The sequence below is a fragment of the Miscanthus floridulus genome, chromosome 9, assembly GCF_019320115.1.
Source record: "Miscanthus floridulus cultivar M001 chromosome 9, ASM1932011v1, whole genome shotgun sequence".
Taxonomy (NCBI): Eukaryota; Viridiplantae; Streptophyta; class Magnoliopsida; order Poales; family Poaceae; genus Miscanthus; species Miscanthus floridulus.
In genome coordinates, this window is record NC_089588.1 from 3,833,322 (window position 1) to 3,904,895 (window position 71,574).

Sequence of the window (71,574 nt, forward strand, 5' to 3'; positions counted from 1 at the left end):
GACCCCAATAGGCTGGAGTGGATCGCTCCGTCGGGCAAGCCGGAGCCGAGGCCTCACAACGGTTATGTCGTGAGCTTCGTCTCCTTTCACGAGCGCGGCCTCGGCGTCCCAGCGGATCGGTTCATGCGGGCGCTCCCGCACTACTATGGCGTGGAGCTCCACAACTTCAACCCCAACTCCATCGCATAGGCGGCCATCTTCGTCGCTGTCTACGAGGGGTACTTGGGGATTGCTCCCCATTGGGAGTTGTGGCTCCATCTCTTCCGGGCGGGGCATACCACTAAGCCGACGGGCACGTCGGGCATGAGGAAAGCGACGAGGGCTGGCGGCTGCACTCTCCAAGTGTGCCAGGACCGCCAGCACCTCTACATCCTGGTCCAGCTCGCGTCATCCAATCGTCGATGGTACACGAGCTGGTTCTATCTTCGCAACGACGACGGAGGACTTCCCCCTACACTGGGCGGATTGTGGGGAGCTGCCCGGAGAGGTAGAAGTACGGCGTCTCGAGGGAGGATCAGCCCAAGCTGCAGCCGCTTCTGGAGGGGCTGGAGAGGCTACGGGGCCGTGGCCTTACCGCGGCTGTGGTCGTGGCTGCCTTCCTCCGTCGGAGGGTGCTGCCGCTGATGGCTCGGTGGCGGCGCCTGTTCGAGATGAGGCCGGGTGAGCCCAATGAGGACATCCGGATGTCCTCCTCCGCCCTTTCCGATGAGGAAATTCTTCGTCGGGTGGGGGAGACGGTGGAGGCGAAGCTGAGGGGTGGCAACCTGACCCCATCGCGATGCGCCCGTCGCGGGGGTTCCTCTCGCTGGTAAGTCGTGCGCCGCTGTAGCCCCCGAGCCTCCTCTGTTTCTCCTTACTTCTCGTTCCCTTATGCGTGTTCACCGTTCCTGCAGGGGATGAGGGACGTGCGTGCCTCTCCACCGCCCATTCCCGAGGACGCGAGGCGGCGGGCGATCAACCAGGCGCACGCCGAGGCGTAGAAAAAGCGGAAAGATGCCAAGGCGGTGAAGCGCACGAAGAAGATCCTCGCGTGCGAGGAACTAGATAAGCGCCGCTGGTAGCAGAGGAAGGATGGCCTCCCGTTGGAGGAATCCCCGTCGCCGTCGATATCGACGGATGCCTCAGACGGGGATGACGAGGATGAGATGGGGCGAGGTCCCCTGGACCATCTCCCTGACGTAGGGGAGGTGGTGCCCGGGGCGTTGGCAAGCAGCCCGGCACCCCCGGGAGGAGGAGGAGCTGACCCGGGGTCGGCGATTACCCGCTCTAGGGCCGAGGCCGACACGCCCGAGGCACGGGCGTTGGGCAAATGCGCCATTAGCCTGATGGGCTCGGCGGCGGCGGTGGAGCAAGCGGCGGCGGAGGCGACGCAACTTCCCCCGCAGAGGACTGAGGGGGCGCCGAGGTCTGTTGAGGACCAACCGGCGCCGATGGGCATGGAGGCCATGCCTCTACCGCCGCCACCGCCTTTGCGGACAAGGGTCGCCGTGGCGAAGCGGTTGCCGCCCCGCTCGAGGTAGGTGTATTTTTGGTGGGGTCGCAGTGCTTTCCGTTCGTTCTTTTGTCTTGTGCTGACCCTGTGAATGTCTTGTCCTTAGCCGGAAGCAACCTATGGAGGTGCCTACCTTGGCGCCCCTTAAAGCGCTCAAGGTTAACCCAGCTCCATCGCCCACTGGGTGGCGGAGGCGCAAGCCGCCCTACAACGTGGCGCGGCGTCGGTGAGGGCCGACCCGAAGGAGCCGGCCTCCCAAGGAGGGGCTGCCGAGGTGGCCCTGACACAGGAGGAGGAGGGAGCGCCTCTGCCCCGCGATGGCGAGGCCCGTGGGTCGGATGCGGCCGAGGTTCCTTTGGCTGCCGAGGCCACCGGGATTGAGGTCCCCGGGGTTCCCTATGCCGGGGCGACAGAGGCCACGGCGCCCAGGACCGTCGAGGCTGCTGCGGCGGGTACCGGAGCCCTCGCGACCACCGAGGCCACGATGGCGGAGGCCGGAGCCCCCGAGACCACCGAGGCCACGATGGTGGAGGCCGGAGCCCCCGGGACCACCGACGCCACCGTGATCATGGCGGGGCTGCCGGCTCAGGAAGTGGAGATGAAGGCGGCGGAGGCCTCGGTGGCACCCTTGGTTCAAGGCCCACCGTTGTTGCAGGAAAGCGCCTGGGAGGTGGAGGTCCTTCCGATCTCCTCCGATGATACTTCCCGGGCACAGGAGATGGCCGGCGCCGAGGTGGCCGGTGTCGTGGAACAGCCGGCTCCAGCTCCGGGTGAGGGAAGTTTGGCCCTCGCGCGAGTACGACCCGAGCCCCACAGGTGGGATCACCCGCGTGTCCTGTGGTAGAGCCGGGATGACACTGGGGCGGAGCCCCTGTTTGCCCTCGAGGACGCGGCCGAGGGCAGTCGCTGGGACACGTTCGAGCAGTACCGCCAGCTGGCGGAGCGGTCATTACAGACGGCGCTGTCCGTGGTGGCCAACGATCTGCCCAGAGTCGTCCAGGTTCATGCTTTCTTTTCTCATGCGGTGGTCTTTTTCGAGTTTTCTTTGTAGGGATTGACCCCTGCTCTGTTTCCCCCCAGGAGCTCGAGACCCGGTCTCTTGGGAAGTCGGTCTTTCTCCGGTGGGAGAGGGGCGTCTGGGACTAGCTTCAGCGGCAGAAGGGCCTTCTTGCAGGCGCCAATGAGCTCCTATCGGCGCGGAGCGCAGAGGTGGAGGACCTCCGCCTTCGTTGTGCCGATGCGAAGGTCGAGGCGGCCACGGCTCAGGAGCAGCTCGCTCCTCTAGCGGCGTGGGTCAAGGAGTTGGAGGAGGAGCTCACCCGCGTGGCCAATGATCGGGATGCCTTCAGGTCTCGAGCCGAAGAAGCCATGGCCTCGGGCAAGGCTCTTGCTGGGTAGCTAGGAGCGGAACAGAGTGCGCACCAGCTGACAAAAGGCGCTTTGGATGAGGCCCTTGCAGCGGCTGAGGCCTCGCAAACCGAGGCTGTGGTTTGGAGGGGAAAGGCCGAGGGTGAGTCCTAGTCCCCTCATTTTATTTTCTTTTCCTTATGTTCGCTTCCTAACTTCCTGGTGTGACGCAGAGCTGGGGAGTGAAGCTTCCAGGGCGGCCGAGGCTTCTAGAGTCGAGGCTCAGCGCCTGAAGGAGAAAGCCGAGGCCTTTCAGGTCGAGGCCCGACACTGGGAGCTTAAGGCCAAGGGTGAGTTCCTTAGGCTTCCGTCCCTATTTAGCTTGTTTTCCCCCCGCTCAACCCCATTCCGTTTTCTGTGGTGTAGAGTCGGAGGCGGAGGTCATCTGGGCAGCCGAGGCTTCCGTCATGGTGCAGACGGTGCTCGAGACCGAGATCAAGGAGCACGACGTGCTGAAGGGTGCCGCCCGTGCCGCCTATGAGGCCCTAGTGGTCGAGGGAGTTCAGTCAGGCAGCTCCCTTGGGAGCCGTCTGATTGCTCTGAGCGTTCAAGTGCGTGAGCGGCTCCGAGGAGCGCTGCATATGGGCGTCAAGCGCGCACTGGCCGTCATCGCCTCGCACTACGTCGGTGTTGACCTCCAAGCCATCAGCGATGGCTACGTCTTGCCCGATGATGACGATGAGGCCGATGAGGTGGTGACGAAGCTGTTGGAGGCAGCGGAAGGCCCTGGCATGGCGCTGGCAACGTTGTTTGAAGAGGAGGTGGTCCCTCCCCGGCCATCTGTCGATGCCGGGGGTCCTGAGACTTGACCTGGGCCCAAGCGGCCATGTAAATAGGATAGGAATTAACTATGTATCGTAACGTTGGTGGCCGTGGAGGCCTTTCTTTTGAAGTACTCGTGTTTCTTTAATCGTTCGTCTTGTATTTCCGAGCCTCTGCCCTCTTGTTGTCTCTGATCTGATTTCTTTGCAAAAAACCTCTTTGGAGCCTAAGCCGTCCCCTAGGCGAAACGTGGTGAGGGAGCGCCGTAGCCTAGAGGCTTAGGCCGTCTCGCGACTCTACCGGCCTTCTGGCCCTGAGACGGGCTTTTGGTCCTTGGGTTTTCCGCAACCGATTCGTCAGAGCGTGCTAGAGGGTTTGGCGTAGGAATTTTTTCAAAAAACGACTAAAAAATGGCGCGCGGGACTTAGGGGGAATCCCTCATCTAGCCCCCGAGGGAGATTCGGTTCTGCGGAGGCAGAGCCGAGTCTCCCTTACAGTGTCATTGTATTGCCGAGACCAACGATGCGCCCGAGGGGCCGCGTGCGTTTCCCAGGCACGATGCCGTGAAAAGGTGCGGCGTCACCTCGGAGCCTCGACCGGTCGATCTCCAAGAGCTCCAGGGTGCTGGCGTAGAGGATATTGAGGCCGCTGCCTCCGTCCATCAACACCTTGGTGAGTCGGGTGTTGCCGATGATCGGGTCGACAATAAGTGGGTACTGCCCAGGATTCGAAACATGGTTAGGGTGGTCATCTCGATCAAAGGTGGTCGCCTCCCGAGACCAGTTGAGGTACCGGGGAGTGGCCACCTTGACCGAGAAGACCTCTCGGCATTCCCTCTTTCGCTACCGCGCCGTAAGGCACGCCGAGGGTCCGCCGAAGATCATGAAGGCGTTGTGTACCTCAGGGAACCCGTCGTCCTTGTCATCGTCCCGGTCGCCGGCGCCCTTCTGCTTGGCGTCGTCGTCGGGGAGCCCGAGCCTGGCGTAGTAACACCATAGCATGGAGCAATCCTCGAGAGCGTGCTTTATCGGGCCTTAGTGGTAAGGGCAGGGTTTCTTAAGCATGTCGTCGAAAGGCCTGGGGCCCCTGGGGCCTTAGGGATTCTTGCGTTCTGCGGCTGCGACTAGATCAGCCTCGAGGACGGCCCGCTTCCCCTGGCGATCCTTTTTCTTTCTTTTGGGGAGGTGGGGAACCGAGGCCTCGGGGGCCTCATCCCTCGGCTTCCCCTTGGCGTCGTTCTCGGGGAAGATGGCCCCTACAGCCTCTTCGCCCGAGGCGAAGTTGGTGGCGATGTCGAGGAGCGCGGCAGCTGAGCGCGGCATGTTCCGGCCTAATTCTCAGACCAAGTCTCGGCAGGTGGTGCCAGAGAGAAAAGCCTGGACGATCTCTGAATCGCCGACGCTGGGCAACTCGGTGCACTGTTTAGAGAAGCGCCGGATGAAGTCTCGGAGAGACTCGTCTGGTTTCCGGCGATAGCTCTTAAGGTCCCAGGAGTTTCTAGGGTGCACGTATGTGCCCTGGAAATTCCCGACGAAGATCCTAACCAAGTTGCACCAGTCGTGGATCTGAGAGGGAGGAAGGTGCTCGAGCCAGGCTCGCGCCGAGTCTGATAAGAGCAAGGGGAGGTTGCGGATGATGAGCAGGTCATCGTCCGCGCCGCCTAGCTGACAAGCCAGGCAGTAATCGGCGAGCCAGAGCTCAGGGCTGGTCTCGCCGCTATACTTTGTGAGGTTGGCTGGCTGGCGAAACCGGGCTGGAAACTGAGCGTTGCGGATGGCTCTGCTGAAGACTCGGGGGCCGGGCGGTTCGGGAGAAGGACTGCGGTCCTCCTCACTGTCGTAGCGACCGCCCCAATGCGGATGGTAGCCTCGGGCGAGCCCCTCACTGTCGTGGCGTCGTCGTCGGCCGACCACCTCGTGGTCACCCTGCGCCTCACATCGGTTGTCAAGGCGGTCGTGGACCGGGGGGGGCCCTGTTGATTGTCGGTGCCCGAGTGGGCTTAGGACGAACCGAGGCCTCCCTATCCTGCCGATGTAGTGCTGAGGGGAGGTCCGAGACGGCACCGCGCCGCCGGGAGGCGGAACTCTCAGCCTGCTGCACTGCGGCGGTCTCGAGGAGATCTCGGAGCTCACCGTGAACCCGTCGCCCTTCCATGGTGGAGGGCTCAGGCATCGCGCGCACTAGCATCGCCGCAGCCACGACATTCTGGCTAGCGTGATTGAAGATTGGGGGACGATTGTCCCCTTCGTCGACGTTGATGCGGTGGTGCACGTCACGAGCCCGTCGTCGGGCTCCTCCACCGTCAGCGCGGCCCTGCTGCTCCTGCTCGACAGTGTTTCAGAGCTATTGCAGAAGGAGTCAATCTTGCTCGACCTTGGCCTGAAGCTCGCGGAGCTGCTCCAGGTCCGGGCGTCGAAATTATCTGAGGTCAAGGTTCTCGTTTCATACTGCCGGTGGGATAATGCGTGAAGGCGAGGCATCGCCCGTTCCCTGATGAAGCGGAGTGCGGTTGCCTACCCCCTCATCCTCGTCGCCCGTGCTTGGCATCCCAAGTCCGACATGGAAGCACTCACGAGGGGGATCGTAAGTACCTTCATCGTCAGAATCGGAGTAGCCAAAGCAATAGTCACTTGTGGCCAAGAAGCGGCGCATGGTTTCGCGGTCGTGGAGGTCGGAGAAATCCGCTCCAGCCCATGCCTCATCCTCCTTCGAGGAGTCGGCGTGGGTGTGGGTCGACACGATGGTGTCGAAGTCGAGAACGAAGCGCTGGCGGCGCCCTGAGAGAACCATGTGAGCGGAAGCATAGGCGTGAGCATAAGAGGCAGCGGCATTTCTCAACCCAAAGGGGTATGTAGATGGTGCCGTCGCCTGGCTCTGCTCCGCCGGAGTTGGCTCCTCACGGAGTGGTGGAGCGGAGCTTGATGTCGGGGCGTCGCCGGGTGCCACCAGGGTTTTTCCCTTGTCTAGGCTCAGGCTAGATAGGTCCCCAACCAGGGACCTTGCGCCAACAGCTGGTTGTAGGATACCGACGGAGAGCGGCGAGTTGCCCTGAGTTCGCGTAGCATCGGGGTGATCCTGCTCGCGTCATGTCCGGCGAGCGCGGTGAGAGCGGCCGCCCGGGCGTCGCCTGCGCCTGGGCTGCCGGTGCGTGACGTCATCGTTGGCAGGCGGGGGCTCAGGGTGTGAGGAGTACCATGTCGTACTCGTGCCCTAGAGACATGAACTCTAGGCTCCCAAACCAAACCACCATGCCGAGACGCAGCGGTCGTACGAGGTTTGCCATCCGGAACTTGTTGGGATGATGAAACTGACACGCAGAGGCCCCTACCTGGCGCGCCAACTATCGGTGTTTTGGACCGAGGGATCCTCAACCAACTAGTGAATTTGTGCTGCGTATTCCCAATCCTAGATGGTGATGCAAAGAGACACAAGGCTTATACTAGTTCAGGCAATTGGTGCCCTACGTCCAGTCTGAGAGATCGATCTTGTATTCCTTGCACCGAAGTGCTTGTAGTAGGGGGTTACAAGCTAGGTGAGAGAGGGAGCTAGTCTCAGGTCTCGGCGGGGAGTGATGTGGGCTGCTTGAGACGTTGCTCTCAGGCGGTAGGGAAGTGTGCGTGTTACAGGGTGTTGTTCTTCGTGAGTGCCTGTCTCCCCTAGAAATGGCCCAAGTCCTTTCCTTTTATAGTTGAAGGGAGGACAGGGGTAGTACATGTGCTAACTATACGGCGTCGTGCGAACGGAGGCACATGTCCGAGCCCTGTAGCCTGTTCTTGTGGCGGCATGGTCGTTGGAGTGGTCCGTCCTTGAAGCGCTGGGGCGACGTGCTGGTCACATCCGATCCTGTGCGTCATGGGAGCTCCAGGGCTGCCTCGAAGCGGGCGTGGCGGTCAGTGTGCGGGTCGCTGTGGACTGACTGTGCGCGAGGCTGAGGCTCGGTTGGTGGCGAGGCCAAACCGTGGTGGGGGTCTTGGTAGATGTGAATCTCGAGATGGCCGAGGCCCTGTCGTAGGGTGCCGAGGCTTGGAGGGAGCGGTCATGCTGGTACGCTGGTTCGGAGGCGATGATGACCCGGGCCAGACTTCCCATGCCACGTTGTCTTCGGGGCGGGGATTGCGGGGCACAGTGCGGGCGTTGATCGTGGGTACAGCGCCAGAATACAGTGGCCGGTAATCCTCGCCGCGCCCTGTCTCAGCCGGTATGGTGTTGGTGCGACTTCTTGTCCCGTCGGCCACTCCGTGGTGTCGAGCCGCCGTCCGGCTGAGATTGCGGGAGTGGTTGACGCATTAATAGGACGTGACAGGCTATCGGGAAGACCGGTCGAGGCGGGAGTGACGGGTTATTGACAAGCCAGCCTCGAGCGATACGGAGAATAGCTGTCTTGCTCGAGGCTGGACGCACGAGGCCTCGGGCGAGACGGGGATTGGGCTCTCTGCCGAGGCCTCTCGCGAGAGGCCTCGTGCGAGGCGGAGATTCTGTCAGGGTGTTGAGACCTCCTGTGCGAGGCCTCAGGTGAGGCGGAGAGCCGGTGGGCTTGGTCGGGGCTAGTGGTGAACCCATGGCTTACCTTCTAGCTTTGTTGTTGATGGGATTTAAGTGACTCTTTTGGTGTACGCTCGGGGTACCCCGTTTTATGGTACCCGACAGTTACAAAAAAGGTTTAGTTAGTTTGACTTGTAACTGTACCACAAAGGAAAGTTGTATTCAAGTTGTTAATTTTGCATCCATCATCGAGCATCTTATTTTTGTATCTCGCATCATGTTAAACATGGTATTATTACTACGTGTAGTGAACGAAGGTGAACACGTGGTAGTTAATCAAGTTGCGGAGGAGGTTTATCCGTCTGTTGAGGTCGGATCTGATAATTGTGGAACGTCTCAGGAACCTGACTTTTCCGTGAACCAAGGCAAGCCCCGGATGCATTTAAACCTACCTTGTGTTTTACAAATTTTTATCGCTTTTGCTTTTATATACTGCATTAAGTGATTAGGAGTCAAGTGGAAACCTAAATGGTGTATTACCAACCTTGTTTTTCCATATCTGCCTTGTTACCAGTTTTACTTCATAAATGCCTAGTTATGCTTAGCCATGCTTAGACAGATAAAAGTCGGGTGATTACCTATCACCCGCGAGTTTTAAATGGATCTTTGGTTACGTTTGGTTACTTATGTTATCATGTGATACGAGCTGGTGGAATAATAAATCTAGACCGGGCGGACTCGGTGTGTGAGAGCCACAAGACATGGAGGTCTTGTGAGCAGCTTCTTTCCGCCTATGTCGATTAAGGTCCGTCCGTTGTTGAATTGCATGAGATGTAAGCCTTAACTCGGCTATTCTATTACGAGAATGGCTACTCACGCACTGGGAGTGGAGAGATGGCGGGAATAGCATGTACGCACATGGCAATGGGCTGGATTGGTGGAGTACTGTATTCTCGGGTGGCGCGGACCCATTCTTGTTTTAGAGGACCTGAGGGTAGGTTGGTATATGTAGGTCAGGGACCTACATATGTCGTGTGGTCTGGAATCCCCAGCTGGGTTTAATCGGTTCGAATCGTTATTGCTCCTCGGTTATGGGAGACTCAACTCACTGTCATCATCGTAGTTTAATAACTAGAACTTGAGTAAGGTTTGAGAAGGTATGGGATATGAAGTTTCATGATCCAATTACGGATCATGTCAGCTTTGTATATGATCTTTTCGAAGATAAAAATGTTGATATAAAGAATTTTGTTAAAGAGCTTTTACGCAAAAGAACTTTGATCATTGCTAAAGCCATACCTTGAATCCCTGAGCCTGCATTCCTGAGTCTTCTCAGTTTTATTTCGGTTAAGTCTTGTTGAGTACTTTTGTACTCAGGGTTCATTGACCCTTATTGCAGGTGAGCCTCATGAGCAGGTCTATTTTGGACCGTGCTGCATGACTGTTGTTCAGGTCGATGACGATAAGTGAATGTGTGATCCTTGGGCAGGATACTTATATTGTGTGTTTGTATAATGTACTAATGCCACTCCACTACTACTATGGTTTGTAATAATATCAAACTTAGTTTGTAAGGTTTGAAACAACTGGTTTGTAAACTAAGTTATCGTAAGACTTCCGCTAATTTACTCTGATGTAGATATTTGAATAAATGTTGTAATACTGCAATGACTCTGTAATGGGATCCTGCTTGGAAATTGTGGATGATTCGGGGTTCCCCGAGGACACCCGACAGTCTTCTTAAGTTACCAGAAACATATGCATAGTCGTCAGAGGTCGTTGGACAGTGACAGGTGCATGTGGGTCCTATAATTTAGGAGGTTCTGCCACACCCGGCGCCAGCCACCCAACCAAGTCCTGCAACACAAACATGGCCTATTGGAGGCGCTGTGTACATATCTCATTCTTCCACGTCACATTCACCATCGGGCCTACTTCATCACCTCTGACCTTCCTCAACCACTGTCGGGCAATGTTGTCATTGCCGGCACCGCTATTGGACCTGTGGAGCACAAGGGAGAGAACCAATGCAGCAACATCATGGCCTGCCATGGCAGAGCACTCAAGCATGTCGAGCCACGGCATGAGCGCATCACAGCGTAGAAGTAGGCCTCTGGGTTGTCGACGCTAGCAAGCCTGGCGATGAGCTTGGTGCAGTACTCGTGGTCGTAGAACCAGTTCTAGGTCTCAAGGTGTATCCCATGTAGCAGCACCCGCCATAGTGGTATACTTTGTCCCACTATGGCATCGCCGCACACCCTACACATATGCGAACAGGTTGCTCGCAACCTACCAAGATCTTCCATGGGATCCACTGTAGCCACAGCAATGCGGCTAGCAATCTCATCAGTCACATCCGTTGTGAGCTTCTCCATGGAACAAGGACACGCGCGGCGGCTGCAAAAGATGGATCCTCGGGTCGGGGAGCGACGTCATGGCAGAGCAGAGCACTGGGGAGGGGGATCCGAGCGGAGCAAGGTGAGTTCTAAAAACCCTCTTGGGATTTTATGATCCCTCCATTCTTGAAGGTTCTACAGCGGGGGGATGTCGAACATCTTAGGGAAGTCAATCGTCATCCTCCGTGTGAATCGCGTAAATCGTGTATGAAAATGCGAAAAAAATTAGAATGAAAGAATCTTTTATCTTACTATCTTATGATTACTAATTAGAGGCCCCAAAGGTGTAAACCGTGTATGTAAACCATGTGAACCCCCTAATTTTGCATGTAAATTACCCACATTTGTCATTACAAAAGATAATTCAAAGCAATCGATAAGAATAAAATAGGCTAGCGGTTCGTCACTTCATCTCCCCTAAGATCGTGGTTAGCGCAAGAGGGGCTAAGTTGTGTGGTCGAGTCAATTTTCTTCGTCCAACTTCCAACATCGTTCCATCACCATTACTTCCGCTGAAAGAAGCATGCTCCACTAAGATCATGCGAGACGTGGCCTCGCCTTAACTCCTACTCTTGCTCAGTGCAATCGAAGCCCCATCCTTCTATAAAAGCATAGGCTAAGGCGGGGAAGCAAGTACATGATTCCTTTTCTCTCAAACTTGTTACACTTACCTATCTTCTCATTCTATCTTCTTCATCCGGTGCTCTGCCTCGACACCCCATCTTTCACATCTCGTCCAATGGTGGATCGAGCAACGAAGCGCCCAATGGAAGAGTTGCCAGAGGTTGTCCCTGCTCATCCCCACTTTCGTGCAATGCTGCGACAAGACGAGCAGGGCAGCTCGATGGCGTTGCCACCAGAGAGCCGATCTTCGCTTCTGGCTATCTTCAGCGATGATGACGGGGGGCAGATGATGTCCTCACATTGGTGGAGCATCTAGACGTGGCCACCTCCGCCCTCTGTGAGGTGAGCCAGGAGGCAGACCGGCTGTGCCTCTCTGTTGCTGCTACAAAGCGGGAAACGGCCATGGCAGAGCTTGCCACTACCGAGGCCCAGGCGCGCCTCGCTGGTAAGGCATTCGACATGATATGATCTTGCTCTTTCACTACGTGTGACATCATGTCTTTAGTTGTAGCATTTTCTTATCTCCTTTTCAGCCGTCCAGGAGCAGCTAATCGCCGCGCAGGGCAAGGCGACAGAGGCGATCCGCCTTCGCTAGGTAGCCAAGGACAACGCTCGTGTCTCCTCTCGGATGGCGAATGAAAGGTCCTAATGGCTAGAGGGGGTGAATAGCCTATTAAAAATTTCTACAACAACACTTAACAAAGATGTTAGACAATTAAACGGTGAAGCGAGTGTTGCGCTAGCCTACTAAAAATACAAGCCACCTACCACAATTCTAGTGACTATGATCTCTAAGCATACAATGGCTATGTCACTACACTAAGTTAGTGTGCTCTCAAAGACTAACTAAAGAGCCACACTAACCACTAGACTGGACACAAGCTTGCTCTCAAAACTAATTACACTAAAGAGCAAAGCAACACTAGAAATGTAAATGCAAGAAAGGTGGTGATGTTTATACCGACATGTCGAGGTATGAGCCAATCACAAGATGATCACAATCAATCACAATGAATACCAAGAAATCCTCAGGCAAGATGACACAATATTTTTTTACCGAGGTTCACTTGCTTACTAGCAAGCTAGTCCTCGTTGTGGCGATTCACTAACAAGGTTCACGTGCTAATTGGCATCACATGCCAAACCCATAATCGGGTGCCGCACAACCAACACAAGATGAGGATCAAGCTATGAGCAATCCACTAGAGTTGCCTTTGGCGCTCCACTGGGGAAGGCACAAGAACTCCTCATAATCATAATGATCGGAGCCAAAGACATTCACCTTCCTCCGCTCAAAGCTCCACTAATCATCAGGCCATCTAGGTGTCGGCAAACACTAAGAGTAACAAGAACTCCACCAGCCCAAATCACCCAACTAGTGCCACAAGATGCTAGAACACTAAGCAATGCACTAGAGGCTCTCCAATCTCACTCAAGATGATGAAATCAAGTGTGCAAGTGAGTGGAGTGGTGTGCTCAGCTCTCAAAGGGTGTATGTAGCTATTAGAAGTGCCAAGAGAGTGGCCAAGGCCAGCCACTAGCTCTATTTATAAGCCCACAAGCAAATAGAGCCGTTACCCCTTTGGAGCAGCTTTCTGCGAGGGTATCAGACACGGCGGTGCCTGGCACCGGACATGGTGGTGCTCGTCCCAACGGTCACTTTCCAATGGCTAAAAACTAGTCATTGGGGCACCGGATAGGGTGACGGTGGCACCGCCCCTAGGGTGGCGGTGACCAACCAGCCAACCCCCCCGAAATACCTCCTCTCTGGACTTTTATGGCAGTGCACCGCCCTCAGGGCGGTGGTGCCCACGGCGGTGCCCAACTCCATTTCACCCGCTCTTTGTTGAAAAGGGGCGGTGCCACCGGATAGGGTGGCGGTGCACTGTCGTTCCTGTGGCGGTGCACAATGCCACTTCCGGTGCCAGCCACTACACCAGCTTACTTCGGCCACATCCAGGTGGGCACCGCCCTAGCAGTGGCGGTGCCCCCAGGGCAACTCGCTGCTCTCGGCCTCTCAGCCGATCACCGCCACAGGGGTGGCGGTGCATCGGACAAGGGGTGGTGTTGCCCTCGTTGCAGCACCCCAAGCTGAGTTTTGCCTCCTTCTCTCCACCATTCTCACCACCTTTGCAAAATGTGCTAACACTCCAAGTGTTTCACCATCATGTGCAAGTGTGTTAGCATTTTCACAATCAATTTCAAAGGTTAATCACTTCTCACCATTTGTGCACTAGGGATAAAATGCAATGTAAGTATTTCAACACCTAGTGGCACTAGATGATCAAGTTGTCCAATAAGAGCTCCCCTCTTAATAGTACGACCATCTATCCTAAATGCGATCACACTTGCTAAGTGTCTCGATCACCAAACCAAAAAGCACCTATCAAGTTTCACCTTTGCCTTGAGCTTTTTGTTTTTCTCTTTCTTCTTCCAAGTTCAAGCACTTGATCATCATGGTCACCACACCATCATCACGATCTTCACCATTACTCCACCACTTGGAATAGTGCTACCTATCTCATGATCACTTAGATAAACTAGGTTAGCACTTAGGGTTTCATCAATTCACCAAAATCAAACTAGAGCCTTCAGCATCTCAGAGTAGCAGGCACTACTAGGACCTCCACGCGGTAGTAGGCAACGCCATCCACGTGCTTTCGCCTCCTGCGCCTGTGGGGACGACCCTGGCGGACCGCCTCTGCACCGTGCCACCGCGGGTCATGGAGGGGCCACGTACTGCATTCACCTAGGGGTCGCTTCGGCCATGGCCGCCTCCTAGCTTCGGCTGGGTGAGGACCTGACCGTGGTGGAGCTAGGGTTCCTGGGAGAGAAGAGCTATCGGCAGCGCTAGAACCCGATCGGCGAGTTCTCCATCGTGGGCGATGGCGTCTTGGCCACGGTGGATGTAGAGGACATCATTCATAACGCTCCCCATGAGTAGTTAGATTATAACATGCCTCTGCATTCTGAATAAAAATGTTCATAATATTTAGTAGTTATTACTTTGAGTTCATCTCTGTTTGCTGTGACTTGAACGTTCCATTCCGTATGACACGTCTATCATTAGTAGGTGCTAACATCTCCCAATCATCACCGTCGGTAGCCTTCACCGCCACTTTCGTCAATTTCCAAGCCCGCGCATGAGTCCTACATGTCACTCCCACACATATTTATAAAGTTTGGTAGAAATTTGCATTCCCACGTCTGATATAGTTGCTTACAAAGGACGCTCCCCACCATATCTTTCTCCTTCTTAGTGATGATGTTCCTCATCACTGCCCTGGCTCCCTAGTGTTGAACTGCATGACCACCCCTCCTCAGTGGCGTGCAAGCCGCCAGTCACCGCCGACAAGCTAGTGCTCCACAATGGTATGCCTCACTGGCCGGTAGACAACATAGATCCACCGATGACCAGGCTGGTACTCATCACCACCGTCGTCGCTCGAGCTCAATGCCGCAAGATCCAAAGGCAATGGTAATGCTTTCGCACTACCCTTATGCATTGTTCTTGAATTTTTATTCCCTTCTTCACTCATCTGAGTATGAATGAAGCTTCTATCTGATTATTAACGAGCTCACGAACACATCTCCATAGTCGCTCCTTCTCCGATTTAGGCAATAGCGCTGCCGCTTCCATCGCCATCCCCGCTCCACCAGATCCTCGTCAAGATGGAGGAGGAGGCCCCCAATAAGAGAAACGAAGTGGCCATCCTCTCAGACCATGTCTTGGTCCTCATCCTCAGCCACCTCACCGCCCACTCCTTGTGTAGCTGTAAGTGTATATGTCGCTCCTATAATAGCCTCATCTCGGGATTCGAGTACCATAAGGAGTTGCCCCAGATTCATGCTAGATTCTCTACCGTGGCTGGAAATGCAAAGGCAACTTCACTAGCGTCAACGATGAATACCCATCCTTGTCCTTCTTGCCCTTCCCCATTCAGGATGCCGTGATCTCATATTGCTCCTAGGGCCTCATCCTCTTTTGGTACTCTAGATTTCGCTATGTTGTCTGCAATCCAGTGACTAAGAAATGGTTGCTACTGCCGGGTAGCAACCATTCTTATGGTTCAGCTCGCTTAGGGTTCGATCCGACAATCTCCTCGCACTTCCATGTGTTTGAATATGGAATCAACGATGATGACTCCTTAGGTGTCAACATCTACTCATCTAAAACTAGAGCATGGATCTTTAAAGAATCTGAATGGGGCGATGGTATTATAGTATCCACATATGGAAAAGGTGTGTTTGTTAATGGTTTTATGCACATGCTGGAGTTCACCCAGATACTTGTTGTTGATATGGAGGGAAAGACATGGAGAAAAATTCGTAGGCCAACTGGTGATGCAATCTCCATCGATGAAGCTCAGGGTCAGTTGTGTTTATGTATTGTTGATACTTTGAATAGGTATGAGCTTTCAATCTGGATCCTTAAAGACTATGGTACTAGTAAATGGACATTAAAGCATAAGGTGACCACGCTGGAGCTATTTGAAAAGAAGAATATTGAAATTGATACCGAGGTTTGTGATGCGGCCTATAGAGTGACTGCAGTTCATCTAGAATGAAATTTGATTTTCCTTGTTGGGGAGGACAAATCACTGCTTGCATATGACATGAACTGCAGTAAAGTTCATGTCCTCCCTGCCCGGGCCATCGGCTATCCTAGAAGTACCTGGAAACTATCATGTATGAGCAACGGACCTCACTATCTTCTTTATGTTCCCTTGTTCATGGAGTCATTAGCAGAGCAGTAAAGGTGCATATGCTGTATTTTGTTGTAATTACGTCATGCCTTTGTTCAGGTAGGTAGTTGTTTTGATTCTATATATAGGCTAATTTGGTCTTCGTAACTAAAGGATGATGTGTTGAATATTATTAATTGTGCTGCTTTGTGCAGGTGGAGTCTGAGTGCTTTTGAACAATTTTCCTACATTGGCTAGGAGGAAGAAGAGGGTTCCATGGTGCATTGTCTATCAATTCGAAGGATGCACTAATTATATTTATTTTTGCCTAGCAAGCAGGAGTGCCACATAGGAGGAGCACAGCTATGACGTTTAGCTATGTAAGCCTGTAGAGATCAGTACCTTTAGTTTGCAATCTATGTACCGCTTGTGTTAGGACATCAGTTGAGAAAGATATTATGGTAAGCGTCCATTGTTATTGTAAGAACATGGTTTATGGATGCAGTGATTATATATGTATGCTTTGTGTTCAGTAAGCTATTAAGGGTCGTTTGTTGTTTTGTTATCACCACCGTCGTTGGTGGTGCAAACGTCCAACACCGTCGCTATACATATTATGCGGCAAGGATAAAAGTGTATCACCACCGAATCGTTTAGTAACCCGACACCGACTAAACGATCATCAAAGGCGGATCATGCTGCAAGGCGACGGTGACCATGACCTTTCTACTGACGGATCATACGCTGAAGTGACGGTGGTGTTAACCTCTACACAGGCATCTCGGCTGTCGAAGCGACAGTGAACCCGCACCGCTAACAGTCGGGTCGAAGTACAAAGTGACGGTGCTGGTGACCACTACACAGGTAGTTGATGTGCCCACACGACGGTTTTGATAGCCTCGACATAGTCGGATCATTTGCCAATGCGGCGGTGTTAGTGTACATCCACAGCCGGATCATGCTCCATTGCGACTGAAGTAAGGACCTAATCACAGACGGATCATTAGTCAATCGGCGGTGTTAGTGTACACCGCAATCGGTCCCAGATGACGATGGTGAAGGCTATGACCATCATTATCGACAGCTTACTGCCGGGGCCAAAATTAGACTGCGATGTGGGTTACGACACGGCTGTGAAAGGTACAAATATAGTATAGTAGTGTATCTCTAAATTACATCTATGATATGGAGTATGGACAACATCAGTAACATGATATTCTGTCTCTTATATACAGAGACGGTTACTATATTGCTATTGCTTTCGTACTGCTTGGTTCATGACGAAATAAAGGTCAACCCAAAAATTTGGTGCATTTTCTGATTTTTGTCTCCATTTAGTTAGGTACTAATCAACATAAGTAGTAGCCACCCCTTTAGCCATCTTAGTTTACTCTGATGTGATCGTCAAAGTTGGCAAAACCAAAATAGGGTCTAATAATTTAAGGACAGTTTGGATTAGAGTCCATGGCAGACAACTTAGGCCAAGGAAGCACGTCTAGCCCTAGACGTCTAAGATCCCAAGCTCCAACGCCTAGAAGTGCTGCCTATGTCAGGCACCACTGTCCAACTATGAACCAAACAAACTTTTAATGGCTAAGATCTATGTGATCATGTAAAAACAAATTAACAGGAGTAGTAAGATGCCCTCGCTAGTGCACGGGTAGGAGCAGCCCATCCATTTAGGATGGTGGCATTGGTGCCATCTGCATGTGCGTTCCGTCCAGGACGAACACGGCCTACGTCAAACATAATTTTTTTTTTTTTCCCTCAAGATTACGTGCTCTCATGATGTGGACGTATCGTGATATATGCACAATAGGAGCTTTTGTTGCGCATAAATCACGATAGACATCTAATGGTCCACACATCACGACGGCATGTACTCTTCAGTCTTCAGAGCAAATTTTACTTTCTCTACCTATGCTTACTTCCAGGCAATGGACCACAATAAAAGTTATTTGCTATGTCTATCTACAACTAGACCATCAACCTCCACTTTACGTCCACCTCCTTAGAACTTATGTATAGTACAAAACTTATTTGAAAAGTGTCCAAAACTTCTTTCTACTATAATTTGTATTTTACATTGTTTTTCTATGAAAAAATATTATGTCCGACTGTTATGAACTGTTTTTGAAACAAAATATAGTTGAGTGAATTCTTTTCAAAACTCATTTATCTTTCTACATATGTTGAATAGCGAAAAACTTGTATACTTATGTATACAAGCTGTGTATAAGAGCTTCTAAAAATAGAAAATTTCTGGAGCAAGTTGAACAATGAAAAAATTATATGTACTTGTCTATAATAGTTCTTGGAAATATAAATTTACCGATAGAAATAAATAGACGAAAATTTTATATATGTCTAGATCACTAACAACAAAAATAAATAGCCAAAAAGAGTTATGGCCCGATACGGTTAGTCACACGTTCCAAACCTTAAACGTACATTGTACAACCTCCGTCGTCGCATACCGGTACTAGTCTCGACTCGAAAGATCACAACAAAGCCTCTACCTACTCCAGCTAGTTGGGCTGTGACTCCGTGTGATGGCCTGATGGGCCTTTATCTTGGGAGGAGTTGGTTTCACGCACACGGTTTTTTTTTTTTCCGAGCTGAGCCGTCAATGCGGCCCTATTTCCCGAGACAATTCGCAACGTCGCAAATGTCCCGTACGGGGGAACCGAAGGAAGATGGGCCAGTTCAAAGGCTATCCAAGCATCCTGGTCGACGTCCGGTGACTGAGTGCGGCAAGCACCCTTTGCAACATCAAACCAAAGCTTAGAATTACAAAAATTCATGAAAGATATATGTAAGATTCTGGCCACCTTCATCCTAGGGCAAGCTCGCACACATGCCATATATGTGCTAGGGCAATTTTTTATTAATTTAATATTGTTTCGCTATATGAATTCTCGCTTTAATTAAGTTTGGAAATCAAATATTTACCATCCTTTTTACGTTTCATTTATGCAACTATACAAGCATAAGTAAGATTTTCTTTTCCGCTGGCGTTTCTTACTACATATGTCCCTCAATGTGTTTCCGGATGCCGTTTCACAATATGAAATCTCAATTAAGTTTAAAAATCAAATATTACCATCTTTTATATACTTCGTTTATGCAACTATACAGGTAAGAGTAGGATTTTCTTTTCCATTCCACTAGCCTTTCGTACTCCGTCTGTCCCCCAATGCACTTCTAGGATGCTATTTGACAATATGATTTCTCGCTTTAGTTAAGTTTGGAAATCAAATATTTACCACCTCTTTTTATACTTCACTAATGCAACTATGCAAGCACAAGTAGGATTTTCTTTCGGAAACTGCTAGCGCCCGAACGTCTGGACGAACACCCGCGTTGCACTTCATTTTCCGCACACGCATGCACTCCACACTCGCCCTAGCGCCAGCACGCCCCCGCCCCGCGCCTGCATTTTGCATGCCCATGCGGGGCCTGCGCCGTCCAGACGTTGTCCATGGGTCCCCGCGCCTCCTCTACTTTTCTAGCGTATTGCAACATATACAACACACGATCTACTTTTGCAGCATCCAAACACTTGCAACAAACGTCCGAAACAGATAAAACACTTGCAACATACGTCTGAAACACTTGCAAAATACTTGAAAAACACTTGAAAGCCATTGCAAGCATATGCAACATATACATGAAAAACTTGCAACATATGTGTGAAACATATGCAACATCCAGATAATCACACTTGCAACTTATGTCTGAAAAAACACATGAAGCATTTGGAATAGACGTTTGCAACATACGTGTATAGCCATTGCAGCAAATGCAAAATCCCGATCTACTTTTGCAACATCCATATGAAACACTTACAACATACCTCTGAAACACTTGAAACATACGCTTGCAACATGTCATGCACGACACTCTAGTGGATGGCGACCACCATGTCAGGCACATTGAGGAACTCGATAACCGCCTCGATGGGCAGATCGGGGCTCGGAGGTGGCGGGGCGAAGAGCAACACATATTTAGTCGTCGCGAGCTTTCTTCTGCTGGAGGCATCGGGGCATGAGGAGCCTTGAGGCGGGCGTGAAGTACGGCACGGTCGTGACGCCCTCACCATCTCCAGCTGCAGGAGGAGGTGTCGAGGGGGACGCCAGCGCCGGCTCCAGCGATGAGAGCAGGGGTGGACGGCAGGCGCGACTCTAGCGGCGGAGCCTCACGTCACGGAGGCGGGGGAGGGCCCCCGGGGCAGAGGAAGCGGAGGTGGTCACGCTAGAGAAGGCAAGCAATGGGGAAATCTGCGGTGGTCGTGAGAGTTGGATATGTCGCTGTCTTTTTTTGGGGTAAACCGTAAAAGAATGAAGGTAGAGGGGAGTAGATCTATTGGGCTGGTAGTGCTCAGGCCTAGGAAGTGCGGCGTTCGGACGGACGGACGCCCGTACCACAGCATTAGCGTTTTCTCCTAGCCCTATATCTCTCAATTTGTTTCTGTGATTGGTCGTGAAAACTCCCAAAAGCAAATTAATTAATGCGTGTTCCGTTGCCTCTTTGCTCGCCACCCCCCTTCCATGCATCTTGTTCTAGTTCCCATCCAACACTTGGTTCCTCTAGTTCCTTTCACCTCACTCTCATCGGAGTAGTCCGATCACCTCGTGCTATGGAGCCTTCCAACTTCATCATCAAGGTGCACCACCAAATCAGCCATGCTCTAGCTTTGACGAAAATGGACATGCACCCACCCAGACTCATGCGTTAAAGTTACAGATGCACTAAAAGCTTATAACTTCTTTATTTATGCTAAAGGATATGTTCGTGCATTGCTGCGGGTGAGAAAAAAAAAAGACTATATGAGTTGTCCGTGAAGCTTAAAAGTGAAAATACTCTGTTATATTTAATGGACTTTGCCTATAGAAGATTAATTTAACGGGGTATTTTCATAAGGGCATTTAGGCCTTAATATTGAAATCATATATACTCTTTTTTTTCATAAGAGCTAGTCCCCACTTCCAAGATGTTATTTTTTTATTTATTTCGTATAGATTTATTAGATTGCTTATTCCCAAGATATACGATTTTTATTTGGATACTTGAGGAACCCACGGTGACCTTTGTTCACGTGATACTTTGTAGGTATCTTGTGAGACCTTGAGTTGCAAGGCTAAAACGAATGGACGGCAAGCTCAAAATAACGTGAATTAATAGTAGTCGACTCGACTCTCATATTCGAGCTTTGACGCTTGGTTGCCACTCCATTTAGCTACTGTTGATTTGCCCAAAACATGAACTACTCTCATCTCCATGTACGAATGTTTTACTACCTTTGTGTGCACGCACGTCATTTTACCTTTTTTGTTGTTGAGAAAACGATAATGCACCTGTTCGGTCATTCGTCTGTCCGGACGAACCCCACCAGCATCGCCCGCTCTCATAACGAACCTCGCCCGTGTCGCCCTCGTCTGCATCACCCGCTCGCTCTGCGGCGTCTGCACGCTGCGCGTCCCTGCTCACGGGACGGATCCCGGCCTCCCCCGCGCCGCCCCGCTGTACACCCCTGCTCGCGGGACGGATCTCGCCCTCCCTCACGCCGCCCTTGCCTGTACTCGTGCCTTCCGTTGCGGGCGCGCTCCATCCGCCTACGCCGAGGTCTGTGTCACCAAAGAGTTCTACACCGGCGACCTTCACGTCACTCCGTAGTATCGAGCTCCACGTTGGCATCGAGTTCCGCGTCGACGAGCCTCTATTTTATCCAAGCAACAAGTAGATGTTGTGCTTGAAAGCGCATGTTCCAAGCTTTCTGTTTTAAGTGTTTCAGATGTTTCAGGGGTATGCTGCAAGTATTTTATATGGATGTTACAAAAGTAGATCGAAATGTTGCATATGTTGTAATGGTTGTACACGTATGTTGCAAACCGTTGTTCCTAATGTTTTATCTGTTTTTTCAGATGTATGTTGCGAGTGTGTTTATCTGGATGTTACATATGTGTGACACATATTTGCAAGTGTTTTATCTGCATGTTGCGTATATGTTTGTAATGGTTTCAAGTGTTTTTAGGTGTTTTTGTAAGTGTTTCATATGCATGTTTCAAGTGTTTCATCTGCCTTTAGACGTATGTTGCAAGTGTTGCGTATGAATGCTTCAAAAGTAGATCGGGTGTTGCATCTCCCTCCTCGCCTTCTGCTGTCTTACCTCGATGTCTCCTATTTTCAGCGGTAGCTGGGCATCCGCTGCCTCCTCCCTCTCTTTTCGACACTGGTGATGTTCGAGGCAACGCGGGCTCTATGTGGACACGTAAAATGACGCAGAAAAATAACTGCACGCGCGAGCGGCCAGACGTCGTGTCTGGACATCCGGACGCTAACAAACCCATGGAGAAAAACGTCATTTACCTTTGTTTTTTAATGACACGTGCGGGAGATGCCAAGGGGTCCGACCTGCACGCGTACGTGCACGGAAAGAAGGGGCCAGCGCCAAGCGAGCATGACCAATTGACCAGAGTTTCACGCGTTGGGCACACACAGTCGCGGTCGTTGGGCCGCTCAGTTACCAAGTTGGGCCGGCCCATCTTCAAGCAAGATTGGGGCGGGGGACCATCCCATGTGGCCTGACATTGGCCCACCTAAGCATACACGGCATCGTTGCGCCTCCGCCGTCGTCGTTGCGCCGAACGAAGACACGCTCCTTGGCTACGAAGCACTGGCGCACGCGGCACGCGCATCGTCATCGTCAATCGTCATCGTCCATCGCGACGCGTCTCGGGGCCCGCGCGGAGACGGAGACGGAGCGGAAGCGCCCAGTTTGACAGGAGCCGCTCAACCCAACTACCCAAGGAAAGCTGCCCGTTGCTTTGCTCCCTTCCGCATCTCCATCAGCGGCACGGCATTTAAATTCCATCGCATTCCATTCCGAACACACAAACTCACCACCACCACCGCGATCTCGCCGTCTCCCTCCCTCCCCCACGCCCCGAGCCCCCAAGGCCCAAGACCATGGCCGGCTACCCGCCGCCTCCCGGCTCCGGCTACCCCCACGGTCCGCCTCCACCTCCCGGCTACCGCGCCCCGCCGCCGTACGGCTCCCCGCCACCCCCCTCCGCCCCGCCCTTCGGCGGCGCGCCGCCGCCGCCGCCGCCAGGCGGCCCGTTCGCGTCGCTGGTGCCCTAGGCTTTCCCGCCTGGCACCGACCCCAACGTGGTGGCCTGCTTCAAGGCCGCCGACCGCGACGGCAGCGGCGTGATCGACGACAAGGAGCTGCAGTCCGCGCTGTCCGGCTACAACCAGAGCTTCAGCCTCCGCACCGTCCACCTCCTCATGTACATCTTCACCAACACCAACGTCCGCAAGATCGGTGAGTCAGTCAGACGAACGACCTCGCCCTCTCTCAGCCTCTTCTTCTTCAGCCTGCTCCTGCCGTTCTTCCTTCCAGTGCGCGGCACGGATCGATCGAGGTAGTGCGTTAGCTGGTGGCGGTGCCCTGCTCGTCGTGCTCGTCAGCGGTGCGGGTCTGCGTCGTCGTGCACGCAGCTCGACACCTGTAAGGCTGTAAGCCTCCGGGTTTGCCAAGCACTCTGACTAAGGGCCTGCACCCGCGCAAGATGTTTTGACTTTGGGAAATGGGAGGGAGAAGGGTAGTACGCGGTAACCGAGTCATAGCCACCTTAGTTTATTGTGTTGTTATTGCCAAAGTTTTTTTCTTTTTGAGGGGAATTTAAACTTCCATTAACCAATCATGTCAAGTTGGCAAAACCAAAATAGGGTTTAGTAAATCTAGAGGCTGTTTGGATGAGAGTCTTGTCTCTTGGCCGTCTTGGGGCAGGCAGCACATCTAGCCTCAGTTTACCAAGATCAAACGCATGGGAGTGTTTCCTGTTCTAGGTAGCTCTGTCCAGCTCTCAACCAAACAAGTTTTTAATAACTAAGATTCATCTGATCATGTAAAAGCAAATTGACAGTAGTAGTAAGATGTGACATCGCCCTCGCTAGTGCCTAGTGCACGGGTAGGGGCAGCCCGTCCCCGTTCACGATGGTGGCGTTGGTGCCATAGTCCCTTCGTCCTTTAATATCTGTCGTCGAGAACTAAACCCAGAAACCAATGTGAATGGCAAAAGACCGCCGTAACACCCCTATGTAACAATGACTTTCATCTGCACATTTGAATGGACATATCATTAATGCTATGTTTGTGGTGTGAAGAAGCACGCGTGCCACACACAACATTGATTTCTTTTACATCAAGCAAATCAGTGTGTGCTATGTGAGGCCACGATCGGGAGGTGAAGGGATAAGGCTGCCTGCTTGACGGTGGTACAGCTATGGGTGAGGCCCATGTGGAAGGGCAACGACAATTAATTGAGGACATCTAATTGTTCCCTCAATGATAAATATTTAGGGACGGATGAAGTATGTGTGTGCGTCCTAGATAGGACAAACATCATCCAACAGTCCACGTGACACGGACATTTACTCTAAGAGCAAATTTTACTTTCTTGACTTACACCTACTTCGAGATGGACTGTAACCATAATAGAAGTAATTTACATGTCTATCTATAAGTAGACCATCGCCCTCCACGTTACTGTAGTCCACCTCCTCAGTATAAAAACTTATTTGAAAAGTGTACAAAAACATTTTGTAGTATAATTTGTATTTTGAATTGTTTTCTATCAAAAATTATTATTCCAATTGTTATAAAAAGTTTTTAAAACAAAATATAACTAAGTGAATTCTTTTCGGAACTTATTTCTCTTTTCGCAGATGTTGAATAGCGAGAAGCTTATATACTTGTGTATACAAGCTGTTTATAAGAGCTTCTATAAAACAGCAAAAATCTCGAGCAAGTTGAACAATAAAAAATTTATATGTACTTGTCTATAATAGTTTTTGGAAATAGAAGTTTATCGATCTCAATAAATAGAAAAAAAAGTTTACACATGCCTAGATCACTATTCACTACAACAAAAGAGTTATGGCCCGATACGGTTAGTCACACGTTCCAATCCTGGGGAGGACGGCGCGGCGCGCGCTATCCACTGAGTTGGTGGGCTGCTGGATCATCGAGCTGATTGGGCTGTGACTCCCTGTGATGGCCTGATGGGCCTTTTATCTTTGGAGTAGTTTCTTTCACACGCATGCACGGGCCGGCGCCTCCCACAGTTTTCGGCCTAGTGTCGCAACGTCGCAAATCGGCAAATAAATGTCCCGTACGGGAGAGCCGAAGGAACATGGACCAGTTCAAAAACTATCCAAGCATCCTGGTGGACGTCCGGTGACTGAGTGCGGTAAGCACCCTTTGCAACATCAAGCCAAAGGATTAAACGCTTGTCACTGGACCTTGCCCTGAGAAGAAGTCGAAAGTGGTCAGATCGAATTACAAAAATTCATATAAGAATGTAAGATTCTGGCCACCTTCATCCTAGGGCAAGCTCACACATATGCCATATATGTGCTAGGCAACTTTTTTTTTTTGCCTACTGCAAAACTACTTAATGTTGTTTACCATTATTTTTTTTGTTTCACTTTAGTTAAGTTTGGAAATCAAAATTTACATCCTTTTTAAATTTCATTTATGCAACTATGCAAGCATGAGCAGGCCTTTCTTACTCCATTTGTCCCTCAATGTATCTCTAGATGTCGTTTCACAATATGAATTCTCACTTTAGTTAAGTTTACAAATCAAATATTTACCATCTTTTTTTATACTTCATTCATGCAACTATGCAAGTGTGAGTAGGATTTTCTTTTCCATAGGCTTTTTTTACTCAATCTGTTCTCAATGCACTTCTGCGTGCCATTTGACAATATGAATTTCGCTTTAGTTAAGTTTGGGAATAAACTATTTAGCATCTTTTTTATGCTTCGCGCATGCAACTATGCAAGCAAGAGTAGGATTTTCTTTTTCTTAACCATTTTTACTCCATATGTCCCTAAATGTACTTCTAGAATTTTTCAAACAACCTTGCATGTTAACATGGTCTATATGTGACAAGTTTTTTTTATCTGAGATTGTGTAGAGTCCAAAATGTTCATTTTGAATTCTTAGATTTTAAAATTGAAAATTATGAATTTTTAATGACCTTAAATGTTGACATGGTCTATACCAAAGTTGTAGCCTTTTACACAATCTACAACATTGTAGTTGACAATTTTGTATTTGATATAGTTGAGGAGCCCAAATATTACTTAGTCAAATCTATTTGAAAAAATATTTTTCATTTTATATTTTCTATAGGTGGGCCCACTCGTGTCAAGGCTATAAAGGGAATGTTCTTATGTTTCAATTGCTGTTATAGCAGTGCTGTAGCAGAGCCGATCGGAGCCTCAACTGTAGCTCATGGCTGTTCCATTTCGTAGTTCATTAAAAAAAAACGGTCATGCACTACAGTAAGACACAGTGTCAAACAGTCTCCACACCTTTTAGAGCCGGAGCACCTAAAAGCCGCGCCAACAAACGATGCCTTAAAACTGCATGCGTGAACACCGTGTTTAGCTAGTGGGCTTGATTTTTTTTTTTTGCTGTGTTTTCATTTTTTTTTGTTTGGAAACCATTTATAGATGCGGGACAAAGCCTGTCGTCTTAGTAAATGGCCAATTATAAAGATAGATATTATTCTCGTGCTACCTTTATGTAAATAGCCGGCTTACACTGAAAACAATTTACACAAATCTTTTTGGCAGAGTCTGTCTCTAAAACCTCCCAACTTTTTTATCACCGCTATAAATCACTTTTATATTAGTCTGACAGAGTGATAGTATGGTCTGAGTAGTCCGATCACCTCGTGCTATGGAGTCTTCCAACCTCACCAAAGGTGCACCACCAAAATCATGCACTAGTTTTGACGAAAATAGGCATGCACTGCACCCACCCGATTCAATGCGCCAAAGTTGTAGATGCCATAAAAAGCTTATAACTTATTTGTTTATACTAGGACATGTCCGTGCAAGCATTACTATGGGTGAAAAGACTATACTGAGTTTGTCTGTGACAAAGAGGCCTATCTTAGGCCCCGTTTAGATGCGAAAACTTTTGGCTTTTGGCCACTGTAGCACTTTCGTTTGTATTTGGCAAAAAATGTTCAATTATGGACTATTTAGGCTTAAAAGATTCATCTCGCCAATTACAGATAAACTGTGCAATTAGTTATTCTTTTTACTTACATTTAATACTCCATGCATGTGCCGCAAGATTTGATGTAACGGGGAATCTTGAAAATTTTTGGATTTTGGGTGAGATCTAAACAGGGCCTTATAAAAGTGAAAAATACGTACTCTGTTCCGTTGTACTTGATAGGATTTTCCTATAGAAGATTACTGGGCTATTTCCATAAGTGCATGCATTTAGGGCCTAACATCGAAATCATACATATATCGTCTTTATGTTCATTTTTCATAATCAATGCGAAACCGGCCTAGCTTGAGTTGCAGAGCTAGATGGATGGATGACAAGCTCAAAAAATAACATGAAATACGAGGCCGCTCGATTGAGCTATTGTTGATTTTTTCTTCTCCCCAAAACATGAACCACTCTCCATGAACTACCCTTTGTGTGTACGTCTACGTACGTCAATGAAACTCGCTTCCAAAACCATTTGAAAAGATAAATTAGACCTTTTCAAAAGCTAGATAACACTACAAATTTAGTTTTACAACTGAGGGAGCAAATTGGACTGCCCGAATAGTTGAAGAGGTCAAATAGATTTGTTTCCATATAGAATTTGGCGCTTTGGGCACGGTCACGTACGGCCCAGCTCGGTTTCTTGTTGGGGCTGCTGGCCATGAGCGAAGAGATTGAGGCGGTGGGGCCATGGGCCATGGCCTGCTGACCTTGTCCCACCTAAGCATACAGGGGGGTGTATGTACATGGCATGCACGGAACGAACAAAACGCGGGAACGCTATCGCCGCGCCGAAGACACGCTCCTTCCTTGGGCACGAAGCACTGGCGGGCGCGCGCATCCTCGCAACGCGTCTTCTGACTCGAGCCAGAAGAAGCGGACCCAGTTTGACACGCTCCCCAAGCCGTTTCGGTTCGCCACGTCATAAAACCCAGGCAGCCAGCCTCCAACTCCATCTCCAACCAAACCAAGGAAAAGGAGGAATCCATTCCATTTTCCATTCCCAACACAACCTCCCCCCGACCAGGCCACCACCGCGATCTCGCCGTCTCCCTCCTCCACGCCCCGACCCCGAGCCCCCAAGCGGCCACGCCCCCCATGGCCGGCTACCCCTACGGCTCCGGCGGGGGATACGGCGCCCCGCCGCCGTACGGCTCCTCGCCCGCGTCCTCCGCGCCGCCCTACGGCGAGACGAAGCCCCCCAAGGAAGGCAAGACCTCCTCCTCCTCCTCCGGCTCCGCGCCCCCCTACTACGGCGCGCCGCCCCCCTCCCAGCCCCCCTACGGCGGTGGGGCCGGCTACAGCGCACCACCCCAGCAGTACGGCGGCGCCCCGCCGCCGTACGGCGAGACGAAGCCCCCCAAGGAAGGCAAGACCTCCTCCGGCTCCGCGCCCCCCTACTACGGCGCGCCGCCCCCCTCCCAGCCCCCCTACGGCGGTGGGGGCGGCTACGGCGCACCACCCCAGCAGTACGGCGGCGCCCCGCCCTACGGCGCCCCAGCCCCGCCGTACGGGGGAGGAGGACCTGCAGGGTACGGCGGCAGCCCGTTCGCGTCGCTGGTGCCCTCGGCGTTCCCGCCGGGGACCGACCCCAACGTGGTGGCCTGCTTCCAGGCCGCCGACCGCGACGGCAGCGGCATGATCGACGACAAGGAGATGCAGTCCGCGCTGTCGGGGTACAACCAGAGCTTCAGCCTCCGCACCGTCCACCTCCTCATGTACCTCTTCACCAACACCAACGTCCGCAAGATCGGTGAGTCAGTCAGACGACCTCGCGCTATCTCAACCTCTTGAGACTTCAGCCCCCTCTGCTCCTGCCGTTGTTCGTTCTAGTGCGCGGCACGGATCGATTCGTGGTAGGGCGTTAGTTAGCTTGTTGGGGGCGGGCGGGTGCCCTGCTCGTCGTCCTCATCAGCGATGGTCAGCGGTGTCCGGTACTCCGGTCTGCGTCGTGCACGCAACTCTGCTCGGCACGTGTAATCCTCCGGGTTTGCCAAGCACTCTGACTAGCCGCCTTCACCTGCACAAGATGTTTTGACTTTGGGAAATGGGAAAAGGGTACGCCTACCGAGGCCTCATTGGCATTACCAGCGCAGCTCCTACGTGGGTTTACAGCCTCATTGACATTACCAGCGCAGCTCCTACGTGGGTTTACAATACTACTACTACTACCAGCCTGTGACAGGCACACGGATTTGTGTGCTCTGTGGTCCGTAGCGCCAATTTGATCCTTTCTTTAACAAGCCCAGAGCTTACTTTCTTTAGCAAGTTCGAGTTGGACATGGATTTAGTGGCAAATACAGTATTGATTTGATCAAGTAGACCCATTTTTTTATGTGCAGCGCAGAATCCAAGATGATTATGCAGAAGAGTAGACTGTAGACAACTTATGTGCTTATATAAGATTAAGTTCCAGTACTGACCATGTGCTGTAGATACTGCAAGGAACATGAAGTCCTGTTGGCAGTCTTATTGCAAACCATGGAACTTCTTTGTAGTGTGTCAACGATTGAGTACTGCTAGTAGGCCATGTTGCTCTCTAGCCATTTGCTGTAACGTGGCAGCCTGGCACATAGTTTGGCGATCAGGAAATGGAAGAGGCCTAATGGATTGTACCAGTCAGCTCTAGATGCGTTCATTTAGAAATTACTCACCAGTTACCAGCTGTCTCAGGCACACCGAGTGGTCTGTTCTTTGGTCTGTAGTGGCAAACTAGCAATTTGATCCGTTCTTAAAGAAGCAGATAGTTTACTTGCGTTTTGGACTTTGGTTGAGTGGCCAATATTGAATTGGTCTAGTAGATCCATTTCTTTATGTGCAGAATCCAAAATGATCATTTAGAGGACTAGGCTGTAGATGACTTAGGTAGTTATAGGGTTATTTTTTCCAGTGTCGTTCATGTGCTCAATATACTGCAAGTAACATGAAGTTCTTGTATGGAACTAGTGTTTGAACAATGAAGTATTGCTAGTAGGCTATGTCACTCTCCAGCTTTTCGATGTGACACTAGCACATAGTTTGGTAATGGCCGTGATGCCTTTTGGGCAATCCTGTTTTCTGGAGTTTAGATCCAGTTTGGTACAGATTCTGTGTAACTTGAAAGCCCTTACTGATCTTCATATTTAAAACAATTTATGCAAGATTTTCATATACCATTTTATTCAAGCCATGAGGCATGTGTTTCTTCATTCGTGTGACCTTAAAAGATCAGTGCTAACTTGTGTTTCTTTTTCTCTCCCTTTTTCCGACTAGTATGAAGACCACCTATATCAGATTCAGCATTTCCCTTCTGTCTCCTGTACAGTCTAGATTTCTCGTAATAAAAATATGCTAATGTTTGTTTCTGCCCTTTCAGGACCCAAGGAATTTACTTCTGTGTTTTACAGTCTTCAGAACTGGAGAGTAAGATGACCTACAACTTAATGTTCCCTTTTTCCCTTTACTGTAGTGAAGCAAAATTAACCAATGAAGTATTGTAGTGAAGCGATGTTTTGCTGTATTTTTCAGGCAATATTTGAGAGGTTTGATCGTGATCGAAGTGGTAGGATTGACACATCAGAACTGCGTGATGCTCTTGTCAGTCTGGGATATTCTGTCTCTCCAACCGTCCTCGATCTGCTTGTGTCTAAATTTGACAAGACTGGGGGCAAGAGCAAAGCAATTGAATATGATAACTTCATTGAGTAAGGACCTTCCTTCAATCTAACTGCTGCTCATTTCTTAACAATGTTTGCTGAACCTTATCAGTAAGGAAATTATTGTATTTCACAGTGTTGTCATGGATGTTCATAACTGGTTGATATCAGCCTATGAGGCTATGAGTAGTAAACTCGTCTTATAACTAGTTAAAGATTTAACTAGACTGATTCGTTAATGAACTGTCCTGCTAAGTTCAGTTATGTCTTCTGATGCAAGACTGTTGCGATGTCTAAAACTGATTTTTTTTTTAAATGTCCTATCTGCAATCTGCATTCAGTTTGTCATGTACCACAAATACTAACTTGCAATCTGCATTCAGTTTGTCATGTACCACAAATACTAACTGTGTTTTCTTTTTCTTCCTTTACCTCTGCAGATGCTGCCTCACTGTTAAGGTAACAACTAATGCCTGTACTGTAGTGTGCAAACGCGAACACTTCAAACTTCTCTTTGCATCTGATCGTGGAAATACAGTTATGATCTTACCTGTGGTCATTTATTTGGATTACTTTGCAGGGACTGACTGAGAAGTTCAAGGAGAAGGACACTGCGTACTCTGGGTCGGCAACTTTTACCGTACGAGGCCTTCATGCTGACCGTGCTCCCTTTCCTCATCGCGTAGTGGCAGTTCACTCCACAGCTCAGAACAAGCTTTATAAGCCTTTTTAAGTATTATTATGTAATACTATGCCTGCTGTACAAAGATGGTTATGCTCGCAGAGTTTTTTTAGATGAGTTTCAGTTCTGGATTTAGCATGTGTTGCGAGTCATAAAGTTACTCTGGAATGGAGAAGGTACTTGTTGGTTGAACAGATGCTTTATGGTTGTGGCCTGAGGGTGGGTATGGGACTATGGGTGGCTCAGAAATTGCTGCATTGTGGACTTATCAGTTTGTTGAATAAGAACTGCGCCCTCAATTCCAAATTATAAGACATTTTGGTTTTTTAGACACATTACTTCTACTATATATCTAGACTACTACTACTTTATATCTAGATATAGTGTATATTTAAGTGCATAGCAAAAGCTTTGTGTCAAGCCAAAACGTTAGTTTGGAATGGAAAGCCATGCTTCGTTGCGGCGTTTATGGCCACTCGCCACACACTCATTTCTAAGCTGTGCCATCTGCCAGTGTGGCTCCAGAAAATTGGAATAAATAGTGAGTTTATTCATTTAGGATCACTAGTTGCACACGAGTTTTGCAACTTGCTTTAACCTCAAAATTCCTCATCAAGCATTGCTATGTTACAGTAGCTAGGGCGCTGCAAATCTCTAAGTTGGGAGCTACCCCAAATTTCGTACCCAGTTTTTCATGATCAATCTACTTGATTCCTATAAGAGAACTCGTCCATGCAGGTCTCGTCCTGTCCCGAGAGTATTTAACAGACAAAACGGATGAGCCTAGTGAGAAAAGGCCCGAGCCTTTGTAAAAGCTGAACACTGCGCGCACACGCCATTTACATTAAGTATTGAACGGTGTGCCAACAAACACGCATGTGTCTAGAGCTAGAACTAGAACTAGAACGGAGTCTGGCACAGCGGGCAAGTCGATTTGTTGGACGTCGAGAACCACTTGTAGAGGCAGGCGCCATGGAACTTGTGCTTGCACGTCTTGCACGCCAGCCGCGGGAGGCTGTGGTTGCTGGTGTGGAGAATGCTGTAACAGATTGGGCACTCCTCCACGCCCTCAAACTCCTTGTCGAAATTGCTCTTCCACGTGTGGATCGCCTCTGCTATCGCGCCGTTCTGCAGAGAGAAATAATTAGCTTAGTTAAAGCTACATTCTTAACGTCACAAAGCCATCAGTAGTTGTCCTCTTATTTGTGTTCTGAGTATTACCTGGTTGCGGACGAATGATGTGAGGGAAAGCAACCATTTTCTGCACTTCACTTCACTGATACCCAAACTTCTTGTGCATTCAACATCGACGTGGCGCAGGGGGTAACAATTAGGGAGGCGTATGACAAGGTCAATTCCCGTCTCCTCCTTTTTGTATGTAGCAACAATTTCGAAAGCTGACCTGTTGACGCTAACTGAGAAATTCTCATCGCCGTACACATAGTCCTTAACCTGCAACAGGGTAAGATTAGCACAATTATAAAGCTCCTGAGAATGACATGGACTGATGGACCTATGTGATTTCAGGAGATGTACAGAATGAAGCCACTCGGACACTACCACATGAGGTCAACAAAATATAGAAAAATAAAACTAAAAACAAAAGAAATACTTGTGCACAATTGGTTATTTGTATAACAGTTTTTAAGGGTCAAATAACAAACCTTAGAAAGATCAGAGCTGTGCAACAAATTTGAATATGCAGAGCCAATATCTTGCAAAAGAAGGATCATCTTACCTGAGAAAATTCGTCTAGCAGAAGAGGAGGGCTGCACCATTGTTTGGTGAAGGACTCGATTGAGTATGACAATGAACGGTCTCTCAAGGTAGTAAACCATGTGCGCACAAAAGAAGGCAGCAGCCTAATCATCATCCCATACAATGAGCCCGCAAGTGAGGCCATTTGCAAAGTCCCAATGGGCCAAAGAGATTCCAAGTACGGAAGCAAAGAACAAGTAGCTATGGCATTCTTCGAAGCTTTGGCAGCAGCTTCTGCTTCAGGCGCTAGCTCAGTATCCTTTTTCTTCCCACTCGGTGCAGCAGCCTTTACTGGGATATGCTGGAAAATGCAATCCAATATGCACGGACTGACCTTTTCTTGTATATATTGAAGCACATCTCCCCTGATACTGGAAGACGCTGGTAGTATCTGCAGGTGGGACAGCAACAATGCCCAGGCAATGAATACATCAACCTAGTGAAAGAAACCACCAACAGACCATTAGCACACGAGCTAAGAAAAATTGCTTTTGAATTTAAAATCACTAAATACAGCAAATACAGTATACCCTATCTCGAGCTGTCAGATCAGTTTTGAGAAGTTCAGACGTCGGGAACTCGATTAAGTCTGAAAGTTCATCTCTTAGATGCACTGTCTTCTCTGAATCTGGCATCAACTCAGCACTTTGGCTTATGCCAGATTGCTGAACAGATGAGCAATTTTCTCCCATTGAACAATTTTTAACCAGTGAAAGTTGACAGAAGGGCTCAGACAGAAGTAGAGAGAAAGCTGCAAGCTGTAAGTGAAATATTGGTTGTGAGCAGAAAAGAATCGAATATAATCCACTGACGGAACCCTTGGTCAGTCCCCACAGTTCCATGGACTCCAGTGCAGACTTTCTAATTTGCAGTGGAGCATTTTTTATGAATGATGCCACAAGTTCCCAAAAGTGCAAATAAGCATGGCGACTAGAACCTATGACAGATGAAGCATCTTCACTGCAAGATTTTGCGATTGCCTCTGAAACACCAGAGGCCAAGAACAAACGGAGGATACTCTCTACCATCTTGTCATTACTCTCAGCATAGTCCCCTGATATAATAAGCTGTACACTCTGGGAATTTTCTGCTTCTTGGATATTACAAAGATGGTTGAGGTAACACATTGTAACCAAAGCAGATTCTGCAAGGCTTAATGTTAACTTATCTGTAGTGCCAACCACTAACTTAAGCTTCTCCAAGGCATCTTTACTTGATACCTGGTTTATTGTGGCATCATTTATGCCATCAGTCATTTCTTCCACAAGCAAAACAGATGATTCAATACACTTGAATACCATGCAGAACACAAAATGCCAATCATTCTCCTGAAGGTTTCTCCAGCAATACCCAACCACAACAGCTGTCAGTTTCACTCCCAGTAATTCAACTGTCGTTGATAAAGCTGTACTACCATAGAAAATCTGGAATTCCTGAAACAGAGTCAGCATTAGTGATCTTTCTGTATCACTGATCTCTCGCTCAACCACAACTACCAATTTCTGGGCTCCTCCAGTTATCCTCAATGGAAAGCAAGACAACACCACTTGCATCCAGTCCTCAATATCTGACAAAGTAAGAGACCAGTATTACATGATTGTAAAGGCAATATTGCACCTGCATTATCAAATATAAGAATTCTAATGCAACCTACCTTGTACAGGTATCTCCCTTGGGCTGGATGACAGACAAGAGATGGCTGCATCAAGCCAACTCTGTATGCTTTTCCCCACCAAATCAGCATACGAAGAACCTCTGTTCAAGGCTGAGAACTGTTTTATGATGGAGGTCATAACATAGGGTAGAATCTTCAGGCATTTTCTATTAACTGATGAGCCAATGAAAAGATTGCTCAATAGTTGCTCAAAAAATACAAGTGCCTCAGATTCTCTCCAGAGACAATCATTTGTATTAATAGTAAATAACAAAGCCACAAGAGCACGGAGAAAACGATCTTGAATTTTATCAATCTCGTTGTCAGAAAGATGCCAAGCATTGAACAGTACCCATGGACCACTCTCATGCATAAGGGCATCACCGTAACAGTGTATCAAGCAACAAGGGCACAATGCTGATCTCAAGATATGATTCGTCTTTCATGTACTGAACCAGCGAAGGTAAGAATGTTTTCAGTGCACAGCCTCCTTTCCATGTCCAAGTGCAAAGGACCTCACCAGCCACCCATGCTCTGGACAAGGAAGAGATGGGTGAAGTGATATCAATTGATTGTGATGTGGCAGACTGTATATTTCCTGGAATACCTAAAACCACTTCACTAAAGCCAAGTTTGAGAATAAGCCTATCAACAAAGGCAACAAATCGCTCGTGTTTCAGTTCCTGCAACAAAGGAATTATTCATTTAGTTCACCAGATCTACTATAGTGACTAACAACTCTTGCAAATAAAGTAGTCATTTCACAACTCCCAAACACAAAATTCAGATAGTTGACAGGAACAGCACAAATCAAGTATTTTTTAGGGTAAATACTATTTATGACAGATAAGCAACATCTTTAGCTAAGAACTACATAGAAATGTCATAAGATAAGACCCAGTGTCTCCATAAAAAGTGTTAACCAAATATTTGTTGTGCTAAGTTGAAGCATGAACTTATGGGGGAGGGCTGACAGAGAAAAGATCTCTTACAATTTCATCTGTAATATCTGGATCCAGCTGGACCTTCACAGATGCATGCCCATTTTGTAAAGATGGCATCAACCAGAGCGGCCAATATTCTCCCTCAGATAATAAAAGATCAAAAAAACTTTGCAAGTTTCTGTGATCAAGACAGATGAGCTTCAACATGTCCACCACCCACTCGGAACATAAGATTGCTGTCCTTTCCACATGCAAGTCTCTCGTCTGAAATACAGCATACCTGACACACTGAGCTAGAATATTTGCCAATCTATTCGATGTGCATGAGTGAAGATTATTCCAAAAGGATGGACTTAAGCTTTGGCGAAAAGCATGTATGCTTTCTGCAAGGTTAGCCTTCAAATGCATTTTCTCATCCAAATAGCCTTTTGAACTGCTGCACATAGAAACACCAACTTCCGTATCTTCTATATGACCTTCCAAATAATTTTCTTCAACAAGAGCTAAAGACATGCTACATTCCCATTCAATGACAAAAAGAGCTGCCAGAATAGAAGGAAATACAGAATTTTCCTCAAGTCTCCGAAGTGAAAACAAGCTACCCTGAAGAACTTTAAAGGCAGACCGAGCCATCTCAAAGTTAATTATTGAGGAATTTTCCTTCTGGAACCTTCAAGTGCTCAGGTTCAGCAGGCAACAAAGAATGTGCTAACCTTGCCCATTCAAAAGTTGATGCCATGAGTACCAGTGCCAAATTCTTTAAAATGGATCCGAGAATTTTACAAACAGTCTCAGGAGAAAGAAAGCAGATTTGATCCTCTTGATCTGAGCCACCAAGTGCAGCACTGAAATTTAACACATACGAGTTCAAACATGCATTCATGAAATGTTAAATGACGATCTGTCATGTACGGGCACCAGTACGTGAGGCGCCATAGGGCCCGCGACATCCGTCGCGCGGCAGAGCGCGCTGCGCGCGCGGGAGTCCGGCCGGGCGACGCAGGTGCCCAGGCTGCGGCCTCTGGCTGAGCACGCGTACGTAGATGGAGTCGGTTTTGGATAAAGATAGAAAGAGTCCAAGTTGGTTAGAGAGTTTAGCTTCTAGTCGGTTAGCCTCCAAGGCTATTTATGCATGTACGTGAATTTTAGAAAGGCAAGCAATATATCATATTTCCCAAATACATCTCTCTCCTGAAATTCTCTCAAGCCTGCGGCAGGGGATTCACCCTCGCCGGAGAAGACGGCCGACGGCTACGAACTCCGTAGCCGAGGTCCTGCTACCCTAGGGCCCGACGCCCTTGACAACCTGGTATCACGGTCACGATCCTCCTCTTCCCGCTCCGCTGATCCACCAGCCCTAGCCGCTGCGCCTGCGCCATCTGCACCCGCTACACCACCACCAGTCGCCGCGCCAACCTCATCTCCAGCCACGACGCCGCCAACCCTCATGGCGGAACCATCCAACGCCGACCTCGCCAAGCTGATCGCAGGCCTCTCCAGCACGATCACCTCCCTGCAGGCTGACGTCGCGACGCTGAAGAAGGACAAGGAGCAGTACTCCTCGTCGTCGGGTCCGGGACCGGGCGGTGATGGACAGCACCACAACGATCGGCCGCCGCGATTTCAAAAGATGGATTTTCCCCGCTACGATGGCAAGACTGATCCGCTGATCTTCGTCAATCGATGCGAGTCGTACTTCCATCAGCAACGCATCATGGAGGAGGAGAAAGTCTGGATGGCTTCGTATAATCTGGAGGACGTCGCCCAATTATGGTACATCCAAGTCCAGGCGGACGAGGGCACTCCCCGGTGGAGCCGCTTCAAGGACCTCCTCCACCTGCGCTTTGGGCCGCCCCTGCGCTCAGCGCCGCTGTTCGAGCTCTCTGAGTGCAGGCGCACGGGCTCCGTTGACGAGTACCAGAATCGCTTCCAGGCCCTCCTTCCACGCGCCGGTCCACTAGATGAAGGCCAGCGTGTACAGCTCTTCACTGGAGGACTCCTACCGCCGCTGAGCCACGCGGTGCGAATTCATAACCCGCAGTCGCTCGCGGCCGCCATGAGCCTGGCACGCCAACTGGAGCTGATGGAGCTCGACAGGCCGGCACCGGCCCCTGCCCGTGCTGCCCCGCGCTGGCCTGTTGCCAGCACCAGCCCCACGGCCGGCCCTGGCCGCCCCTGCTGACAAGACTGCGCAACCACCGGGCCGCGCAGAAGGGACCCCAGTGAAGCGCCTCACGGTGGCGGAACAGGATGAACGACGCCGCCTTGGGCTGTGTTTCAACTGCGACGAGAAGTATTTCCGGGGTCACAACCGCGTCTGCCGGCGCCTCTTCTTCATCGGGGGAGTCGAGCTCTCCGACGCCGACAAGGAGGACGCCGAGCCGGCACTGGAGGCCCCGGTTTTCTCCCTACATGCGGTAGCAGGCTTACCGGGCTGTGACACGATGCAAGTCCATGCCGCGGTGGGCGCCACTACTCTCGTCGCGCTGCTCGACACAGGATCAACCCACAACTTCATCGGCGAAGATGCAGCACGTCGCTCCGGGCTGTCCGTTCGGTCCCAGCCCCGGCTCACGGCTCGGGTGGCTAACGGCGAGCGGATCGCCTGCCCAGGGGTCATCCGCGACACCTCCATCACCATCGACGGCATGACTGTTCCACGTCGACCTTTACGTTATGCCAGTTGGCGGGCTTCGACCTCGTCCTCGGGACACAGTGGCTTCGCCACCTTGGGCCCCATCGTTTGGGACGTCGCGGCACGCACCCTGCAGTTCCAGCACCAGGGGCGTTCCGTTTGCTGGTCTGGCGTTCCGGCGACCGCGCCTCCGTCCTTAGGCGCCACGACGGCGAGTCCCACGATCCCCAATGACGCCACTGACCGCTGAGGAGCCCCTGCTGGACGCGCTCCTAGAGGGCTTTTGGGGTCGTCTTCGCCGAGCCCCAGGGCCTCCCTCCGAGGCGCGCCCACGACCACCGCATCACCCTCAAGCCGGGCGCGACACCGGTGGCGGTTCGGCCGTATCGGTATCCTGCGGCGCACAAAGACGAGTTGGAGCGTCAATGTGCGTCGATGCTGGAGCAGGGCATCGTCCGTCCGCAGCGATTCGGCGTTCTCCTCACCAGGTCCTCCTCGTCAAGAAGCCGAATGGATCGTGGCGCTTCTGCGTCGACTACCGTGCCTTGAACGCGCTCACCATCAAGGACGCATTTCCGATCCCCGTCGTCGACTGAGCTCCTCGACGAGCTACACGGCGCCCAGTTCTTCTCCAAGCTAGACTTGCGGTCGGGGTACCATCAGGTGCGGAATGCGCCCCGAAGACGTGCACATGACGGCGTTCCGCACCCATGAGGGACTGTATGAGTTCCTTGGTGATGCCATTTGGGCTTTGCAACGCCCCGGCGACGTTTCAGGCATTAATGAATGACGTCCTGCGGCCGTTTCTTCGCCGTTTCGTCCTTGTGTTTTTTGACGATATTTTGATCTACAGTGCGACATGGGCAGACCACCTTCGGCACCTCCGCGCCGTTCTCTCTGAGCTTCGTCGCCACCAGCTCTTCCTCAACCGCGCAAAGTGTGCGTTCGGCGCATCGTCGGTCTCCTACCTCGGCCACACCATCTCCAAGGACGGCGTCGCCATGGATCCGGCCAAGGTGCAGGCCATCCGCGACTGGCCCCCTCCGCGCTCGGTGCGTGCGGTGCGTGGGTTCCTCGGCTTGGCGGGCTATTACCGCAAGTTCGTCCACAACTACGGCACGGTGGCCGCCCCGCTCACCGCCCTCCTCAAAAAGGACGGTTTCGCCTGGACCGAGGCAGCAACAGCGGCATTCGAAGCTCTCAAGGCCGCAGTCACCTCGGCTCCCGTCCTCGCCATGCCGGACTTCTCCAAGTTGTTCGTCGTTGAGTGCGACGCCTCGTCCCATGGCTTTGGGGCGGTGCTGGTCCAGGCCGGCCACCCAATCGCGTTCTTCAGCCGGGCCGTCGCTCCTCGCCATCGTGCACTGGCCGCCTACGAGCGTGAGCTCATCGGCCTTATCCATGCGGTCCGGCACTGGCGACCGTACCTGTGGGGGCGCTCCTTCCTCGTCAAGACGGACCACTACAGCCTTAAGTATCTGCTTGATCAGCGGTTGGCGACGATTCCGCAGCACCATTGGGTGGGCAAGCTCTTGGGCTTCGACTTTACCAGTCGAATATAAGCCCGGGACAACGAACGTGGTGGCGGACGCTCTCTCCCGCCGCTGACACTCCAGGAGGAGGGCGCCATTCTGGCTCTTCTCAGCGCCCTGGTTCGACTTCGTCGACCGTCTTCGCCACGCCCAGCTCGTGGACCCGGCCTTCGTCGCCATCCGGGATGACGTGATAACGGGCGTACGCACAGCCCCTTGGGCCATCATCGACGACATGCTGCAGTACGCGGGCCGCTTGTACATTCCGCCGGCCTCTCCGTTGCTACATGAGATCTTGGAGGCCGTCCATGCTGAGGGCCATGAGGGAGTACAGCGCACGCTGCATTGACTACGCCGGGACTTCCATTTTCCTAATATGAAACAAGTTGTGCAGGATTTTGTCAGGGGATGCGTCACTTGTCAGCGCTATAAGTCCGAACATTTGCACCCGGCAGGGGCTGCTGCTTCCTCTGCCTGTGCCGCAGGGGGTCTGGACGGATGTAGCGCTTGATTTCATTGAAGCACTTCCTCGCGTTCGCGGCAAGTCGGTCATCCTGACCGTGGTGGATCGCTTCAGCAAATATGGCCACTTCATCGCGCTGTCCCACCCCTACTCAGCTGAGTCTGTGGCACATGCCTTCTTCACTGACATCGTACGTCTCCATGGGGTGCCTCAGTCCATGGTGTCTGACCGCGACCCAGTTTTCACTTCCAAGTTCTGGCGTGAGCTGATGCGGTTGATGGGCACCAAGCTGCACATGTCATCGGCGTTCCACCCACAGTCCGACGGGCAGTCCGAGGCGGCCAACCGCGTCATCACCATGTACCTGCGCTGCCTCACTGGCGACCGGCCGCGCCAATGGCTTCAATGGCTTCCGTGGGCGGAGTACGTTTTCAACACCGCCTACCAAAGCTCTCTCCAGGACACCCCGTTCCGGGTTGTATATGGGCGTGACCCTCCGTCGATCCGGTCTTATGAGCCGGGGGACACCAGGGTGGCGGCTGTGGCCCGCACCATCACCGACCGTGACGAGTTCTTGGCGGATGTGCGTCATCGCCTCGAACAGGCGCAGCAGGTCCAGAAGCACCACTACGACCGGACACACCGCGACGTCTCCTACGCGGTGGGTGATTGGGTCCTTCTTCGCCTCCGACACCGCCCGGTTGCCTCCCTGCCCGCCTCTAGCACCGGCAAGCTGAAGCCCTAGATACTACGGGCCGTATCGCATCACCGAGATCATCAACAACGTCGCTGTTCGCCTCGACTTGCCCGCGGGAGCTCGCATTCACGATGTGTTCCATGTCGGTGTCCTCAAGAAGTTTCACGGGCCTCCACCAGCGGCTCCTCCACCACTACCAGCCCTCCACCATGGTGCCGTGACTACAGAGCCTGCGCGTGCTGTCCGGACCCGCTTGGCCCGTGGTGTACGCCAAGTCTTGATCCAGTGGAAAGGCGAGACGGCTGCCTCCGCGACATGGGAAGATGTTGATGCGTTCCTCACCAAGTTTCCGACATTCCAGCTCGAGGACGAGCCGGCTCTCGAGGGGGGGAGAGATGTCATGTACGGGCACCAGTACGTGAGGCGCCATAGGGCCCGCGACATCCGTCGCGCGGCAGAGCGCGCTGCGCGCGCGGGAGTCCGGCCGGGCGACACAGGTGCCCAGGCTGCGGCCTCTGGCTGAGCACGCGTACGTAGATGGAGTCGGTTTTGGATAAAGATAGAAAGAGTCCAAGTTGGTTAGAGAATTTAGCTTCTAGTCGGTTAGCCTCCAAGGCTATTTATGCATGTACGTGAACTCTGGAAAGGCAAGCAATATATCATATTTCCCAAATACATCTCTCTTCTGAAATTCTCTCAAGCCTGCGGCAGGGGACTCACCCTCGCCGGAGAAGACGGCCGACGGCTACGAACTCCGTAGCCGAGGTCCTGCTACCCTAGGGCACGACGCCCTTGACACGATCACCACTACAGCAGCGCCCTATTAAGGCCCTGTTTGGATCTCTTAAGATAAATGAGAATGAGAACCAAACTTTTGGATTCTAGAATGAGATTCTACAATCCAACTATCTACCCAAACCCAACTATGTGGAGATTCTCACTATGCAAAGACAATAATCCATGATCCAAACACCCCTCATTTTTTCTTATCTCGAATCCAAATTCTACATCACTATTGAGAATCACTATGAGAATGGGATCCAAATAGGGCCTAAGATGAATGACTAAAATTTTAATTTTACAAGTGTGGTCTAGCCCTCATAACTAGTATCAGTGGTTAAGGGGACAGGTATAACAGGTCCACATCCACCAGCAACTGAAAGAAAAGCAAACCAATGCGCTGGTGCCTGGAAACAAAACATTTAGAAAGGAAATACAAGGGGTTGAAGCACATACCATATAAAACTAACATGACAATCTGAAGCAGGCAAATCACAGAAGACAGAAGCTGCAGTAGAATCTAATATATCATGACGCCAATGTTCCGGAAGATAACCATTTTCCTGTAAGTTTCTTAGCTTTCCCCCAGCAATTCTTTCCCTGATTTTCTGAAGTAACAGCGTAAGCAATTCAAATTGTCCCATAATGTATGAGGGCTTATCATCAACGGAGTGCTTTTGTTCAGCTGTGGTACATTTGATGATGGAACACCATTGGTCAAAGAAGGATTCGTCTTGAAATAAGGAAAGTAACAAATCGATCTTTGAGTTACAGGTGCTATATTTTCCATCCAAACACCAAGGGAGCAATTCATCACTGAAAAACTCCAGATAAGACTTGATATCCAACTTTTCATCATTTGTCTTATAATTCTTCAAAAATAAGGGGGTGGGCCCAAATATTTCAACCAAAATTGAAAGAAGCTTAACAAGGCATGGAGTGTCCTGCACCAATAGCACAATGTTTTACAGAATCAATTTGAACTGATAAGTAAGTTGCATGTCTACATCTTGCAGCATGAATTCAAAACCAACATAGCTTTGTCTCAATATCCACACCGTCTGTGTTGACGAATGATACAGATTGAAGGAAAGTGGGCTAAGCTTGGTGCTAAAAAAATCTCTAAACAAATGCTTGCTCTACCGGAATCTAAGAAGAACGGGTCTTATACCAATGGATTTCTAATTCAACAAGATTTATATAATTCACAAGTTGGTGGTCCAAATGAGGCACTAATGTTTCTGGGTCTATAACAACAACAGAAGATATTTAGTCCCAAGCAAGTTGTAGGCTAAAATTTCTGGCTTTATGTGGCACTCATGTTTCTGGATGTATTATGTAACAAAAATCATTTACATATACTGATACCATTTGTAAAAGAGAATGTAACACTTGCTGAACACCTGACTCCTCTATCCATTCTACATGCTCGTGATATTCATCAGTGTGAAACTTTTAGAGCCTATTTGGATAGGGGGAAATGGGATCCCGATCGGTGTCTATTCAGTACAAATTTAAACTATATCATACAAATCACTGGATCAATCCTCTTTATCCTTACTGGATCAATCCTCTTTATCCTTACTGGATCAGGACCTTAGTATTTTATATTTGTAGTGGAGTGTAGCCATGAATTTCATGTTAAGAATAAAATAACAATTCATGAAGGGCAGGCCTGGTGCAGTGGTGAGAGCTGTCTCACTGAGTCACCAGGTCGCGGGTTCGAAGCAACCTCTCCGCAGATTTTGCGGGGGGGAGGCTTGCCTCGGTTTTTCCCTTCCCTAGACCCCACTCATGTGGGAGCCTCCGGCACTGGGTCTGCCCTTTTTCTTCCGTAAGAGACAGTCCCATTTAGTGACCTTTAGTAGCGGCCAATACTCTAGTCAAATAGACTTTGTCCTTACAAGGAGGGATAAACGAACATGCGTGGACTGTAAGGTGATACCTGGAGAATGTGTGGTCGCTCAACACAAGCTGGTGGTGGCTGAAAAGGTCATTGAAGAGGGCCCTTGGAATGATGAAGGCGATGCAAACAACATGTGGGAGAAGATGGCAACATGCGTTCGGAAGGTTGCTTCAGAGGTGCTTGGAGTGACCAAAGGGAGCGGATGCGACTCGAAAGACACTTGGTGGTGGAATGAAGATGTGCAAAAGGCTATTAAGGAAAAGGAGTGCTATAAACGCTTGTATCATGACAGGTGTGCAAACAACATAGAGAAGTACAAGGTGGCAAAGAAGACTGCAAAACGAGCGGTGAGTGAGGAAAAGGGGCGGGCCTATGAGGACCCCTTTACCGACGTTTGAGTACGAAGGAAGGAGAGAAGGACATTTATAGGATGGCTAGGGCTCGCGATAGGAAGACAAGGGACTTCAACCAAGTCAAGTGCATAAAGGATGAGAAGGAGCAGCTCTTGGTGAAGGAGGATGAGATCAAACATAGATGATAAGAGTATTTTGATAAATTGTTCAATGGTGAGAACGAGAACATCACCGTTCAGCTGGACGACTCGTTTGATGACACTAACAGGCGCTTTGTGCGGAGGATTTAAGAATCGAAGGTCAGAGAAGCCTTGAAAAGGATGAAAGGGGGCAAAGCGATGGGCCCTGATGGTATCCCAATCAAGGTGTGGAGATGTCTTGGGGATATAGCTATAGTATGGCTAACCAAGATGTTCAACAATATCTTTCGATCGAACAAGATGCCTGAGGAGTGGAGAAGAAGCATATTGGTACCAATCTACAAGAACAAAATAGATATCCAAAGTTGTACTAATTATCGAGGAATTAAGTTGATGAGCCACACTATGAAGTTATGGGGGAGAGTCATCGAGCAACGCCTGCGAGGAACGACGCAGATATCAACAAACCAATTTGGTTTCATGCCCGGAAGGTCAACCATAGAAGCAATCTTCTTAATAAGACAGGTTATGGAGCGGTTTAGAGAGCAGAAGAAGGACCTCCACTTGGTTTTCATTGACTTGGAGAAGGCTTATGACAAGATATCAAGAAATGTTATGCGGTGATCTTTGGACAAACATAAAGTCACATCAAAGTACGTGACCCTCATCAAGGACATGTACAACAATGTTGTGACTAGTGTTCGAACAAACGATGGTAACACAAATTACTTCCCGATTAAAATTGGACTTTATCAAGGATCAGTCTTAAGTTCGTATCTCTTTGCTTTGGTAATGGATGAGGTTACCAGGAATATACAAGGGGATATCCCTTGGTGTATGTTGTTCGCTGATGATGTAGTGTTAGTGGACGAAAGCCAGACGGGAGTAAATAGGAAACTAGAGTTATGGCGGCAGACCCTTGAGTTTAAAGGTTTTAGATTGAGCAGAACTAAAACCGAATACATGAGATGCGACTTTGGCGGAGTTGTACAGGAGGAGGGAGATGTGAGTGTGGAAGGTCAAGTAGTGCCTAAGAAAGATACCTTTCGGTATCTGGGATCGATGCTACAAAGAAATGGAGATATTGATGCGGACGTTAGCCATAGAATCAAAGCAGGGTGGATAAGTGGCGAGAAGCTTCTAGCATTCTCTGTGACAAGAGGGTACCACAAAAGCTAAAAGGCAAATTCTATAGAACGGCGATTAGACCGGCTATGTTGTATGGAGCAGAATGTTGGCCTACAAAGATTCGACATGTTCAACAACTGAGTATTGTAGAAATGCGTATGTTGCGATGGATTTGCAGTCACACAAGAATGGACCGAGTTCGGAACGATGATATACGTGATCGCCTAGAGGTAGCACCAATTGAAGAAAAGCTTGTCCAACATCGGTTGAGGTGGTTTGGCTATGTCCAAAGGAGACCTCCAGAGGCACCAGTGCATTGTGGAGTCCTAAGCCAAGCTAATAATGAGGAGAGATAGAGGAAGACTGAAATTGACATGAGGAGGCAATAAAAAGAGATTTGAAAGCTTAGGATATACGTAAATATCTATGTTTGAATAGGAGTACTTGGAAAGCAGCTATTGAAGTGCCTGAACCGTGACTTGGGGCTTTTGGTAGGTTTCAACTCTAGCCTACCCCAACTTGTTTGGGACTGAAAGGCTATGTTGTTGTTGTTGTATATTAAGTCCCATGACAACATATAACTACCCTATTCCCTCTGATAAAAAAAATAGGTCATTTATGAAAATACACTATACGAATAAGAGGGAACATATCATGAATGCAAGTTTCATGATGAAACTAGTTACATGAATCTTGCATTTATGATAATCTGCTGTTCAAAGGAGTGTTTATATTATGAAAGTATCTTTTATGATGAACTCTAGTTGCACTACTCTTGCGTTGTCGATATATGTAATTTATTTATTGATGGTCAAAGTTAAAAAGTTGTTACCAACAATAATCCTAAAACAACTTACATTTTCTTATCAGAGAGAATATACAAGTAGAATTAAGATTACGTAATATTCATCCTAATATTGAGTGTCTGATCTTACCATGAACTTGATAGCTGGCAAAGATTGCTCAACCAGTGGTTTTGCTAATCTTTCCAGTGGCCATATTTCACCTTTGCATACAACAATTTGATCCAAAGATAGAAAGAACGACACAAGTTGTTCTGCATGATTCTGAAACTTGGAAAGCTTCTCCCCTTGTTGAATTATGTCCAAACAGTCCCCTAAAAGCGACTGACAAGAAATATTAAGTAAATGATTTTCTGTATCTGCAATCACATCCAGTATTTCAATGATGCATTTCTTCAAATCCTGAAGATAGTATGTTGGGTAGTGCATGTTCGCAGCTAACCCTGAAGTTTTATGAGATAACAGAACACCGCCACTAGTTGTGTCTCCAGACAATAAAAGGTAGTCACGCCAAACTATTTTAGCAAGTACATCAGTTATAAGCATGATGGGTATATCATCTGAAGAATCTCCAGTAGAATATCTGTAAAAAGAAAATCAGGTAATGACACAGAAACTCGAGAGCTTGAAAGATAATTGCAATTCAAACTAATTCATAAAGGATACCTTGATGCATTCTTTAGAAGCCACAAAAAACTCTGTTTAAAGGCACCACAGAAAGCCAAACTATCAGCAGCTGATAACTGCCTCTGGTTCCTTCCAGCCCAAAGATTATGCAAAAAATCAAAAACAAAGTGTTGTCCCATGACTGCTTTAGGTGGTAGAGAGTCCAAAAACTGAACAAGAAGAGGATATGAAACTTGTTTGGACCCATAACATCCGTTTTGTAGGAAATGCCAAAACCGACTGAGGACAACTTTGTGAATATTGCAATATGACCAAGCCTCTGGAAACTTTCTAGAGAAAACAAGAATTGTATCCCACATAGAAGAGTGACATGATGCATCCTTCTCATGGAATGCACCAAGTAGAGTTGGAGAAAGTTTCTTCATGGTTTCTTCGTCAAAAACATGAGGAACGTGTTTGATATAACTTGTAAGCAGTGAGTATGTAGCTGACTTTATAACAGAACTTTTTGACTTGAGGACGTCAAGAAAACATTTATTGATACAAAATGCAGCTTCAGCAGAAGAAAGTATAGTTGACCTAACTTTTGACAGATTCTTGTTTTCAGTATTGGTACTGTCAACATCACAACTTTGCAATTTCACTCCTAGTAAAATTTCTATAAGAGTTGCCATAGCTAACAGTGATGATGACATTACCTGCAGAGGAGAAGAGGAAAATGGGCAGCAAGTATTAGAAGCATGGTATGAACTTGCAAATAGAAAAGTGCGGGATGCAAGGAATCAATGACCATGTCTACAACCCCTAGAGCAACGAAATAACACGAACACTCCTCAGAAAATAGAACAAGTATTTGAAGGTACAGACTTCCACCCTTTCTTTCTAAAGGGAGAACGGGACACTGAGCCACTGATTATTATTGCTGAAATATAGCATCAGTTGAGTAATCACTAAGGAAAGAAAGGGTAGAAATCAATCACGCTTTTTACAAGATTGCATAAATCCTTTTGTATTAGCTGAAAATATCTTGAAACAGATTGCACATGGAAAGAGAACATTTTGCAAAGGGAAGTCGGCTGATCATTACACCACATTTAGTACAATGGAAGACCAGAAAGCATACCCTCTGATGCATATCTTCCAGTTCATCCATTGGTGTAGCCTTGTCAGACAAAGTTTGTGGCGTTAGCTTCAAGTTCTCATTTAGGTAAAGAAATGTTTCCTTCACACATAACATTAATGCATCCAGTCTTCTCTCTGACTGTGGGAATGCTGCCTACAGAAAGAAGTGAAATGTGTGAACAAACCAATATAACTCATAACAAAGAATAGAGGAAGACTCTGGTTAGAAATATTCCTTTTCAACAGTTTCAAACAAGAAAAAAGAACTACAAAGAACCACAGCCAGTTTGGACAAGGTTCAATGGAATAAATGTAAGCTAGCTGACGAGGATAAATAGCTCCCATGGGCCCTGTTCTTAAATTTCTTATATAATTGAGATACAACCTGACCCTTCAAAATGAATGAGTTTACAGAAACATCTATTAGGACTTTTGTTTTAAGTGAACTCATTAAATCATGTTTTTCTTTTCGATGAAGGTTGGTTATGTTCATTTGCATAAGCTAGGGCAACGTGCTGTACATGGGTAGCTCAGTTCTGTGCAATACTGTTCCAGCAATTCTGTTTGGCCGATTGCAGTGAGGTTCACGATAAGAGAGTTTTAGACAGGTAAAGATCAGTCCATCATTCTTGCTTAATTACTGAATACAATGACCTGACCTTTGGAACACAGGATTTTTTCCCCGTTTCCTGCACTTTTCCTGTGAAAATGAACTGATTCCATTGAAATTCCTATACAATTCCTGCATTCCAAAAGGGCCCTAAATGCAAGGATATTTATCTCAAAAACATGCGATGTATCTACCCAACTAACAAGGAATCAAAATGTGTTTTTTATTTCGTTTCCAACTAATGCCATATGAGAGGGGTATACAGGAAAAATCACAGTAGCTAGAGTGTGTGCACTAACCAGATCTGAACATTTAATGCTTCTATATCAATGGTCCATTCATTGCAGTTAATTGTCTAGTTTTTTTTTCTTTATTTTGAGAACCCCTTTCCAAAACAAGGGCTTACTTGGATGGAGATGGATTCTCCCTATCTATCCAAACAAGCCCTCAGTGAGTTTAGTACTTTTAATCTAGTATTCCAGGTAAAAATGGCTGCAGCAAATCTAGATAGCTGTCCAGCTTAAGTGACTTGCACCCATTAACATTAATCAGAGAAGGAATATTAATAGAACTCACCTCGAATGAACGTCGAGCAGCCTGAGCAACCTCAGGAGCAGGATCAAACTGAGAAAACCACCAAGGACCCATCAAGGACTTCAGGTGTGGTGCTATACCTTTCCTGAAACAATGGATTTAGTGGCATCCATTTAAAGGTTGCCAAAAATACTTAATGTATAAATAAATGGAAATCTACTGAGTCCTGTTGGGGTCTAAGATCTTTTCTAACTGGACCAAAACCAACAAGGAACCAGAAATAAACAGCATAGACCAGTTGGACCTCAGTTTAATGGAAGGAGATGGGCATACTTGACTGCTGTGATGAGGCTAGACATGGCCTCATGAGTAGCACGGCGAACTTCTCTGTTATAGTCAAGTAGCAGCCTCTTGTACTCAAATGCCTAAACAGAAAGAAGATAATATAGTATCAAACCATGTTATCCTTTCCCTTTCTTCACATTAACAAGTATTCAACCTTACTAGGAACATAAGCAAATATAGAACTAACATGAGATACACCAGAAAGTCTAAACGCTAGTCTTGCAATGATAGGATCTCATTTAACAAGTCAGCAACAAACCTAAGGCATTCGTGGATTACAAGGAAACAATATACTCACACGAACAAAGAGACTACAAGTCCTTATGACATTTGATTGTAGGAAAGTAGAGCTCCACATGAGTATTAGGTTATGATACAAAACCTTCCATATATACCATATAAATATGTGTATGCCAGAAAATGAATATTACTTTGATACTAGACATATTCTCATAAAGACATGAAAATTGTACAAAGTATGGCATAAGAAAGTTGCCAGTTTTACTCTGATAAGGGCCATGACAATATAAGACAGGATGAAAATGCAACAGAGGAATCGAGAAAAGAAATACCCATTGTGGAACAATCTGCACAACTTCCTCACCAGGTTTTTGTCCAAAGAGTGTAGAGAGAGCAGATAAGGCCTTGAGCTGCATTCAAGAATAGGAAAGAGAAAGGTAATGCATAGTAAAGCGGCTTCTTTAAAAAAACACGTGGTACAGTACAGCAGCAATGTTATAGATGCTTTTTCATATTTTTTTTCAATGCAGAAAGGGTGTAACATTCTAGGAAGAAAATGGTAGGAGAAAACAGAAGTTTTTTTTGGAAATTGTAGCATCTCCTCTGAAAGATAATGATGGAAACTCAGACTTAACAGCACAGCTACTCTCTTTTATTGCATGAATTTGTGTAAGAAGGGCTAAATTCTTGCTATATAAAAATTGAGCAATTGACAGAAAACAATGGTATGGTGAAAGGATCTTAACTAAATATTCTCAGCACAATAGCACAAGTGCTACTATACAATATATTGAGGAGAAAAAAGCCTATGAAAGGAATATGACATACAATATATTGAGGGAAAAACTAAAGGCCTGCGGAAGGAATATGACTAGCAATCTGACCTTTGTTGTTGGATCTTTTCTTCCTAGCCTCTTTAGGTTCTGAAGCACTTCACCATCCACATCCTTCATATAATCATAGAAATAAGGTATGAGAATGCCAATGAGCCTGAAGCCACAAACTGAGGCAAACTAAAACCAGAGCTAGTGAACTCAAAGGCTGTTAGTGGTACCATGTGAAGATAGATGCTGCTGAACTCAAACAGATAGGTATAGCGTGTGCATGTTGTTTAAGATACCAAATAGAATGAAAGATATTGTGTTATACTGTTATTACACCTACAAATACAAATTTAGGTCCAACTCCCTACCGACGCTAAAACTGAAAGATAATACGTCTAATTGCTACCACAGAGGACTAATAAATACTAGATGCTGGCTGCGCAGATAGGAAGCACCGAATTTGGGGCCGAAGTATTCCTCCCACAAAGCTAATATGAAAAACTATTCCACTAGTGGTGAACTAAGGAGAGAGAGAGAGAGAGAGAGAGAGAGAGAGAGAGAGAGAGAGAGAGAGAGAGAGAGAGGACATACAGGGGTAAGGCGAATCGGGCCGTCTGGGTCGGAGGGTGCAGCGGGCTCAACACGGACGGCGCCATGGTAGCCGCCGAAACCGACGGTGGGGACGGCGCCCTGGGCGTGCGGCACCAGCGACGCCGCCATGCCGCTGCTGGACGCGCGGCCCTTCTGCTTCCCCATCGAGGCTGATCCCTCGCCTCGCCCGCTCCCCTCACCGCCGCGGCGACGCCGCCGCCGCACGAATCGAACACGACGACGGAAGCAAAAACCCGAGCTGACACAGACACAGGAACAGGTGAAGAATTTGGTTTGCTTCAGGTTTACTGTATTTCTTTTTTGGGTTATTTGATTCATGTCACTGTAATTTTCGATGCTCGGAGAAACGCTATTACTATTCATCTATTTTGAAGCATACCATTACAACTCTTCGTTTCTCACAAAAAATACCACCGAATACGTATGGACACAGCCTGGTCCAGCTGTAGGCGTATACGAAGACCTATACTTCATCTCCCTGTCACTGACACGCGAGACCCACATGTCATCTTCTTCTTCCTCTCCTCATCTCTCTCCGGCGGCTGGCGCCATCTCTGTTTCCGTGGCCTACTCTGTTTCCATGTCGGGACGGCCTCACGAAAGCAGAGCAGGCAACAGTCGTGGCGGCTGGCGGCCACGCCATGGGAGTAGGCCATCCCAACGCGGCCACGGTGGGCGCTGTCGGCGACGGCGGCTGCGGGCTTGCGGGCCTGACCGACGAGCCGCTGTCGTGACCCCGCATGCCTCGCCAGCGGCATTCCCATCCCTCCTCGGTAGCTCCACGGCAGTCGCCAGACAAGCAGGAGAGAAGGCAAGGCGAGAAGAAGCCTGCGAGTGCGCGAGGCGACGCCGGTTGGGTTACTGCTCCATCCATGGCGCCCAAGAGATCGACGTCGCCGTCCGAAAGCAGCAGCGGCGATGTCTGCGCGGCGGCAGCGGCATCGGTGGAGCAGCTGAGGCTGCGCGGCGTGCGGAAGCGGCAGTGGGGCCGGTACGCGGCGGAGATCCAGGACCCGTGCGGAAGGCGCGCGTGTGGTTGGGCACCTTCGACACGCCCGAGCAGACGGCGCGGGCGTACAACGCCACCGCGCGTAGGCTCCGCGGGCCCGGCGACACCACCAACTACCCCCGCCGCCCCGGAGCCAATGGCACTGGCGGAGGCTCCAGCGGCGAGCGCGAGCAGAAGCGCCGTGGTGTACGAGTCATCGTCGTCATTGTCGTCCTCGTGCCCCTTGCTGCCGCCGCAGGAGTCGCTGGCGGCGGTGACGGTGGCGGTTGCAGCGCAGCCGGCCCCGTCGTTGGACCTCAGCCTTGCGCTGCCGGCTTTGGCGGCGGCCGCAAACACGTACCAGCTGTTCATGGACCCGACGGCGGCCATGATGCCGGCGCTGCTGCAGTTGCTGCCGCCGAAGAGCGAGGAGGAGCGAAGCTGCTCTGGTTTGTCGTCGTCGTCTGTGGTGTTCGACGCGGCTCCGCCCGTGGGTCTAGGGCTGGACCTCAACCTGGCGCTGCTACCGCCGGCCGAGATGGTCATGTGCTGCAGCTGCTCGGCGTGCTGCTACTGCTGCTTGCCGTGGCCGTGGCCGTGGCCGCGTCGGGATGGGGAGAGAGATGAGGAGAGGAGGAAGTAAAGGATGACATGTGGGGCCCGCGTGGCAGTGATAGGGAGATGAAGTATACGTCTTCGTATACGCCTGCAGCTGGGCTCAGGCTGTGTCCATACGTATTTAGTGATATTTTTATAGGAAACGAAGAATTATAATAGTATGCTTCAAAATAGACGAACAATAATGACGTTTCTCCAAACATCGAGAATTATAATGGCATGGCAAATAACCCTTTCTTTTTCCTTCGGCTGTGTTGTGTAGCTGGCCCACGATTGCGCAAACGGGTATAGGCCTCGGCCCTTTTCACCATCCATTGCTCACAGCCCAGCCCCCCACCTCCAAAAATAAAAAATAAAAAATAATAATAAAACACACACACTCGAGTCGGTGTCGGTCTCTACTTCCCGCACCCGCTTTCGAATCGGTCTCTACTTCCTGCTTTCGAATCGGTCTAGGACGCGCAGGGCAATATTGCCCCGCCCGCGCGGCCGGCCACGCCCACGCACGCGCGCTTGATCTCTGCAGACGACACACGCATTCAACCAAGAGTCCAAGAACAACAACGACGACGATGGCGGCGGAACAAATGGAGCATGCGGCGCCACGGTGGCCGAACGTTAACGCGCCGCCAGGGTACCGCTTCAAGCCGACCCCGCGGGAGCTGATCCAGTGCTACCTCGAGCCCTGGGTGGCCACCGAGCCCGGCCACCAGTCGCCCGGCGAGTTCTACGGCATCATGGCGGCCGCGGACGTCTACGGCGAGGACCCGGGCACGCTGGCGTCGCGCTTCCAGCACATCGCCCACGACGACGGCAACTGGTACTTCCTCTCCGTCGCGCGCTGGAAGGACGGCAACGCCAGCAGCAAGCGGATGAACCGCGCCGTCGGGGCACTCGGCACGTGGCACGGGTCCGGCAAGCGGATCCCCGTCCGCGGCGCCGGGTACCGCCAGTCCTTCGAGTTCCGCCCCGCCGGCGGCGGCAAGACCGCGTGGCTCATGGAGGAGTTCGGCACCGTCCGGAACGACGCCACCGGCGAGGACGGCGTCAGGGTGCTCTGCAGGCTGCACCTCAGGCCCAAGGCGGCGGTGGCGGCGGCGGACGGCGACGACCGCCAGCAGCAGCTCGAGGCCAACGACGTGCCGGCCCCGTGCAACAAGAGGCAGCGGCAGCTCGCGGCGGCGCGCCAGGTGGAGCACCACTTCGACGCGGATTACTGGACGGCGGCGCCCGATGTCGGGTTCTCCTCCTCCTATGCCACCGCTGCTGCGCCGGCGCCTCCAGACGTCGGGTGCTCCTATGCCACCACGTCGTTCCATGCTGCTGGTGCTGCGGCGCCGGTGACCGAGCTAACAGCAGAAGCGTTGGCCCACTTGGCAACACCAACCCATGATGGAACAAGCAGGCGACGGGGGTTACCAATACCACTGCGCCGGCGTCCATGGCGGCGTGTACATCAGGGTCGACGACGAGCCACAGGCGATTGGAGATGGTTACAGAAGACGTGGAGTTTACAGCGCAAGATTTGAAGCTAGAAGACTCTGACTTTGTGTTTACCGTGGAACATTTGCTGCAGCTGGACGATGGATCGATCATGGACAGTAATAGTAACGCCTTCTCAGTTCTACAGCCCATGTGTGATGGTGTGCAAGAGAACAACGATCCGAAACTAGAGCCCAGTGACGGTGTGCAAGAGAACGACGACGACGATCCGAAAGGCGATACTGACGCAAGTTGATAAATTGTTGGGGAATTGATATCCAGTGGTTTAGGGTTTTGTAGAGTTCGGTGACTAGCAGCTTAATGTCACTTCGATCATGAATTCATGATCCTACTGCTGATGCAATGTTTCTGGGTTTTTATTAGACAACGTTGCAATGTTTCTGTTACTATGTATTTCCACTTTAAAGTTTAATAAAGAGGCGTTCAGCTACGTAAATTCGAATTTTGCTAGTCAAGTTAATGTGCTTTTTCTTCCTACAAAGTAAGTGTACTTGGATTAGTCAAGAAAACTTCGTTTCCATGAGGGCCATGACCCAAGAAAACAGTGCTTGCATTGTGTTCATCACCATCTTTTTTACACAGCAGCAACAGCAAACAGGAAAAAAAAAACGTGTAATTGCAGGACAAAAGATATAACAGTCTGCTAAAACTGAGCCTAGACAGTGGTTTATTACTTGTTCCAAACATGACACAAAATCGAAGGTGGCAGTGGCCCGTTTGGGGTTCTCACGGACCCGCTGATGCTACCAAATGCAATTCCTTTTCCATCACTCTTCTTCAGCTATATGTCATCAGGACCGCTGGGAAGCGGCGCATAGCCATTTGGACCTGCAGGAACTTCATTTGATTTGGTAACTGGTATGCACTTCAAGATGGCACCAACAATCAAGCTGATCGATCCAAGGCCAACGCTTAGCAGCCAAAGCTGCCAGTTAAGTGGGACGGTACTTGCAAAAGTGCCGAGAAATTCTATGATCACCACTTGAAATACGACTGTCACAGCTATGATTGCAATAAAGATCCAGTTGGTGACCATACCACGGAAAACATTAATCTTCTCCATTTCCCTGCTGTTTATTTCGTTGAATACCTGAGACAACATAAATTCAAGCTCATCAGATCATATGTTATCACTGATCAGACATTACCATATGGAAACAATTCAAATGTAGGGTAAACAAATGCCTGAAGTGGACATTTTCAAATTCCTGTCTGCTTAATGAAAAACAAGGTTATAAATGTAAGCTAGGGTAAATCAAATAAAATGTTTGAAGTAGATGTAGGCACTGCTGCACTAGCAACGAAAGTAATTGATAACAGTTATAATGAGCTCACCTGGCAGAACACAAAGGAGTTGAATATGAGTGTATTGATAACAGATTTGGAATCTGCACCCTTGATATTCAGAAACTGTTCCCCAGCAAACATGAGAACTCCAAGTACAACCAACTGATATAAACTTTGCCCAATGATATTTCTCCACATGACTTTGGTAATGAAACTTTCCCCTCGCCCAACAGGCTGGCCTCTTCATCATGTCATCATTTGGAGGCTCTGTTGCTAGAGCTAAAGCTCCTAATGTATCCATAATCATATTGACCCACAACAGTTGCACCGCTGTGAGAGGAGCACTGCCTGTGATACGAGAGTCAAAATACTTATTATTTCAATAGGGGATATCAAGAATTCACTAATTGAACGACTGTGGCATACTGGTATTGGAGAAAGAATACTATAGATGATGCCCATACCTGTAATACATGCTGAAACAAAGTTGATGATCAAAGCAACAATATTGACAGTCAACTGAAACTGCACAAACTTTTGGATGTTTATGTAAACCGCACGACCCCACCTTGCAACATTTATTATAGTTGTAAAATTGTCATCAAGCACTATCACATCAGCACTCTCCTTGGCAACCTGAAAATATGTAAGTTTATACCATTATCTTTCAAGGGACATGATGAGTTGCTGAAGGAGAAGCCCTTGTAAGTGAGAAGTTCTAAACTCCTAATGCCACCAGCCCAATATCCAGTCAGCATGAGATTCAAACAGTAAGAATAGCAGAGATCAAGTATCTTTTGATATTGTTTTTTGTGAGACCATGAAGGCAAACTATTTGAATCATGGAACCTAAGATTAAGATATAAAAATAACTAGATAGGTTATTTTGATCAACTTTCCAACCATTGAATCACAATCTATGTATTCTTGTCATCCATGAACCAATGCAATATAACCTAGTACCTCTGTTCCTGCTATGCCCATAGCAAGGCCAATATCTGCTTCATGTAATGCTGGAGCATCATTCGTGCCATCACCTGTCACAGAAACCACCTCACGAAACATACCTCGCAAGTTTGTCACAAGGGTATGCTTGTCCAATGGTAAAGAACGAGCCATGACCTGCCAATGTTGAAAGACAATTAAAATTGAGAAAAATGAAATCTTAATAGATATTAGCGTAACCATAGGTTGAGGAAAGTGAAATGAACCCGAATCTTAGGTATTATCTCCCTCATCTCTTCTGGGCTCTTACTGCGGAATTCTGATCCATCTATTGATACGTCACCATCAGATAGTATTCCACACTCTTTGGCTATAGCTTTAGCTGTATTGATATTATCACCAGTCACCATTCTCACAATGATGCCAGCAGACATACAGGCCTTCACAGCATCCTTGACTCCTGGGCGCAAAGGATCCTTGATGCCAAAAATGGATATTAGAGTAAAACCACTTGTTGGGCTATCTGCATCATCATCGAAATCATCCACTTCCTTATACGCCAAGCACAGTGTCCTTAAAGCATCCGAAGCAAAGGAGTTGATAGTATCCAAGATGTTCTTTCTCTGAGCTTCTGACAAGGGAACACTGTTTCCATCGCCATCTATCATCATGTCACACATCTGCACAATAATCTCTGATGCACCTTTGGTGAACCAACGGTACATGCCATTGTTTAATGAGACCAACACTGCCATCTTCTTCTTAACCGGAATTGAAAGGCTCAACCTTAACCTTGGTGCAGGTCCTATCCTCAGCATCAAGACCTTCCCATTTCAAGCCAAATTCAAATATTGCCCTTTCTGTTGGAGTTCCTAAAACAGTTTGCTTACCATCCTTCTCATTGACTACCTCTGCACTGGTGTTCTCAAAAATGCCCTGCAAAAGTAGGCTCAATGTAGCTGGAGAAATGGCAGAAGTCAGATCTTCCAAACTATTGTTACTGGTAACTGACTTTGAGACCTCAGATATCCATATCTTGTCAACCACCATATGGTTAGTAGTCAAAGTTCCCTGTTTTATCTGTGCAGATGGTACCAGCAGATCCCATTGTTTCGCATGCTGAAAGATGCCTTACAAGTGCTTTATCAATTCATTAGCTTTTTCATTGCAAATGCAAGACTCAAAGTAACAGCTAGAGGCAGACCCTTCAGGAACAGCAACGACAATAATAGTGACTGCCGTTGCAAAGTAGTTTACTATAGTCAGTGCATCAGTAGAATACCATTTGGACAAACCAACTGTTAAACCTTTTTCAATAAGGAATCTAACCATGAGGACCACAAATGTTAATGTGGCAAACATCAGGCCTATCTTGCCAATGATGGTTGCGACTCCGTTTAGCTTAACCTGCAGCGGTGTCTCGTCCTCTCCTCCTTCACTCAACGTGCTCATCAATCTTCCCCATTCAGTGCGCATACCGACAGCGGTTACTATCATCTTAGCTGATCCATCCTGAACTTTAGTTCCTGCCAAGATGAACGGCTTATCTTGAGAAATATAAACTGGATCACTCTCACCTGACAAGCTGGACTCATCAATCAAAAGGGAGTATCCATGAATGTACAGTCCATCAGCAGGTACTTGGTCTCCAATTGATAGATGCACGATATCACCAACCTGCCAAGTCATATATTGAGATCTTCTGCCGAGAGCCATCTCTGGTCACATGGATAAATATCTTCTTCTTCTCATTGTCAAGCTCCTTGAACTGAAGTGACTGCCTGTAGTCACTGATAGCAGTAACCATCACAACCAACAAAATGCTGAGGATTATTCCCAAGCCATCATACATGCCCTTGGGCCAACCTTCAGATGCCAGACCCACAATAGCAGATATCAAAGCACACACCATAAGAATGATAAGAGTCATGTCCTGCAACGCATCCCAAACAAACATCCAGAAACTTCTTGAAGGTTTCTCCACGTAGCGATTGATGCCATAGATGTTTTGCCTTGTGTCTAGGTCACTGGCAGATATGCCATGGTCGAATGACGATCGGATTTTTTTGGATATCCCATCCGCCCCACCATGCATCTTCAAAGCTTTCACATCATGCTTGCTTGTGATCGATGCCAGTTCATCTGGATTTATGGAAAATCCAGCTTTTATGATATCCTCTGTTATCCGATAGTCTTTATGCTTGGCACCTTTAACACCACCAGATGGTTGACAAGTTAGATGGGAGTTAGTAAAGCAGCAAAATACTAATCTGTAAGACAAGCAGAAGCAGTTATGTAATACCATCAATGAAGGTGATGGCAGCCTTCTGCACAACCAGGGCAAGCCGAATTTTTTCCTGCAAAAACAAAGAATGAAAAGCTGTGACTACATGGATATAACATATTGTTTCTTTCCGTACTTGTAATATGAGATACAATACTACAAGGTGCTGCATGAATATGAGATGCTTTGTAGTTTATTAGTAACAGTCTACAGCATTTCCTTTTTCCCCCTTGATGGAAATGGACGTGCACCCACCGGGGATGCGCCAAAACTAGAGCACATACCCTACTACTAATCCACTGATTAAATAAAGACAAAACGTTGGATTCTCCGAGTCAGACAAACAGAAAAGGTTAAACTATGCACATCTGGATAAGTCAAACTAAGACATCTGTTTATACCAGTAGTGGTAGACATCTGTTTATACCAGTAGTAGTAGATATTCACAAGAAAAGAGCGCAAGGTTATGACAGGTGAGGGGCCCCGACGACGGGACCAATGTGGCTGCATTGGGGCCCCAAGGTGATGCTTGTGCACCTGCCCTGCTTTGACGCCCCCTGCCGTTGGAAAGAGGCTGCTTCCTGGAAGCTTCCTCCATGGAGGGTCGCCGTCATACCCAGTCTTGGGCAGATAATTGGACCAATGGACCGTGAAATGAAACACAAAAGTGAACAAAACGACGGGGGGGCATATTCGGTATGGTATGAACTGTTCGAAACAGCAGCATAAAAGCTGTGGCTTTTATTCTTCCTCGATTGACAAATGACAACTTGCATGTAGACCAGCTAATACAGTATGAGTATTCGTTCCCGCGCAGACATTTGAATGAGAGGAGTTATCAATTTCTCTCGTGTCACGAATCCTGGTGGCATGACAAAGACCAGCTTGGTAATCAATCATTCGACTTTACTGCTTACTCTACAGTCTGCGATGCCGTAAATAATGAACCTCTACAGTCTACATGCCGTAATAGTGCACTTGTTTTTTTAGCACAAGAGATAGAGATGAACCAGATGCGGTTAGGCGGCATACAGATTACAGAATGGGTTAGGTGGACAGATTGACTCGGAAAAGGCGGTAAAAAAAAACTACAAGTTCGTTGCTCTAGTAGTAGGGGAAAAAATGCATATGGAGAAAGCGTCACGTGCCGGTGCCGGGTGAGGGATCAGAGATTCAGAGATGCGAGATGAGAGTTGAGAGACAGAGCACGGCCATGGCTACGGAAGGGGAAGCTAGAAAGCAGAGCAGAGCACAGATGAAGGCTGGTTGACTAGTGGCTGCTGTGGGGCGGGCAGTAGGAGAGTACCTGGATGGATTGTCGCTGGGCCTCGTCCTGGCTGCGGCGGTCGAGGTCGGGCACCATGCGGAAGCGGCGGCGGCGGTTCTTGACGAGGCCCACGGCGGAGCGCCATCGCCGCTGCGTCTCCTCGGAGGGGTTCTTCGCCGGCACTTCGAAGTGCTCCTTCAGGTAGCTCTCCAGCCTCTCCATCCCTCACACGGTACCGGGAGACGGGAGCAAGCTCGCCGTCGGCCGCGAGAGCGGAGGGAATGGGGGGTTTCAGGCCCGGACGGGAGAGAGGAGCCTGTACGGAGATGGGCCGATGTGTGTTTATATACTCCCTCGTCAGTCTAAAACTAAATGTAAATGTTGATAAAAAAAAGTAAATCTCGTTACGTGAGAAGTCACAAAGTTAACTATTCTCTCTCTCCACTGGAGAATAGATTTCTAGAAAGTTTAGAACAGATTAGCAAATAAAAGAAAAAACCTTAGCACCTCTCATAAAGCTTCTTAACTTTATTTAATTGCATTCACCACTTATCGAGAAGTTAGAGCAATAAGTTTTGGTATTTTCAATAATCACTATGTTCGTTGATGCTGAAATTTGACTTATGCTGATGTTTATGCTAAAATATTGTGAAAGAAAAATATTGTTCCATAGCTAAAAAGTAGTTATGAATAAGTTCAAGCGAACAGAGCCAATATATTAAATGTTGTATCAACTACATCAACCATTGAAGCATGATGTCCGGTAAAAATAAATGAGTACGTTGACCGTTGGAAACTCCGAGGAAATAAATAGACGTGGTGCAAGCGGAGGCTAGACCAGTTGGTCTAGCTATGAGTTTTGCACCCTACCCGTCAGAGTTCGAACCCTTTCGGAGGAGAATTTATTGGCCGGAGGAGACGCAGTTTAGCTGCGCGTTGAAAAAAATCTCCTCGTCTGTCCCACGTCAAAGCATAGGTCTAAGGCTGACACAATCTCACGAGGAGCTACGGTGCCGCTGTGTATGGGTGGCCCAGAGGTTCAGGGGTTTTCTTGATCTACGTGAGAAATGCTTCTTCTTAACCATAATGTCCGAGGGCTGTTTTTTTAAATAGATGTGGTGGATAGTGAGAGCGTAGAAGTTGATTTATTTATAGACAAATTTTCAGCCTAGAAATCTATTCTTTAAGCGACAAAGAGAATAATAATTATATATAAGTACTAATAATATTTATAATTAATATAAATATCGTCAAACTAATCATGAAATATGCTTTCACAATAAATTTATATTTATAGATGTATAAATGTCTGACACTATTTTTTATAAATCCAGAAGTCTAAGATTAATTAATTTCTTGAAAAGTGATATTTATATTTTTTATATAACATAGATGTAGACGTGTGTGTATATATATATATATATATATATAAATAAATAAACTGGCTTGCGACGTGGCCATGTTTTTCCTCCTTAATCTGATGGCGATGTCGTCGGCCGTTGCCCGTTGGGTTTGGGAACCGCGACTTTTTTCCTTTTTGAAAGGGAAAACCGTGACTTTTTGGCGTCGAGGAGAATCCGCGTGCGCTCCGCGTGCGTGTGACGGGCCCGACGGCAGCCTGTTCGTCTGGCTGTTTGGCCATGCCTCGTTCTAAACAATTATAAATTTCGAGCCAAAATAATATTTTTTTATATAAATTAATCAATAATACTTTTTCAATACAGCCACCCTGCTGCGATATCGAGCCAACTGCAGTGACGGCAGCGCAACGGCCGGCCGGCAGCCGCTTCATTGTGTCCGCGCACCAGGCCCCGTCGTTGGATGGTCTCGCTCTCGTGACTAGGTGAAGTGGGGCCCGCGGCGCGCTTTTGCATTGGGCCGTCCGCCGTGCTGAGCTGCCGTACGGCTGTGGGCTGTGTGGCCTGTGGGATGGGAGAACGAAAAGACGGTCGCTTTCGGCTGCTGGTTTTTTCTTACGTAGTACAAGATTGCACCTGAGATTGTGACACGATGGTTCGATGATACGCATGCCGTGGGTGTGGCGGCCTTGTTTAGATTGTAAGTTTTTTTACTCTCTTTCCATCATATTAAATCTTTGGATATATGTATGAAGTATTAAATATAGATAAAAAAAACTAATTATACAGTTTAATTATAAATTACGAGACGAATCTTTTGAGCCTAGTTAGGCTATGATTGAATAATAATTGTCAAATACAAACGAAAATGCTACAGTATCAAATACTGATTCCTAATCTCAATCTAAACAAGGCCCTAATGTTGTTTTATGGTTATTCCTTTTTTTGGCGGCGCTATTTGATCTGTTTCCGATGTTTTTTTTCTGTGAAAATAAATTGGTTCATATGAAAGATCTTCGTTAACGGCTGTCCCAGTATGGCACAAGGCCATGGCGGAGCTATATGAAGGTCATCCTGGGCGATGGCCCCCTTGCTACATGCAATTAGTAGAAATTATGTTCATGACCAGTAGTAAAATAGCCTGTTCGCATATTGGCTTTAGCTATGGATTATCAGTCAATCATCAGTATTTTTCTCTCACAACAAATCAGCACCAATCGAACTTATCAGCTCAGAAACCAACCAGCAAACAGACCGAAAGTCTGCACTCCTTGATTTCTTCCTAGCCATGCATGGTTGTGTCTCCCAAGGTGCTCATAGTTGCTAGTCTTCTACTACTCTTTTAAGTCATCTCTCATATCTCTGGCCCCGTTCGGCTTACCCCATATTCGACTTGTTCGGCTTCTTTTTTCAACCGGAACAGTGTTTTTCTCTCACAACAATTCAGCCAAAACAGTATTTTTCAGCTAGTTTCAGCCAAAATTTTGCCAGCCGAACGGAGCCAAGCTCCAGCACAACTTGTTCGTCGCTCACCTGTAAAATGGGCCCTCCTTTGGTTTGGAGGCGAGCTCCGCCACTGACAAGGCACCATGATTAGCTTAGAATGTGTATATGTGTATATTTGTGCGTTATTTAGATATGAGCCCATGTATTGTTAAAGCATCTTCAAGAGTTTGGCATATTTTGTTCCTCAAAATATAGTGTTTGTTAACTTCCAAATAATTATGAGAAGAAAAAAGAGGGACCATCTCCAATATTACCTATAATTGACTTCTAAAATATCATATTTGTGGACCACACACTGATCCTGTGCAGGGGCTTAACTTCCCGCACCTGGCCATGTCGCGCCCTGTGCCGGCGTCCACCTTCGCGGACGACATCCACGTCGCGTCGCTGCTGCAGCAGCCTGATCAACAGGCGCCGGCCCGTGGCAGCGCTCCTGGATGCGGCATTGCTCCCGCGGCGGCTAGGGCAGCGCAGCAGCAGCAGCAAACCAGCGGGATGAGCAGCGCCGTGGTATATACAAGGAGGCCAGCAGGCCACCGAAGACGAATCAGCCTTCTCCCGGCCGGGTACGCCGTACGCGCACATGCATCGCGGCCACGACCCATGACAGCGGCGCACCGCACGCGAACCGGGACGGCCGTCGCTACCGCGCCAGCCGCTCCACATGAGCCGAGGAGCACGCGCATATGCTGCTGGTGGCGGCTTGTATTGACGAGATGAGCAGCAGCACACCGGCAGGATGAGCAGCGCCGCGGCGCAGCAGGAACGCGGTGCCGGGAACCCCTACTTCCTGGACGAGGAGGCGCTGTTCGAGACGCCGCAGTACCTGTGCAACATGGCCACGGGGATTATGATGAGCCCCCCGCGGTTCGGCCGCAACTCGTCGGACGACTCGCCGGACCACCCGTTGTCAGATGCCGGGGACAGCCTCTAGAGCTACCGTGATGAAGGAGAAGGCACGGGGAAACTCCGGATGCGCGCTCGTAGGCCGCGCGTATTTTTGCGTCCAATAGACGGTGATTTTGCAGGTGCCAAAAGATGGGGTATCGTTGGAGATAAGTTTTTCTCAAATTAAAAAAAACATGTATGGAGAAAGGATACGGGATACTCTTGGAGATGCTCTTACAAAATAAAAAAATAAGATGTCAATAATTAGGCATCTAATTTTATGAGTTTCGGGCTACTGGTCTTATTCATCCATGGTTAATTGGTTAGGCACACACAATTAAGCTAATGGTTTAGCTTAGTAGTCCTAAATGGTACAACTCAGGCGAGAGGGTTCAGATATTGAAGAAAATTATTTTGAGAAGATGACCGGGCACTGAAATACTGCTTGACATTAGAGCATTGGCCATGGTCATTTTGGACTCCTTTAGACTATCTCCAACAGCCCAAACCCAAACACAAGACCCATTCTAAGGATTGGGTCACAAAAGTCACTAGGTCACCCACCCAAAATTTTCTTTCTCCAACAACGAACCCAAAATTATCCCATCGCTCTAGGCAGACCGAGGATCCCGTGACGCACCACCAACTCTTCTTTCTTCTACGCTGCCCCACCGCTCCTGCTTGGACTAGCACCACCGCTCCACACCTCCCGCCGCGCCGCTGACGGCACGCATCCTCCTCATCCGCTCCGGACCTCCCGCCCTGCCTCCCGCGCTGTCTCGCCTCTCATCGCAGCCCCGCCTCGCTCCGTCATTCCTGGCCGTCGGGCTTCTTCTCCGTCGCTGGCTACGTGCATGAGGAGGAAGGAGGAGCCACAACGCGTGGATCCAGGGGCAGCGGCGTCCATCCCATGTGAGAAGGGAGAAGGAGCCAGTGAGATCTACTTTTTTCAGCTCCTCCATCTCTCGCAGCTCTCTCTCAATGTGTTTTGCGGAGATTCATCGGTAGCGACAGAGGGGGAGTCGGGGCTGTTGGACGGGGGCACGAGGTCGACCGCTCCCTGTCGTGGGCTCGCCTCGCCAAGCCGGTAGCGCCCCGTCGCGGTCCTCGCCGTCGTCTCGTCCGTGGGCCCACCACTACGGGCGCAAGATTTTTGCGTCATCTCTCCTTGACGACCCTTTTTTGCGTTCTGGCTGGCCTCAGATGCAAAATGGGTCCTTTGTCTGGGTCTTCTATTAGAGCATGTTTTTAGGTATGCAAAGTACCGTGAACCACCTATTTTGCGTTTGGCTTGCACTGTTGGAGACAGCCTTATGGGCCACAAGTATAGACGCAACAAGGAGAGGGCACGAACACTCCAGATGTGCCCGATGACAAGGAATTTTTTGGGGGAATAACTAAAATAAAATTAAGTTATTTCCATATTTGAGGAAGGGCTTACCTACAAAGGCTAGTAAATTGTATTAGGGTTTCATCGAAAGAAGAACTCCTAGAGTAGGGCGGTAGGTTGCATTAGGAGATTATCGAAACAAGAACTCTCTTAGGGTGTGTGTGGGTGGGTGGGGGTTTCTCTTTGATTAACCAATCATTTACCTACACGGTGGAGAATGAGGCGGGACCTAGGAGCCAAGATGAGGATGAGCACGCCCCATCCGCTAGTCCCCGGCTCACCGCACCCCTTCCCTGGCGCTCGGGCTATGCCCCATGACTCTATGAAACACAAAACACTTGCACACATGAAACACTTGAATACAACATACGTCTGAAGCAAATGCAACATTTGGAATATACACTTGCAACATGTGCATGAAATATATGCAACAGCCAGATAAAATATTTATAACTTACAACATGAAAACACTTATTGCAACATAAGACTGAAACAACTAAAAAATTTCAAATATACTCTTACAATATATGTGTGAAACATATGCAACATCCAAATAAGTACACTTGGAACATACGTCTGAAAAAGCAGATGAAACATTTGGAACAGATGCTTACAACATACGTCTAAAAAAGCAGATGAAACATTTTGGAATAGATTCTTACAATATACGTGTACAACCATTGCAACATGTATAATATCATGATCTATTTTTGCAACATCTATATGAAACACTTGCAACATACTTCTGAAAATATTTGAAATAATTGAAACATACTTTTGTAATATGCGCTTTCAATGCAACATCTACTTGCTGCTCGGCAGAATAGAGTCTCGTTGGTGACCGACGATGCTTGTAGGCGGTGGGACGGCGACAGTGGCTACACGTTGCGAAAGGGAGGCATCGACCGCACGAGCGACGGAGAGGCCATGGCCGCGGGCGCGTGACTTGGAGAGGGCAGTGCACGTCATGCCTGGCAGGGCCGGTAGCCGAGCGCCATGACTCACGCCATGCTTGGCAAGGCCAGCAGTGCGCCTTGAAGGGCCAGCGGCTGTGGGCTCAACGCGGCAGGGGAGCAGATAAGGGTGATAGGAAGAGGAATAAGTGAATAGGAATAAGTGGATGAGCGTTTTTTTAGAAATGAAGGAGCGTAGGTTGTTGAGCTGGTGTCATGGCCCAACAACGAAGCGTCTAGATGGACAGACGTCCAGTTCAGACCATTACCGATTTATTTTCTATGAAAGTTATATACGATTCCCGTAAACTTTTGCATTTTAAAGGGCTCAAAATCGGCACAAACATTCTTAATTAATGGCTATTCATTCAATAGGGCGATAGATATGATGATTGGCTTAGAGCATTGTCGGTGTTTCGAGTAAATACCAATGAATAAATTTATGTTATTACGCGTCTGACTCGAATGGTGTACTAAAAGACATAAGGTTTATACTGGTTCAGACATAATGCTCCTACGTCCAGTTCGTGGCTGCTGCTCATGTTATTAGCACTGAAAAATGCGTAGTAGGGGTTACAAACGGGCAAGAGAGGGACATGTCCCAAGTCTCTGATGAAAAGATCAAATGGGTGTCGAGAGCTTGGTTGTTGCTCAGCTATGTGTGATGTGTTTTATCGATCCCCTTAGTGGGGTGCTCTGTCTTCCTTTTTATAGACCAAAGGGAAGCAGAGATTACAGATGAGAGAAAGAAGAAAAACCAAAGGCAAATGAGGTCCTTCAAAGATGTCAGGTTTTCCTTTTCCTCTAAGCGAGCCCTGCTGATACGGCAGACGATGCCAGGGATAGCTCTATGCTGGGTGCATGTCCGCTGATCCTGATAGGGCCACGCTGGGCGTCTATCCGCTGATGATGCCGTGTTCTGGCTTTGTCAGCAAGTGGTCATGTCCCATCCCACCCCGGTGGGCGGTACGATAGACCAGGGTGCTGATTTGTGACCCTACAGGGAGCAGACAACGTAGTGACCGCATGCGTCGTTACTGTAGATGATGTGCGTTTCCTCCTTATCGACAGAATATTGTCGGCAGTCCTCCAAGGGGTATTCCACGAAGGTAGATTGATCGGTAGAGAGGCGTGTAATCAAGAACAAGAAGGCAACAAAGACACACGAGTTAGACAGGTTTAGGCCATCAGTATGACGTAATACCCTACTCCTGTGGTCTGTTGGTTTGTATTGGCTATCGTATGATATTGTGTGAGTTTGGAGGGGGCCCCTGCTCGCCCTATATAGTCTGGTGACAGGGTTACAAGTCGTTTAGATCTGAGAGATAACTAAAAAGTAATAACAGATTACAGGAATCTTAGGATCATACGTATCCTAACAGATTTCATAATATCTTTAGGATATCTTCTCTGTATCTTGCGGGAGACGCCGAGCAGAATCGTGCCCCGCAAAGCTTTGTCTTGTGGGCTGGGCCGCCCCTGGGGGCATAACCCATGTGGTCTGCCGTGGGTATTTAGGGTCGTACCCCCCACAGCTAGTCCTCGAGTGCCTTGTACCCATTGTGCAACGCCGTCTTAAGCTTGTTCGAGCAGGTGCGAACAAAGCCGAGCAGTCAAACTCATGGTCCAACAACCGTGATGAGTTGCCGAGCAGTTGCCGAGCAGCATGAACCGTTGCCGAGCAGCGTGAATCATCACCGAGCAGTGTACCCCAAGTACGGCTTGCCATAAGGGTGTAAGGAGCTTAAGTTCACAATCGAAAATTTCTTCGCAGTGGACTAAGTGTGCCCACTTAGAGTCCGACCATGAGAAATGAAGATAGTCTTCTTCAGCTTCAAGAGGCGCGTGAAAGGTCCTAATATGGCTAGAGGGGGGGTGAATAGCCTATTTAAAAATCTACAAATCAACTAGAGCACTTTGATTAGTATGACAAATAGCGCAATGCAAACTTGCTCTAGCTCTACAAGGGTTGCAAGCCACCTATCCAACAATTCTAGTTGCAATGAATACTTAGGCACACAAACTAGCTATGTAATTACTCACTAAGAGCTCTCAACCTTGCTACTCTAAAGAGCTCAACTAGATGAATGTAAATAATAAAGCAAGCTCTTAATTCTAATTACACTAAAGAGCTTGTATCAACTAGTTTGCAAGAATGTAAATGAGTGAGTAGAGTGATTATACCGACGTGTAGGGGATGAACCAATCACAAGATGAATATATAGCCAATCACCGGGAGAATGACAAAGAAGAGAGACAGTCGATTTTCTCCCAAGGTTCACGTGCTTGCCAACACGCTAGCTTTTCTCCGGTGGTCAGAATCCGCCATAACCTTCGACCGGACCGACCATCCGGATGTCGTCCCACACCCGGGAAGGTATCCGCTTGTCGTCGACCCGATCGTCGGTCCAAAGCGGCTCACCAAGGTATTGATGGATGGGGGCAGCGGCCTCAACATCATGTACGCCAAGACGCTCGACGAGATGGGCGTCGACCGAACGCACCTCCGTCCCATCCGAGCACCTTTCCATGGCGTCGTGCCTGGAAGGCAAGCCGTGCCACTAGGGCAGATTGACCTGCCCGTCACTTTTGGGGATCGATCCAATTACCGGACTGAGACCCTCACCTTCGATGTAGTGGGGTTCCCGGGGACTTTCCATGCCATTCTGGGGCGACCATGTTACGCGAAGTTCATGGCCGTACCCAATTACACATACCTAAAGCTAAAGATGCTGGGCCCCCGTGGGATCATCACCATCGGCACCTCCTTCTAGCGCGCTTACGAGTGCGAGGTCGAATGCTGCGGACACGCATCCGTGGTCATCGCATCCGAAGAGCTCGCCACCCTCAGGGAGGAGGTCATTGAAGGGACACCTGACACAAAGAAGTCGTCTGGATCGTTCGAATCGACAAAGGGCTCCAGGGACGTCCTCTTGGATCCCAGTAGCTCCGAGGGCAAAAAAGTCCGAATCGGGACCGCGCTCTCCTCCGCATAGGAAAGCGCGCTCGTCGACTTCCTCCGCGCCAACAAGGACATCTTTGCGTGGAAACCCTCGGATATGCCGGGCATCCCAAGGGAGGTCGCCGAGCATACTCTCCAAATCCTCCCGGGCTCCAAGCCAGTGAAACAACGCCTGCGCCGCTTCGACGAGGAGAAACACAGGGCCATCGGCGAGGAGATAGCCAAACTACTGGCCGCAGGATTCATTAAGGAAGTATACCACCCAGAGTGGTTAGCAAATCCTGTTCTTGTCCGGAAAAAGAGCGGGAAATGGAGAATGTGTGTTGATTATACTGGCCTCAACAAAGCGTGTCCAACGGATCCATTTCCTTTGCCATGAATAGACTAAATAGTCGATTCCACCTCGGGGTGCGAAACCCTCTGTTTCCTGGACGCATACTCAGGCTACCATCAAATCGCGATGAAAGAGTCCGACCAGCTCGCAACATCTTTTATCACGCCCTTTGGATCATTTTGCTACGTTTCAATGCCGTTTGGTCTAAAGAACGCTGCGGCAACGTACCAGCGCTGTATGCTTAGTTGCTTCGGAGACCTCATCGGACGAACCGTTGAGGCCTATGTCGACGACATCGTAGTCAAATCCAAGCGGGCTGACCACCTTGTCGCCGACCTTGAACGCACCTTTTTGAAACTCTGGGTGAACGGCATCAAGCTCAATCCCGAAAAATGTGTTTTCGGGGTCCCAAGGGGCATGCTGCTCGGCTTCATCATCTCCGAGCGTGGCATCGAAGCCAACCCAGAGAAGATATAAGCCATCATGAGGATGGGCCCGATCCAAAACATAAAGGGGGTTCAGCGGATCACCGGGTGCCTTGCCGCCCTCAGCCGATTCATTTCACGCCTCGGCGAATGAGGACTCCCCCTTTATCGACTCCTGAAGAAAACTGACCACTTTGGGTGGACAGCCGAGGCTCAGGAGGCACTTGACATGGTTAAACGATTTTTAACTAAGCCACCGGTCCTAGTCCCTCCATGCGATGGAGAATCTCTCCTACTATATATATCGGCCACCACCCAAGTGGTTAGCTCCGCCTTAATAGTAGAGCGAGAGGAAGAGGGGCACGCCTTCAAGGTGCAGCGCCCGGTATATTTCATCAGCGAGGTGTTATCCGACTCCAAAACCCGCTACTCCCAGATCCAGAAACTCCTCTACACCGTCCTCATCACTAAAAGGAAGCTACACCAATACTTCGAGTCACACCCCGTGACAGTAGTAACGTCGTTCCCCCTCGGTGAGGTCGTTCGTAGCCATGACGCTACGGGAAGAACCGCAAAGTGGGCACTCGAGCTGATGGATCAGGGCATTTCTTATGTCCCCCGAACGGCAATCAAATCTCAGGCATTAGCTGACTTCATCATGGAGTGGACCGAGGTCCAGATGCCACCAGCAGCCGTCGATCAAGAGTACTGGATAATGTACTTCGACGGATCGCTGATGAAGAAGGGCGCCGGAGCAGGACTAGTCTTTGTATCCCCCCTCGGGGTGCACATGAGGTACATGGTTCGGCTTCATTTTCCCTCATCAAACAATACTGCAGAATACGAAGCACTCATCAACGGCCTACGAATCGCCATCGAGCTGGGCATCCGACGCCTCGACGTCAGGGGCGACTCTCAGCTGATCATCAACCAGGTCATGAAAGAATCAGGCTGCCACGATACCAAGATGGAGGCGTACTGTCGAGAGGTCCGACGCCTGGAGGACAAATTCGACGGTCTCGAACTCAATCATATCCCCAGGCGCCTCAACGAAGCAGCCGACACACTCGCAAAAGCAGCATCCAGCCGAGAGCCAGTTCCAATAGGCGTCTTCGCCAGTGACCAACACAAACCCTCGGTACGCTACGAGGGGTCGGAACAAGCCGACGGTGGCCCTTCTAGTCCGACCCCCAAGGCCGATCCGCCAACTGTTCCTCCCGACCCCGAGGTCATGGAGCTTGAAGAAGACCCAGCAATGGAGTCTGATCCTCCCAATGACTGGAGAACGCTCTACCTCGACTATCTCCTCCACGACGTACTACCAACCGACAAGACAGAAGCCCGACAGCTCCCACGACGCGCCAAATCCTTCGTTCTTGTAGAAGGCGAACTCTACAAACGAAGTCACATCGGAATTCTACAACTTTGTATCCTAGGCGAACAGGGAAAACTTCTACTGAGCGACATCCACGGTGGAGCATGCGGTCACCATGCCGCACCAAGAACCTTGGTTGGGAAGGCATTCCAACAGGGTTTCTATTGGCCCACCGCAGTAGCCGATGCCGAGCAAATTGTACGCACCTGCGAAGGGTGCCAATACTACGCTCGGCAAACACACCTCCCGGCCCAGGCTCTCTAGATGATCCCCATCACGTGGCCCTTCGCGGTCTGGGGGCTTGACCTGGTTGGGCCACTTAAAAAGGCGCCCGAGGGCTTTACCCACCTGCTTGTCACCATAGACAAGTTCACAAAATGGATTGAAGCTCGGCCAATATCCACAATCAAATCCGAGCAGGCTGTGCTGTTCTTTCTCGACATCATCCATCGCTTTGGAGTACCGAACTCCATCATCACAGACAACGGCACTCAGTTCACCGGTAGGAAATTCGTTCGTTTCTATGATGA

The 71,574-nt window shown here is 49.0% G+C and overlaps 3 protein-coding genes and 3 pseudogenes across 3 annotated transcripts; 4 read left to right on the forward strand and 2 right to left on the reverse strand.

Annotated features, from left to right (window-relative positions):
- The first annotated feature begins 22,817 nt into the window (after positions 1–22,817).
- LOC136479083 (calcium-binding protein CBP-like) lies at positions 22,818–24,592 on the forward strand. The gene is made up of 3 exons (XM_066477059.1): positions 22,818–22,982; positions 23,037–23,175; positions 24,582–24,592. Exons 1-3 carry the CDS (start codon positions 22,818–22,820, stop codon positions 24,590–24,592), a joined length of 315 nt encoding a protein of 104 aa, XP_066333156.1.
- On the forward strand, positions 23,182–31,455 carry LOC136483305 (calcium-binding protein CBP-like; annotated as a pseudogene).
- Positions 31,456–31,822: 367 nt separating this feature from the next.
- LOC136483303 (E3 ubiquitin-protein ligase listerin-like) lies at positions 31,823–51,451 on the reverse strand. The gene is given in 19 exon segments (XM_066480321.1): positions 31,823–32,382; positions 32,476–32,706; positions 32,993–33,448; positions 33,543–34,579; positions 34,667–35,051; positions 35,053–35,349; positions 35,659–36,270; positions 36,272–36,455; positions 42,174–42,661; positions 46,180–46,630; positions 46,714–47,372; positions 47,798–47,950; positions 48,983–49,085; positions 49,274–49,365; positions 49,858–49,935; positions 50,410–50,472; positions 50,941–51,144; positions 51,147–51,207; positions 51,209–51,451. Coding segments are annotated over 19 exon segments (5,898 nt in total). The 5' UTR covers positions 51,325–51,451; the 3' UTR covers positions 31,823–32,154.
- Positions 51,452–51,625: 174 nt separating this feature from the next.
- LOC136483306 (ethylene-responsive transcription factor 4-like) lies at positions 51,626–52,601 on the forward strand (annotated as a pseudogene).
- Positions 52,602–53,139: 538 nt separating this feature from the next.
- On the forward strand, positions 53,140–54,305 carry LOC136479084 (NAC domain-containing protein 58-like). The gene is made up of 2 exons (XM_066477061.1): positions 53,140–53,907; positions 54,144–54,305. The coding sequence occupies exons 1-2, from the start codon at positions 53,140–53,142 to the stop codon at positions 54,303–54,305; spliced, it is 930 nt and encodes a 309-aa protein (XP_066333158.1).
- A 419-nt stretch (positions 54,306–54,724) lies between these two features.
- On the reverse strand, positions 54,725–60,199 carry LOC136483304 (probable calcium-transporting ATPase 9, plasma membrane-type; annotated as a pseudogene).
- Positions 60,200–71,574: the final 11,375 nt, after the last annotated feature.

Bases quoted from the DNA above. Each gene is read 5' to 3' on its own strand.
- LOC136479083 (XM_066477059.1), top strand. From the start codon at position 22,818: ATGGCCGGCTACCCGCCGCCTCCCGGCTCCGGCTACCCCCACGGTCCG. The intron at 22,983-23,036 runs GTGCCCTAGGCT...GCCTGCTTCAAG, and splicing joins GCGGCCCGTTCGCGTCGCTG to GCCGCCGACCGCGACGGCAG.
- LOC136479084 (XM_066477061.1), top strand. From the start codon at position 53,140: ATGGCGGCGGAACAAATGGAGCATGCGGCGCCACGGTGGCCGAACGTT. The intron at 53,908-54,143 runs GTGACCGAGCTA...CATTTGCTGCAG, and splicing joins CTGCTGGTGCTGCGGCGCCG to CTGGACGATGGATCGATCAT.